At 41.5% G+C, this 72089-nt stretch overlaps 1 protein-coding gene across 3 annotated transcripts; it reads left to right on the top strand.

Moving 5' to 3' along the window:
• The first annotated feature begins 17373 nt into the window (after nt 1-17373).
• Nucleotides 17374-62874, top strand: mtmr8 (myotubularin related protein 8). Of its 3 annotated transcripts, XM_080187436.1 has the most exons (15): nt 17374-17507; nt 23518-23640; nt 24941-25103; nt 27115-27207; nt 29239-29396; nt 32677-32805; nt 38845-38979; nt 41108-41240; nt 46774-46883; nt 47509-47634; nt 50943-50992; nt 52260-52460; nt 53146-53274; nt 54351-54477; nt 56603-62874. In XM_080187436.1, the coding sequence occupies exons 1-15, from the start codon at nt 17484-17486 to the stop codon at nt 56918-56920; spliced, it is 2019 nt and encodes a 672-aa protein (XP_080043562.1). In that variant the 5' UTR covers nt 17374-17483; the 3' UTR covers nt 56921-62874. The 3 variants fall into 3 exon arrangements, with proteins under 3 accessions (XP_080043562.1, XP_080043563.1, XP_080043564.1); XM_080187437.1 differs by lacking the exon at nt 27115-27207; XM_080187438.1 differs by lacking the exons at nt 17374-17507; nt 23518-23640; nt 24941-25103; nt 27115-27207 and adding an exon at nt 28185-28256.
• Nucleotides 62875-72089: the final 9215 nt, after the last annotated feature.

The following is a 72089-nucleotide window of genomic DNA, read 5'->3' as shown; positions in this document are numbered from 1 at the left end:
CCTGCAGTAGCGAGCCAGATAAAACTCTTAGAAAAAACCCAGCTGACAACAGCTGCCATGGAAAACAGATGAAAGATCATCCGATAAATGTTAGCGCTGTTCTCTCTCCATGGATGCTCTCAGACCTGCTGAGATTTTCCAGCATTTTCTGCTTTTGTATCAGATTCCCGCATCTGCAGTAATTTGCTTTTATCTGAGTGAAAACTGAAGCCAAGTTTTCCGATCTATGTTATTTTAACATTGATAGGTAAATCATTTTCTTTATATAACTGTATGCCAAAGAAGCGTGTCCATCTTCCAGATGTTCAATTGACGTCGAGAATTGTTGAAACTGTAACCCCATTAGCTGAACAAAATTCATTTTTGCGATATAAATACCCAAGAGATACATAATATAAACAATTTGGATTTTTTTCCCTGTGCACAGTTGTTGTATCATGAAATTTGGGGGCTTTTTTTGTATGACAATGGAGATTGTAAAGAGTAATAGTGAATAATTCACTGCCAAAGAAAAGGAGTTTAACACACAAACTCTAGAAACGTTGATGAATGCCAGACCTTTACAGAACATTAATAAATCCAACCATAAATTATTCTTAAGCCAGGGTCTAAAAGGCAAGAAGTTTTCTGATTATTTTGGTGGAATCCCACATCAGCACTTGACATGGAAACAGCATTATTCAGTTTGAAGTGCAAGTATATACCTTTAAATATGTTTATCCCTAGCATTTACAACATATTCATTCCAGATGAGATTATTTTTGGCTTCAAATGCACCAAGAAAATTGTTCTTGGAAATATGACTTTGCAGGAAGCAAACTCTGAACATATCATATCTCATTTCAAAAATATCTAAATTCACCATTGGAAACTTCACTTTTGTGTGCAGATTTGTACATGTCTGACTACTGTCATACTGGAACTGCTTTTGCGTGCTATTCATGAAGCCACTGTGTTACAAATTTCAGGGGCAGCTCAATGGTACAGTGGTTAGCATTGCTGCCTCACAGCACCAAGGACCCAGATTTGATTCCCAACTTGGGTCACTGTCCGTGTGGAGTCTGCACGTTTGCCCTGTGTCTGTGTGGGTTTCCTCCAAGTGTTTCAATTTCCTCTCACAGTCCGAAAGACATGCTGGTTAGGTGCATTGGCCTTGGTAAATTGCCCCTCAGTGTGCCTGAACAGGCGCCAGAATGTGGATTTTCACAGTAACCTAATTGCAATGTGTTAATGTAAGCCTACTCGTGACGCGAACAAAAAAAACTTTGAAAAACAAACAATGTAAATCATTGGATATGAAATGGAAATTTTGATAAAAATCTTGAATTATAATGTATGATAAACTTAATAATGGTCATTAGTCTTTATAAAGATTTGTACATTATTTTTGAGTTTTCTGCTTTCCTGAGTTTTATGCATTGGCTTTCTTGATTTATTACAGCACTATCAGCTATCACACTGAAAGACTTTATTTCCCCCAAAAGTGAAAGGCAACAAAATTAATATAGATGAGGGAGTTAATTTGATATGAGTGAGAAATGATGAATCTGAAAAGAGCACTGCAGGGCAAAGGCGATATGAAAGGAAGGCCTTTAACTGAACCAAAATGGTCATAATGTCCTTGGGGAGAAAAAAGTGGGAAGAATTTGAATTAATGTGGCCAAGGGCACGAGCAGGATAACCAATAGAATGGAAGTGGAAGGTTTAACTGAAATAAGTAGCAAGAAAATATTGGACAAAGAAGTAAAATGCTATGATGTAGCCAAAGAAAAAGCTTTTACCAAGAAAGAATCAAAAGAATTAAGTGCTTCAAAAAATTGAAATTGATATTGAGTGGAATATGTTTGCATACATAATACATTCAATGCAAAATGGCAAAGATTGAAGCATTAGTAATCAAAGCTATATGATTTAGTGGCTATCATATTTTGACAGATGAGAACTTAATATTCTTGGCTATGAAATTCTCAGGATAGAAATGGAAGAAATGGGGTGTCAGTTTTCAGAAAGGATTCCATCATTTTGCTGGCATAAGGATGTCCTGGGAATTGCATTAAGCCAGAATCCATATGGATAGACTTAAAAAAAAGGAAGGGAGTTGTTAACAATTTTCAGTGTATATTGCAGGTCACTGAACAGTGCAGATGAGTTAAGGTGGGGACCTGCAAACAGATATGCAAAATCAGGCACTTTAGTGGGTGATATTAACTATTCCAAAATAGACTGCAATTAAGGTGATATATTTGGGCAAGATGTTGAATAATATTAGAATGAAATCCAGGTCTGCTTCCTACATCAAATGTTCTGGTTAAAAAAAGCTGTATTCCATTTTGGAAATGAAATGAGTATATAACTGAAGTAAAATGTAGGGAGTGATTGGAAACAGTGACCATAACAACCAAGAATAGAGAAGAATATGAAACTATCAGATATAATGGTACTGGAATAGAAAAAGGCAAAAGTTGTCAAAATAAAAAATAGATTGGATCCACTTTAACTGGACAGTAAAAGGACTGTAACAAGTTGACAAAATAATAGAGATACAGATGTATACAGAGAACGTGAAAGAGGTGCACCAACTAACAGTGTCCCATAGATAACTATGGAAAATGAAACTTCAAAGAGAGAGACATGTTATTTAGAGTGCAGTAAGGAGAAAAAAAACTGAAAAAGAGAATGAGAAAAGAGTAGCAGATGTGTCAAATGATCTTCTGAGTTGTAACGAATCCATGGATTGAATTTGTTATCAGCTCCTGAGTCAGGACTGAAGCTGGGAGGACCTGGAATTTCTCACTACTGGAACTATCCCACAGTCTCTGGGTCATTTTCAGGAGGGCAGGTTGGGACTGGAGCAGCAATCAATCCACATGCAGTGAGTAATCATTTGAGGAGGCATGATGGCACAGTGGTTAGCACTGCTGCCTCACAACACCAGGGACCTGGGTTTGATTCCCGGCCATGGGTCGCTGTCTGTGTGGAGTTTGCACGTCCTCCTCGAGTCTGTGTGTTTCCTCCGGGTGCTCTGATTTCCTCCCACAGTCCAAAGATGTGCAGGTTAGGTGCATTGGCCATGCTAATTTGCCCCTTAGTGTCCCAGAAGGTGTAGGTTAGTGGGATTAGCAGAGTAAATGTGTGGGGTTATGGGGTAAAGAGCCAGTGGGGTTGTTGTTGGTGCAGACTCAATGGGCGAATAATCCCCTTTTGCACTGTAGGGATTCTATAGATTCTATGAGTATTAAGACATTTCCTTTAAGTTCCTCCTCCATAAGGATGGCCTGGCCACTGTGATAACCCTGCATTATAAAATAAGGGTCGGTTCCCTGCACCGATGTAAATGTTGCAGGGTAAGCCAGCCTCTGCTTGACCGATTGCCCTGCTTTAATTCTTGGGTGATTCACCTCTAATTATTCTGAGGTGAAATGTTTGTCCTCTTCAAGAGGACATCCTGTGGCCCAGAGCTCCTGGCCAATTGAAAGCCTGCAATTCTGCAATACCAGCAGCCCTTTTCCCACTGCTGGTAGTGAGGTAAACCTCGAAGCAGGGGTTCAACAATGGACCCCTATCTCCAGTTATTGTTCAAAACTTAGGGCTGGCAGGCCGCAGTGAGTAGGGCCAGGTGGAGGTGGTTAGGCTCATATTTTATAGGGCAGAGGGGAGGGTAGATGTCAGAAGGGAAAGTTGTTAGGAAATCCTCTCTTTGGTGCCAGAGGCCTAGTATGTGTTACTGGGCTGTGGGCAAGCAGCATTCTTTAACCTGTCCATCTGACTCTCCTCTATCCCAAATTCTATCCCCCTCCTGAGATTGATGAGATGGCTTTTGCAGTGAAATCTATTGATCTTGCTGTTCTTCTGGCTGCTGCTGGAGCTGAGGAGGAGGAGCAGGAGGAAGAATTATGGACACATGCGGCACCCACTCCCAGTGGCTGTGAAAGTGACAGCGGCTTTAAACCTTTACACCACCAGGCCTTTCCAGACTGCCTGTGGAGACCATTGTAGCATTTCCCAATCATGTGTCCACAAGTGTGCCAAGGAGGTCATGGATGCCCTGTATGTCCGGGCTGGCCAGAACATCAAATTTGACCTGGACCAGGCCCGCAGGAAGCCTGGGCTGCAAGATTCACAGCCATTGCAAGGGTGCCAAATGTGCAAGGGGCTATAGACTGCACCTATGTTGTCCTCAAGGCTCTGGTGAAGAATCCAGGAAGGTTCATGAACAGAAAGGGCTTTCATTCAATCAATATGTAGTTGGTGTGTGACCCAGCTGAACACCATGCTGGGCAGCGTGCATGACAGTTTTATACTGAGGAGTTCCAATGTCCTGGAGGTCTTTGAGGAGAAGCCTATGATGCAAGGATGGTTTGAAGGCTCATGGGATTATACTTTGGGCTAGGCTGAAGACATCTGTGCAAAGGCCTGACAGTGAGGCAAGACCTGATTTATTTAATGAGGCCCGCATTGCCACCTGTTCAATTGTGAAGTGGTGCATAGGGCTCCTCAAAATATGATTCAGGTGCCTGGACTGCTCTGACGGGACCCTCCAAATAGTCCCCTGATATCACCCATCATTGTGATCATGTGCTGTGCCCTACACAACCTGGCGCAGCAGCAAGAACTTTTGGAGGAGGGCGTGGAAGCCAACCAGCCGGAGGAGAAAGAAGTGGAGGAGGAGGAGGGGGAGGACGACGACACCCAGGTGTTGGAGGGCTGCCAGCATGAGAGCGGCAAGGGAGGCCCTAATCACCACATACTTTGGTCATGAGGGATCTGTCGCACATGGGTTCCATTCCATCCTCCTCTCTTTGTCATCGTACAATTTCTTGCAACATTGTAACACTAGAATGGTGTGGGCCTAGGTATGCTGTGTTAGCGAGTTTCTGTGGCAGGCAGGAGGGTGATGACAACACGCTGTGCTACATTGTGATGATGCCCTGGTGCAAACCAGTCTGACCCCCATCTGAGATCTGATGCATGCTGGCACCTGGACCCACTTTTGGCTGGTGGGTAAGGTAGCAATAAATTCCCACGCAGCGCCTCAGGGCAGGAGAAATGGGGGTAGGAATGGAATCTCTTGTGGGTTCTGGGGATGCCCTGGCAGATGCTATAAGTCACTGCCAATGCATGTCACCTATTGTAGTTAGTGAATGATTTCAGCGTCTTGATTTTCTCAGTAGCAGTGCATTGAGGGGCCTCCCTCACTGACATCAATGTGCAGGGCTCCAATGGTGGCCGTCAGGTACGTACATTCCTGTTACAGCCTAATCAGAGACAAGTTAGTCACAGGTGTGGGGTGAAATAACATTTATTGGTGACAATAAAAATGCCTTCAAAATAAGTGATAATATAAAAACGTATGAACGTGAGATTTTAAAGTGTCTAAATAGTCTATCTACCTAATGTTGTCATTCATCCATGCCATCTTAGTGCCGCTACAACTTCTTAACTTTATGTGGCCTAACACTACATCTTGCTGTTTCTCCAGGACGTACATCGGAGGTGGAGGTGGCCTGGGATGCCTTTGGTGATCATCCTTTGGAGGGCCTGGATGTTGAGGACCCTGGCCGGCTTCCAGGTGTCAGGTATATGTTCATGACACCCTTTTCACCCTGCTGCCCTGAGATCCCCAGTGTCAGGAAGGGGGTTAGTCGGAAGGTGTAGGCACAGCTGCAGTCCCCTGGGTGGGAGGCCACGGCACGTGTTCCGCCTTCAGAGTTCCTTTGGGCCCCGGGTCACTCCATGGGACGGCAGTGCTTCTGCAGTGTGCTCTAGAAGCTCCGGCATCACCTGGCACTGCCAGTCCTGGAGGACCGCCTGCGTCCTACCCATGGTGGTCAAGCCCTCTGCAATGGCCCTCTGAGTGGGGGGCCATCTGTCAATGGCAGCAGCAAGTGCCCTCTGTGACTGGGCCACATTTTCATAGGCTGCTGCCAAAGCCTGCTGTTCTCAGCATTGTCTCCTGCAAGCTCTTGAGCCTCTCAGCCATGGCCTGCAGAATCTCAAGAAGCCTGTTGAGGCCCTCAGCTGTGACTAAGCCGTGGTCCTTTGGGACTCCACCATGTCCTGCAGTGACTCAGCCATTGCTTGGAGCCTGCCACTCATGGTGAGAATTTCCTGTCCCAGGCTTTGCACTATAGACTCCAACCTTGCAGTGTTGGCCTGGGAACCATGCAAAACAGGCAGTAGCTGGTGCACCTGCAAGCTTTGGGATTCCTCCCAACAGCCTCACAGTTGGTCCAGTATGACCGTCAACCCCTCCTGCATTCCCTGGCTCTGTTGCTGCAATTCCAGCGGCAGAGGCCCAGTTGCTTCCTCCCCTCCAGCAGGTCCCTGTGTGACCGAGGCCTTGGATGTTCCCTCCTCCACCATCAGCAGATGTGTCATGTGCACCAGAGAGTGACGCAGATACCTCCCCACCAACTTCATCCATCGGTGTAAGCGTATCTGGGATGGTGAATTGCGAGGTGAAAGCTGATGCAAATCCGGTGGCGACCTCAGAGATCCCTTCATCTGCTTCCTCCAAGGTGTCTTCCGAGCTGTCAGGGGCAGGATGGATGGGAGCAGCAGTGGGGTGTGCAATATCAGATGGCCCAGGCGTTTTGGGGTCCCTTTCCGCAACACAAGATACAAGGTTAAGTGCAAGGGAGGGAGAGGAATCTGGGCTGCATATAACTTACTTGGGATTTTTCCAATAGGTGAAGGATTGGCAGGTGCTTATTTCTGTGCTGCAGCCCGACCATGACATCCCCTCCTCTCCCGCAAATACCAGTGCCCACTCCTCAAAGGGAGTGAGGACCCAGATCTCAGACACACCAACCCCTGTCTTGGCCCTCTCCTGGCGATTATGGGCAATCTTCTCCTGTGAGGATAGAAGGAGCCATGTAAAAATCTAATGACACATGTCCTGGAGGGTATTAGGAGGAGGCTCTTGGATGGCAAGGGTTATGATACACTTGGGGGGGGGAGAGTGGTGGTGGGATGCGGGGGGGGGGGGGGCGGGTAGGATAGGGAGGTGGGAGTTGTTTGGGGTCAGGGTTGAAAGCATGCAGATGCTGTGGATAGATGGATCTGGGGATCATTAAGGCGAAGCTGCTAGATGGGGTAAAACACTCACCCTTTCTGCCCAGATTAGGTCATTCAGTTTTTTGCAGCACTGCTTCCTAGTTCTCTTGGCCAGTGCCCTGGCAGTAACGCATGCTGCCACCACCTCCCAAGCTGCGTTTCCAGGAGAGCGTCCTGCTGAAGGGAAGAGAGAATCCTACCTGGCCTCCACTGCCTCCAGTAACCTGGCAAGATCTGCATCTAAAAATTGGGGAGCTGACTTCCTGGAAGCCATTTCTTCCTGCACTGCCTGCCACCCGAAAAACGGACCAGGCACTCTCCCCTTTTCACAGCAGCTGGACACTTAGAAAACATCTTGTAATATTCCGCCTTTTACTTTTTGTTGAAAACCCACAACCCCTAGTTAGGACATTACAGAGGGGAGAAGATGTCCAACCTGCCTGACTAAATGCCACCCCATTAACAAATTTGCCAAATTTTGGCACAAGGTTCTACCCATTGAGTCAGAGAACTAGCACTTTGGAGTATAAAGAATTGGAGTTATGAACAGACATGTATGGAGTGTGTAGAGAATAAGGAGAAGACACTGTGGCTCATATGGGTGGATGTAATGCTGGCTGGAACCTAACACCTATTATGCTCAAGATGTTGAGCAAGAAGAAGTAGACAACTTTGGCTTGTCTGTTCAGTAACTCAGCAGGTGATATCTGCTCCGTTTGGAACTGTACTATCTCGACAGTTTTGTTGTGTTCCAGTAAAAGGTTTGCTGTAACTAATCGGTTTTAAGTGTGAATCTCTTGAATTCTGATGTAATCTCCAACAAAATGTGTAAGCTCATGGATTTTTTTTGTGACTAAGATCAAGGCCATTTAAGCAGCTACCTCTACCTCACCTCTTCCCCTTGCCCACTGGGCTAAAAATCCACTAAAGTTTCCCCTCAGACATTCTTCTAGATTCTTTCCTTTCTCCCTTTATTGTTTTCTCTGAGCTCATCTTGCTCATGAGACGCACTTCCTGGACCCTTACTTCTATCCCCACTACACTAGTGACCGCCTGACTTCTCTTCCTGATCCCTGTCTTAGTTGACATTATTAATGGTTCTCTTTCTTCACATATTGTGCCTCCCAAATTTGTCACCATCAAAAAAATCAAGTTTTGACCCATGATCCTTATAAATTATCACCCCAAGTCCAATCTTCCCATCTCTGTAGTTCTTGAATCTTATGTCCCCTCCCATATCTGCACTCATCTTTCCAAAAACTCTGTTTGAATCCAGGTTCCTACCCTTGCAACAGTGCACAAAGAGGTGTACTTATCAAAACTCCAAAGAGTATCCTGTGTGACTGTGACAAAGGTAAACTATCCATCCTTTATTTTCTTGGGTGGTTTGGAGCCTTTAACTTGGATATTATCTCCTAAATCTATATCCGTACCATTACTAAGACTAACTATTCCCTCTCCATAACAATCCTTAACTGTGTTCCTGCCTCAGCTCATTTGTCGCTAAAACTTTCATCCATGCTTTGTTAGCTTTTGACTTGACCATTCCAAAACTAACCTGGCCATCCTCCATGAATGTGAAGCCTTGTGCCCTTGCATCAATCCCATTCTAACATCATGTCTGTGTTCGCTAACCTACAGAGGTTAAGCACTGCTTCAATTTTTTAATTTTCAAACCTATGTTCTAATCCATCCGTGGCCTCACCACTTCTTATCTTTGTAATATCCTCTAATCCCACAATCCTTTGAGATATCTGTGCTCATCAAACTCCTTCAGAGCTCCCCTGATTCGAATTTCTCCACCATTAGCCTAGGCTTAAGCTGCCAAGTCCTAAGTTCTGGGATTTCTTTATTGAATCTTTCCACATTTTTACCTCTCCTTCTTCCTTTAAGATGCTCCTCAAAACTGTGGCACAGTAGTTAGCACTACTGCTTCACAGCGCCAGGGATCTGGATTCAATTCCTGACTTTGGTTACTTTTTTTTTTGCAGAGTCTGCACATTCTTCCCATATCTGCATGGGTTTTGTCCAGGTGCTCCAGTTTCCTCTCACAGTCCAAAAGACATGCTGGCTAGTGCATTGTCCATGCTAAATTCTCCCTCAGCATATCTGAACAGGCGCTGGAGTGTGACGACTAGGGGATTTTCACAGTAACTTCATTGCAGTGTTAATGTAAGCCTACTTGTGACCCAAATAAATGAACTTAAACTGATAAACTGAAACATTAAACTGACCTAGCTTTGGCTATTTGCCCTAATATTGCCTAATATGGATTGGTGTCAAACATTGCTTTATGATGCTCTGGTGAAATGCCCTACGATATGTTACTATATTAAAGACAGTGGCTGGGTTTTGCATTGCTGTTTGCAGTAGGTGGTTATGGAATCGGGGGGCAAAATATCACGGGAGCCAAAAAAAGGGGATTTAGGATGGCGAGATTGCCTGCAGCGAATATCCCCTGACCCCTCCATTGGCGTGATGGGGTTCCCATTGATAAAGGTGGGGGGAAACCCATTTGAATTCATTATTATATCATTACTGGGCTGTCCCACTGTAACCTTCCCCAGTGTTCGGTTATGTGTCCCCGGCATTGTGACATCAAGCTGGCAGGTTCTACAATAGCTTTTAAAAATGGAACCTGACCAACCTCACATCGGGAGAGAAGTTCAGAGGTAAGCGCTCGACTCAACGCAGGGGACTCCAAGGGGAAAGAAGGCTTGACAGAATGGGGAAGGAGGAGGTGAACCAACTATGGGTCTCCTTCTATGGGAGGTGGGTGTTGTGGCTCTGAGAGGAAAGAGCGGATGTGTACTTTCGGTGACCAGTGACCTCAGGCAGCAGGCCTGTGGAGAGATCTAATGAGAGTGGGCAGGCACAAACTGAGGTTTAATACGTAGACAAAGGTGGCTTAATCCTTACATTAGTGCTCATTATCTACAATTGCCTAACAACCCCAGTGCCCACTCTGTACAAATAAACTCTCTTCACCTTTCTAAACCTACCTCCATAGCTTGGTGCTTGCCCAGAATCCCCTGCAAAGGTGGAGGCAGCCTTCTGTCTTCCACACTCTCTTATCTGTGAGGATTTTAACAGGGTGTCCTTTGTAGTGCCATGACCTGGATGGCCCCGGTGTGCTGTGGGAGCGTTAGTGCCGTCTTCCTTGGTTTGAAGGGCTAGTGTTGGAATGGTCACCAAATGGAGGGAGTCAGATCAGCTGGGCATTCCCATAGCCTCCCAGGTGGAAGGCCCTGGGCCATGGACCAGCCTCTCTTCCTCTCTATGAGTGCTGAAAGCCTTCTTGGGATAAAGGGGAAATTGGTGTGAAGTGTAGCATACCTATGTTCTCTGACACTGGCATGCTTGGATGCCCACAAGTGCCTACATCATAGAGTTCACACTCTCCACCTTGGAGCTTCACCATGGATGTCATGGTTTCCACCAGTGCAAGACAGAAATCCTGCACAAAACTCTCTTCTGCAGCCGCTACGCTAGCAGCGTTGACCTTGCTATCTCAGAGTGCCGATCCAGTCTCCTCAAAGAGAAGGCACTGGGACTTCTTGAGTCAGCCTAGCACTCCAAGGAGTGATGTGGAAATCCCTTCTTGATGTTCCCTATTCCACCTTTGGAGCAACTATGGAATAACCTAGCCCAGAGGCACGTCATCTGAGTGGGGCTTATCCGAGTCCTAGCCTCCAGCAACTTTCCAAATGCCAGATCCCTGGGACCTGCCTGCATCTGCCTGTTGTGGATCAGAAAAAGTTAGGTGCTCATCAGTTTATGATTCTGAAGGTTCTCTAAGTCCCACTGAGGTGTGTGTCTGTGCTGGTGGAGGGAGCAGCTGAAAGCTTTGGTGCCTTTTCCAGGTGCATGGCTGAAGAATCCTCAGAGTTGCACTGTGGGTTGCTCTCTTCCACCCTGCTTGATGTTGGCTCTAGCTGCTCCCTTGCTGTGCCTGTAAGAGAAGATAGTTGGTGTTAGTGTATGGAAGAAGCGCAAGTTAATAAGAGAGAGAACTTATGTGAGTTTGACAAGATGAATGATGGGATTGTGGGTCCTCACTTTTACACTTTGTGCCCAGCTCCTCCTCAGCACAGGAGTGATTCTGTCTCTCACTGGTCAGCAGGGCCACTCTCTCCTCAAACTTGGCTATTGTCCTCCCGACTGTGTTCTCTCTCGGCAGTTGTGAGACAACTCTTCCTGCAAGGGAACAGACAGAGAGAGTGTAAGCAGGTGAGCAGTCGGTATGTGTGACTGGATGAGCAAAGATTGATAAGAACGGTGCACTCCCAACCTCCTGTGCAAGGAATTGCCACTTACCTGCGCTACCGTAGCCGCCCATGCTGGGTAGGCTACCTTGCTGGAGTGCCTCCTCCCCACCCAAGGGTAAAGGATCTCTGGCGTCCCGCATCCACTGTATACTGCATCCTGGTCAGATCTCGTTCTGAAGACTTTGGCATAGGCCTTTCTGGCAGCCATCCTCTGCTTTGGATTTAGAATGCTGGGGTGGCATTGAAATGGAGCTCCCCAGTAACTGAAGCATTCAGCCTGATAGCAGGCCAGGCAGACCAGATTTCATCCACCACAGAGACGCTGTGAACTCCTGTCTAAATGGCTAAAGATACGGCAAGGAAAACTACTGCAGCTGCCTGTGGGTAACACACCAGTTTTCCCACCCAACTTGACACTTTGTCAAAACATTGGAAAATTCTGCCCATTATATAGACACAAGTGTTTCTTTTATTTTGTTCAGCTTTGAATGTCATGCACTGGAAAGAACATTAAAACCACATTGAGATTTACTAAGGTGATGCCAGGAATGGAAAGTAGCCTTGGGAAAGACACTAAATCTAATTTCACCAAAGCCAGGATGAAAAAAATCTAGTAAACATTTCCAAAGCTTAAACCAAGAGCTGAGAAGAAACATGTAGAAACATTATATTTTAAAGGACATCTGATACACATTTGAAGCAGAGAAAGCTATGAAGAGAAGAGCAGGCTGGTGGGATTAACTTTGCATAGACACACACTGGATTGAATTACCTTCCTTGCTGGAAACCTCTGGAGATCAGCATAGAACTGTGCACAACTTCAGATCTTTTTACAGCATCTGTAAAACATTTTATTAAAAAAAGTTTTAAAAAATCAAATTCAAATTGAGATAGATTTCAGACAGCAAGGATATTGAACTAAATTGCAGCAATACAGGTTAAACCCTCCAAGATTAATGCCTCCTGGGTTAATCCCTCTCAGAATAACCTCTACAGATTAGCCCTTCTCTGGTTACAGATCCCAGATTAAATCTTTCCTGTTTAAACCTCCGAGCTGAAACATTTCCTGGTTAAACGTACCTTGATTAAACCCCATCCATTTAAACTCTCTCGGGTGAAAACCTCTTGGATTAAATGCTCCTGATTCCAGCCTCCCCAATTAAACCATCTCAGATTAAACTCTCACAGATTAGATCATCACGGATTAAATCCTCCCCGATTAAACAATCTTGGATTAAACCCCCTCAGATTAGGCCATCTCAGATTAAACCCACACAGATTAAAATCTCTCAGATTAACCCCTCTGGATCAAACCTTCTTGGATTAACCCCTCCAGGATTAACCCCACAGGATTAAACCCTCCTGGGTTAAACACTCCTGGGTTAAAACCTCCCAGATTAAACTCTCTCACATTAAACCTTTTTGGGTTAACTCTGCAGATGTCGTGGGTTCCCTGAAGCACTGACACCAAGGACTTTCCACAAGGTACTTTAGTCTCCAGTTCTGTCACTGCTTGACCCCATTTGTGCTCTGCCTGTGCTGCTAAGCGAAGCACCTAACCCGCCAGGCTGTTTGGCTGGTGGAATGTTCATGATATGCTCAATGTCCCGTGTGTGTGCAGAGTTCTAAATTCAGCAGCAATGAATTGGAAAGCATTGTCTATCATGAGTCTCTATGGGATGCTGTGTGTGGTGAATTGTCTTTAAATTTGAAAATTACTATTTCACTCATCATGTTTGGCAGGTAATCAAGTTTAAAAGCCCCCAAATACAAATCAATTAAGACTAAGGACAGGATTTTCTGGCTGCGCTCACCTCAAAGCCAGAAAATCCTGCCCAAGGCCAACAGACTTTTGCAATGTTCGTGTCCCACCTGCTACAAATGCCATGGTGGTTGGGACCAGAAAATTCCACCCTAAATGTTGTCTACATATCACTCAAAGATGTCAGCTGCTGTGAATAACCATGAGAGGTCCAGGACCTCATGGTAAATGCAGTGTTCTTTTGTTTGTTGTGGCTTGAGTGCATTGCACAGTGCACATATGGAGAGTTGCCTTTCCATATCTGCATATATGAATGCTCAGTATAGTGATTCCTTGTCCCTGTGCCTAATTGCTTCCAGGCTGGGGTGCCCCTGGTGCAGTTGTGTTAAGTACCTCTGGAGGGCAGTAGGGATAACAAGTCACTGGCCATACTGTATTAGTCCAACCCATACTGTCGTTCAAATCTAATGGTGAAGAATGTGTGGAGCATGTGGGGAAGCTCCCTTAAGGATTCTGGCTGGCACCTCATGGTGAAATTGTGTAGTTGCCTCCATGTGATGTCACCCCATAAATCTCGTTTAAATTCCTGAATTTGACTCAAGGACATAAAGTCTATGTCTTCCTCATGATCTGTCTGATTGGTGATGGACAAAAAGGCTGTGGAAAGGACATGAGCCAAGTGCAGCTCCTTGTCACATTTGTAGATGATGCTACAGTTTTAACTTTGAACTTTAGCATCACTCATTGCAGCTATACAGGCATAGTGTGGAGAAGCTTCTTTAAGTGGTTGGCGATCTAACTGTTGCAGGATGACCATAAATGTTTCTGACAAGTGAGGACTAAAGTGATCTGTGCATAATGAGTCTCAGTGTCAGTGAGAGGCCTTGAAACAAAGGCTGCTGGTCTTTGATTCCAGATGCAGATTGCACCAAGTCCATGCTGGGACCAAGTCTGTGCTGGGAGGCATCTGCTGGTATGAGTATAGGTGCTCGAACATCAAAATATTTTAATACTGATGGGACTGAGAGTGATTTTTGAATCTGTTGAAGACCTCTGTGTGATGCTCTTGCCAGCACCATTTGACATCCTAGTAGAGAAATTGATGAAGAAGTCCTTTGAGCTCACTATAATATGGAACAAACGTAGAAAGATAATTTGTCATTACAAGGCAGTACTCTAAAGCATGCTTCATCAGAATGGCCAACTGTCATATAGCCACTGTCTCGTCTTTTTCAGGCGTTACATCATCAACTGTAGTAAATGGTCCACATAAAGAATCTGATTCTGAATCTGCATTTTGCATGATGGTCTTGATTCTGTCAAGGATGAGAGACAGACGCGCATTGTGTTCTTGCGCAGTACGAGCACAGACAAGGATGTCATCAGAATGATCTCACAAGTTTGGCCTGCAAAGAGTTGCTCCATGTACTGCTAGAAAACCTCAATGGAAATCCCTTTGGACATATGAAGAAAACAATATCTGCTTTCCCAGGACATGTATGTGGTAAGGTTTGAGGATTTCTCATCTAATGGGGTCAACCAGAACCCACATTTTGCAGTGAGAATGCTGAACAACTTGGCATTTAGCATACCTGCTATACCTGTTCCACTGTCTTTGTCAGTGATGAGGTCTGACCGGCATTTTGACCGTATTATCTTTCTTTAGTACAGCCACCATTCCATGGCCTCCATTATAGGAGTATCGACATCTAATGCTACATGCAATTCAGTTTTTAACGGCTTTTTCTTCATGGCCACCAGTATTGTGCCCTGAGCAAATACTGTTGGTGGTACTGAATCATTTAATCTCATGTGGTCTACAACTAGTAGCCTACCAATGATATCACAATTGAAGAGGTCTCTTCATCTGTCATCTGGGGTTTGGTGTTGTCATCTCTGGGGTTTGGTGTAGTAGAGCATTCACTTCTGGACCAAGATGGGTAAGCTCCAGTGTAATGCTGTCCTGGAGACCTAGTATTGGCTTTACATTCTGGTCAATTATACGTACCTGGAAATTTCTCTGTGTGTAGTAGAAGGTATCTACACCTTCTGTGTGGATTGTCTACCCACCATGAATCTCGAGGTGCATCAGGGTGCTGGGATCTGGTGCTGCTTCCTGGAACTTTTCGCTGGATAGTGTATTACCTTTCACTCCAGGGTCAATCTTGGCATCACTGTTAGTTATGCTCAGGGTGGCGAAGATCTCATCCTCTTTTGTGACAGTGTCGACACTCTCACAATAGATGTAGTTGGAGGCTCCGTAGCTTCAGTGCTTTTCTTGAACTGCAATTCATTCACCTTACTGTGGCTCCTAGAAGAAGAGCATCCCTAGAGAACTGACCAGCTGCCATGTTGCTGAAGGCAGAGGAGCACTGCTCTGGTTTGGATCTGCAGCACTTAGCAAACAGGTTCCATTCCCACATTGGTTGCATCTTTTATCACCTGTTCTGTTTAGTGGATGCTGGCCACTGTAGTGGGAGCAGGGTGCCCCATGTTCTGCAAATACCTTGGTGTCCCACTAAAATCCCTGCTTCTATTCTCAGATTGTTCATTTAACATACATATATTGATGGCTGCTTATAACGTTAAGTCTTTCCTTTGCAGTAGCTGTTTGCAGTTAAATTGCTATGCATTTCACAGACTACTCCATCCCTGAATAAGTCTTCAGTGAGAGTTCCAAGTGCACATCTCTTTGCCTATATTTTGGAGGCTGGCTGTGTAAGGTTGCTGTTTGGTTCACTGAGTTGAACACATGTTCATCAGGGATTTTGTTTTTTAGCAGGATTCAAATTTCCCGAACAGTTTCAGGATTATCCTGGTGTCTCTTTTTACTTCCTCTGTCTGGAAAACAAATAAATCAAATTTGCTGATCGACTTGTGGCATGTGAGCTTTGAAAGTGTGTACCTTTTTTGACTTATCAGAGAGTGCAAATCACAGTAAATGTGCCATTTTTTCTGCAACTTTTTCCCAACTATCCATAATATTTTCAACAGAGATGAGTGGTTCGATGTGGTGAAGTCCTTATGCCACACTGCCAATTTCTGACACCATGTGTAGAGTTCCCTGAATCACTGACAAGGACTTTCAACAAGGTAGTTTATTAAGTAGCTCCCCAGATGCTTAAACAGTCCCAGGGAAAACTAACTATCAGGCTCTGGCCACATGACCTCTTTTGTAGCTGGTGTCATCACGTTTTCAGGTGACGACACGGTCCACGTTGGGGCAGGATTGAACTGGATCCGAGGATGGGGGTCAAAGAGGAGGAGGAGGCAGATTTTGTGGGGGGCGGGGGGGGGGGGTGGGCAGCCAGGCCTGGCCATGGGGCAAGGGCAGTCTGGGGGCAGAGTCAGGCTGGGTCACAGGACAGAGTTTAAATGGGAGTGGGGCATGGCTGCGAGGTGGGGTGTGATTGGTGGCGGGGTTCAGGTTGGTTTTGCGTGGCAAGGAGGGGGCGGGGAAGTAATGGAGTTTGAATGAGGTAGGGTCAGGCCACAGGGTGGGGTTTAGGTCAGAGATGGAGTCAGGTTGGTTTGGGGGTTTTGGGGTGGAGGCAGGCCACAGGGTGGGGGTCAGGTTGGTTTGGGGGTGAGGCTGGGGGTGGGTTGGGTCACCAGGGATGGGGTTTAATTGGGGCAGGGGGAGGCCACAAGGTGGGGTTTAGGTCAGGGCTGGGGTCAGGTTGGTTTGGGGATGGGTTAGGTCACCAGTGGCAGGGTTTGGTTGGACTGGGGATGGGTTGCATAGGGGCAGGGTTTGGTTGGATTGGGGGTAGAGTTGGGTAGGGACAGATTTGATTGGGAGTATTGGGATAGGGTCGGATGGAGATAGATTTGATTGGGGGAGTTGGGTTGGATGAGGACAGGGTTTGATAGAGAGTGGTTTATATGGGCAGGGTTTAATTTGGGGCGGGGCTTTGTTTGGTTCCGGGCTGCGGGGCAGGGTTTGATTAGGGCGTGCCCGGGGGGGGCGGGGGCGCGCTGGGGGTGGGGAGAGTTTGATTGAATTGGGGCGGATCGCTGGACGGGGTCGAGTCGAGGACTGGGCTGGTGGGCGTGGCTTCATAAGGGTGGGCCCAGCCTGGGGCGGGGCCAGGTGGGAGACGGGGCGTGGTTTGATTGGATTGGGGCGGATCGTTGGGGGCGGGGTTTGATTGTGGGCGGGGCCGATCGAGGGGCGGGGTCAGGGTAGATGTGGCGGTGTTGAGTTGTGGGCGAGGCTGAGCGTGGAGTCTGTTGGGTCGTCTCGCGGGGATGGGTGGAGCCGTAGTCACGTGCTACTGGCAGTGATGGCGGGTGGTAACGGTGCTGGTGGCAGCTTGAAGCCTGTTTGAAGGAAGGAATGGCGGCTGGTAGCTCTCCGTTTCATCAGTCAAGCGCCTGATCGCGGTTTCTTCACTATGGAGCATATCATAACCCCCAAGGTAGGAGCAAAAACCCCTTCTCTCTCTCAGCTTCGTAAATCTGAGCGGCTGCTGCTGTAGATCGGTGAGATTATCTTCCTCACTCACAACTGCCATCTGCCTTTCATTTACTTCATATCCCTCAGCTTTCCTGGTCTGTCCAGCTTCGGTCGGTATCAGTAACTGTAATGCATCCTCCTGAGTTAGTGTTTGTTAAAACATGAAAGCTTGCCAGTTCCGTTAGTAAATGGAGTGGAGGGCTCAGATTTGAGTTACTAAAGTTGAACTGATCCTAAAGAGGTATTGTTGCCCGTGTGTCAGTTAATCTGATCAGAGTGGGCAGTGTTTTGGTCTGTATTACATTTTCGCAAATGTTTACTTGTATCTTAATCTCTGCTTTTGGGGGCGGGTTAAGTGTTAGGCCTCCTTCCACTCTCGTTGCCAACTCATTTCCTTCCACTTTTAGTCCCACTCTTTATGTCAGAGCGAAAGCTTAAATTGGCATTGAGTCAACAGGAGTCCTCGCCTTAGTTAAAGTGAAGCTGAATAAACTAACAACTATTATCTAATCAAATGTATGGCATCATGCTGCTGAGAATTAATACCTTGATATTTCATGTAGTTCAGGATGCACAACATGCATAATTAGGATGTTGATGTGTTGTTGTACGCACCAGAGAGCTCAGATATTATAAATCTATTTACATGGTGTAATCGATAGCTTTTCAAACCAAGGCCTGTGAGATCATATTTTTCTGTATTTATTGATTTACTGGATTAGAATGTTTTGATGGTTTTTGTCAGAACTGTGGCCCCTGAGCACTGGACAGTTCATCATTTAAAATCCAGGATCTCATGTTGATCTTAATTTAACAGGAGAAGATGTTGTGCTATGAGGACAGGTTGAAAGGGATCTCAGCTTTCCAGGTGTTCAATGAAAGGCCCATTTTCTCTTTTGTTGAAGGAGTTACTGCCTGGAGCTCAGTTTCTGAGTGAGCTTGCATGTGTATAGTTTGCATGCTGAAGCTTTATGACTGAGGTGGAGTAGTTTTTGTTTTGTATTGGAAGCTGCATAGGTTGACTAGTTTTACCTGAGGGGAAAGTCTATACGAGGACCAGGACCTCAAACAAAGAAAGTCACGATTTACTGGGGACAGTGATTCCTTGTTTGTTATGTGGTTCGGGAATGTGAACAACCTGCAGTAAGTATCTCAACGCACCACTAGCAGTACCTTCGCAAATCTGGTAGCAAGAAAGGTGGTCCAAAAGCAGCGTCCTCTCCCAAGGCAAAATATCCAAAATGTTAATCACTCAAAATCACCTCCACTGGGCAGGACATGTCACTCATCGACCTGACACCAGAATCTACTCAGAACTCGGTTGTGGCAGGAGACTTTCATGAAGACACGGATGTTTAGGGAAGTTCCTGAAGAGACAAAATCCATCAAGAGACTTTATTGGGGCAGGGCAGAAGAAAAGTTGAAGCACTGGAGAGACTGCACAAACTTCCACACAACCCATCTGCCCAACCATTCAAACAGCATCTGCCCTGCATTGGCAGAATCTGCTGATCACAGATTTAATAGCCATCATAACCCATCAAACCAGAATGAAAGCAAGTCATCCCCAAGCCCAAAGGACTGCTAAGTGAAAGAAGAACCTCCTCCAGCCATGTAACCATCCATCCAATTTCTGTAGTTCTCCATTTTTTGTAAGATCCTGATCAGGTTGCAGTTCTGTTTTAACAAACGTAGAGGCATTGGAGAAAGTGTAAGACAAAAATATCTGAGAGGTGACAACTATTGGAAAAAGTTGAATTGATAGAAAAGAAATGAAATATGTATAACCGTTTGGGGTCTTTAAAAATCATGAACTGGAATAGTCCAGAGTTAAATAAAGGCAAGAATAGGTGTTTTCCTTTCTGGAGAATCCAAAAATGAGTCCTGAATGCAAGGTCGTTACTAATAAATTCAGCAAGAGAATTAGAAATTTATTTTGGAATGCAAAACTTACTATCACAGGAAGTGGGGGAGGGGGGTTTAAATGAGTGAAAAGGGAATAGAAAGATAAAGTGAAAGGGACAGATGGACTGGAAGGAGAGCTGTGTGAAACACAAACACCAGTTTGGACCAATTGGTTGGAGTGATTGGTTTCTTTGCAGTATATTCTGTGCAGTTTTGGTCTTTTGAGATCCCTAATTTTCATCACTCCCCTCAGTTGCTGTACCTACAGTTGCCAAGGTTCTCCTCTCAGAAATTCCCTCCTTAAACCACCTGTTTAGCTCTCTCTGCTCCATTAAAATGCTTCTTAAAACATACTTTCGTCCAAGGTCCCTTTCCTATTATTGCCTTCCCCGGCTCTTGTCTCATTTTGTCTCAGTAAAGACCATATGATGTAGGACCAGAATTAGGCCACTCGGCCCATCGAGTCTGCTCCGCCATTCAAGCATGGCTGATTTTTTTTTATTCTGTTTCATTCCCATTCTCCTGCCTTTTCCCCATAACCCTGATCTCCTTATTAATCAAGAACCTATCTCTGTCTTAAAGACACTCAATGACCTGGCCTCCACAGACTTCTGCGGCAAAGAGTTCCACAGATATACCACTCTGGCTAAAGAAATTCCTCCTCATCTCTGTGTTAAAGGATCGTCTCTTTAGCCTGAGGTTGTGCCCTCTGGTTCTTGTTTTCCTCTCCATGTCCACTCTATTTAGGCCTCACAATATCCTATAAGTTTCAATAAGATCTTCCCTCATCTTTCTAAACTCCCAAGTACAGACCCAGAGTCATCGACCTCTCCTCATACGACAAGCACTTGAGCGATGTTTTGCAATGTTGGTGTGCTACATAAATACATGTTTTTGTGTAGCACTCAAAAGCTTAGATCATTGAATGTTAATAAAGAAAACCCTGCAATGATCATATCTTTTCTTTGGGAAGCAAACAATCTTAAATTAGAACCAGCTTGTTAGTTTTCCAGGGATCCCTTGAACAGAAAACTTTAAACACTAACTTATTGTCATCTTTACTCTCAGATATGTTGTTTTGTTGAAATACAATTGCAAGTGAGAGAATTTTCCTGTTGTTCTAACAAGCTGTAATGATCATGAGCACACTCTGAAATTACCTCTTGAAACAGTATGGAGTCCAAGAAATTTTATAATTTGTACCACAGTAGTAATATTATAATGGAAGTATATGATGATATGTTGGTACATTATAAATTTTAATGTAATTCATCATTTTGATGTTCTTTCTTTGGCCCTAAGAGCTTACTGTATTTCTCTGGGCAGAACTGGACATTTTTTTTGGTTTGACAACATTCATACATTTTCTGTTGAGAAAAATATATATTTACAATCTTCTTGTTTAACCAAAATTAGTTGTCCCATTTCCACTCAGACTCACCAAACTATACCTAATTTCTTGGTCTCTGGTAACTTGAAGTAGCGTAATGATGTTGCTGCTGTTGAGCCTATTCAAATCTATTTCACCCTGGCAAACTTAAAAAAGAATTTATTTCAACTTTTATCATTCAGTTGATTCTATGTTTGACAAGGTAAGTTTATTGTCTAGACCTGGACTTCTTTCAAGTAAGTCGGGAGAAATATTTTGACTAGAAGTAATCTTGTTTTCCCTTTATAAAAATGCAAAATTCAGTAAACTTTGTTATCCAGCATTCTACTAGCTCTCCCATTCACTACTAACTAGAATTTCTGATGTGCCCCTAAAATGAATCATCACTTTACCAATCGGAAGCAATTACTAAGTTATCTGGAACCCATATCATACCGTATTTATGCTGTTTTCATGTACAAAAATTAAAAGGAAAAAAATGCTGTTGTTCCTGAGTACTTGCATATTATTCCATGCTGCAAGTATTGCCCTGAATTCTATTGGTAATGGAATTCTCTTTTAACTGGCATTTTTGCTTAACTGGCGTCACCCATTTCCTGTGTATTCCAGGTAATGAAGATTTTACTTTAATTCAGTAAGTGTCAGCACTGTTCTAGACACAGTTTCTTCTGCAATAGCTTGATTTCCTCCCCAGACAAGTTGACGTCTTTTAAAACAGACCAGTAGCAGAACTGAATGTACCATGAAGTTTTAACACAGATGCCGATGTTTTTTCACTATGGGTGAACAGAGTGAATGAACTTTGAATTTTCCTCAGCGTGCTCATGACAAAGTTTCAATACTCTCAGTGCCTTTCCAAATAAACCTTTTCCATTTTGGTTGGTCAGAAGCCAGGTGCCTTGAGAACACCCCAAAAGCTTTTCCACTGTCATCATGCGAGTCTGTTGCTGTGACCGAGCTCTGAGTAGAACACTAGCTGTGGAACACTGTACTTTGAGAGCCTGCTGTAGGTCGTCAAAGTCTCTGAAGCAAACAGGAACATGGGAATCACTGCTGCCTGATAAAACATGACCTTTGTTTAGGATTTAAGATGCTGGTCCTCAATACACCTTTCCTCAGGAAAAACTATTCAACCCATGCCATCTTCATTTCAAAACCAGATGATGCTTGCCTATGTGCTCGGTCCAAAACTGAGCTCCATGTCATCTTCAGCTAACTTCTCTGAATCATGTGAGAAAATGAACCTTTCACGAAACTTACTTTTTCGTTTCTGATATGTCATTTGGCAAAAGTGTGGCACAAAGTGAAATTATTTTCGTTGTTGAACTATATAATAGTCAATCTCACATAGATGTAGCAATTGAGTGAAGTGGGATTAGAGGAAGGATGATATTGCTTGGTTGAAATTCAGTTCTTATTTGAAATATATTAAATTCTTGCGTTTGCTGCCAACTTATCGAAATACGATCCTATGTCCACATCAAAAAAATTGTCTGAAAATGTTGATTGTACCTATGTATGTTAATTCTGTAGTGACCTCGTGATTACAGCATGAAAAATTTACATGAGCCATTTCCAGTATAAAGTTAGACACAGGAATTTCTACTGAAAAAGTTGAAGGGAAGTGTTTTATTAGCCCTAAACTGCTTGTGATGGAGATCTATAGGGTTGCTGATAGCTACATGCTGTCACATTATCAGGAGCTTATGCTCCCGATTTGCATTGCCGACAGGTGAACTGTACAATTTGGTTTGCAGAATCTCTAGAATTGGGCAGCATGGTGGTGCAGTGGTTAGCACTGCTGTCTCACAGCAGAAGCCTGGGTTTGATTCTGGCCTTGGGTGACTGTGTGGCATTTGCATGATCTCACCATGTCTGCGTGGGTTTCCTTCAGCTGTTCCAGTTTCCTTCCAGTGCAGGATTGACTATGCAGGTTGACTATGCTAAATTGCCCTTTAGTGTCCTAAAATGTGCAGTTTAGGGGAATTAGCAGGGTAGTGGTGGAGGCTGCCTCGCTAAATATTTTTAAGACGCGGGTTGATGGGTTTTTGATAAGCGAGGGGATTAAAGGTTATGGAGAGAGGGCGGGAATGTGGAACTGAGCCACGACAGATCAGCCATGATCTTATTGAATGGCGGGGCAGGCTCGAAGGGCTAGATGGCCTACTCCTGCTCCTATTTCTTATGTTCTTGTGTTAAATGTATGATTACGGGGGTAGGGACTGGGCGGGATGCTCTTTCGGAGAGTCAGTGCAGACATGATGGGTCAAATTGCAGCCTGCTGCACTGTAGGGATTTTATGATTCAATTGACACATGCATAGATCAATCATAGCCAGTAATGTGTCAGCTTGAATCAGTAGTAGAGCTCTTGCCCAATCAGTGGGTTTTGTGTTGAAGCATGGTCAGGATTGACATAGGTGACGTACTGAGGGGGTGCTCCATTATTGGACGGTCCATCCTTCAGATGAAATGTTAAACTGAAGCCCTGTATGCCTATTTACCATTGATGTAAATATCTCAAGGCACCTTTTGTTTTGAAAAGCCAGCCTCCTGGTGGCCAGCATTTGCCCTTCAGCACCCACAGTACCTGGCCAGTTTTTTCAATTGTTCAGTAATGGGTAATTGAGTGTGAATTTAACTGCTAAACCTAATTTTTCCTTTTTCATGTCTTACAGGTAGAGCAAGTAAAATTGCTGGACCGATTTACTTCCAAGAAGCCAGCTGTGGGAACACTTTACTTGACTGCAACCCATCTGATTTATGTTGAATCAGCACCAGAGATTCGCAGAGAGACGTGGGTATGTAGATATGTTTGTTCACCATTTTTGTACAAACTTCTCAATTTTTAAAACCAAAACCCTCAAGCACATCTGACAGGAATGGAAAACAGGCTTTTGGGCCAAACTTGTCCTGTTCCTATTGGTGGATTGAGTTAAAATCAGGGCAAAGATTTTGATAAAATAAAGAAAAGTTTAAGACGTTAAGAAATCTTATGGTGAATTGTTAAAAGTTAGTATTATGCAACATTTAGAGTTGTACGAAAGAGAAACTAACTCTCGGGTGATGTTAGTCACGATTATTAAATGCCTGAAGTTTGTTGAAGAGTTTTAATGTTTATTTATTTGTGACACTTGTTACACTTATTTGTGACTAATAAATAAGCTTTAACTTTAAAGTTTATTTATTAGTCATAAGTTACATTAATACTGCAGTGAAGTTACTGTGGAAATCCTTCAGTTGCCACACTCTGGCGCCTGTTCAGGTACGCTGAGGAAGGATTTAACATGGGCAATTCATCTAACTTGCATGTTTTTGGACTGTGGGAGAAAATCGGAGCACCCGGAGGAAACCCACACAGACGTGGGGAGGATGTGCAAACTCCGCACAGTGACCCATGCATTTGAAGTTTGCTGGGAATGAATCTGTCTCTATAAAAATCCTGCTACTTTTTTAAAAACTGAATTTCAGTTTATATCTCATCTGAACAGATTTTTCTCCTAATTCCTCCTGCCTGTTTTGACCTCAGTTGCTAATGAAATTCTTACCTGCATGGGCTACTGCTGTATTGAGTTTTGCCCACAACTCTTTATAAACTTGTTCTGATGTCCAGAAACGATCTCACCTTAACTCCTGCTCACCCATCATTCCCCATATTTGGAAATGAGTCACTATGGATTAGCAAAGTATCGAATGTAGAATCCTTGTGAGCGAATAATTCCATGATTTTCTCCTTCCCTGTCTGTGTTTCAGGCTATTTGAACATGGCGGGCATCACAGCTGCATGTAATTCTAACTTGCTCAATAATCACAGTTTTTAATTTGAATCAGAAGTCACTAATAAGCAGCCTGGGATGGGTATTCTGGTCTTTTCTTCTGCATGAATGTTGCAGCTGTGTGTTTGCCTGCTGAACAGCAGGGATACCAGTTTTCAATTCACTTTTTAAGTGACATGTTTATTTAAAAAATGAGAATTGGCCCTACTATATGTAGAGAATATAGTTGAAATTGCTGTTCACAAATAAAAGAAATAGAGGAAAATATAATCTTCATTGGCTATTGATGAAACTAATTTATAATTTTGAAAATAATACTTTGCAGATTTTGCACCATCATATTTCGGCGATAGAGAAGCTGCCCCTCACTTCTACAGGATGTCCGTTGCTGATTCATTGCAAGAACTTCAGGATTGCTCATTTTATTATTTGTCGAGAGCGTGATTGTCATGATGTTTACAGTTCACTTCTCAAGCTGTCACAGCCAGGTACAATACCTCAGTATGTAAATTGCTGAGGATAAGCTTGAACAACTATTCTAATATCTCTTTCATTGATGTAAGATTTTGATACTGTTATTGGTATTGTGAATGTGGTCTGCAAAAGGACTTGCATTTATATGGTATCTTATATCTCAAAAGTGTGTGTACAATTAATTACTTTCAGATGCTCTTTATGTAGGCAAGCATAACAGTCATACTGCAAAGAACAATATCCTCAAGCAGAAAAGCAATAAAATGTGTTTTTACTGATGCATTGTGTGAAAAGATTTTATCTCTGGAATTTAAATTCAAAACAAGCCCAGACAAATGGGACACAAATGTTTCCTCTGTTGGCTGTAATGATGCAATGGCAAATGAATTTTTCTGTACTGAGTCCAATTCCTAATTAAAATGACTCCACAGTTTATACTGCCTTTAACTCAACACTAAGTTGACACGGTCACTCAGAGGGCGGAGGGAAGTAAAATTGAAAAAAAAATTATAGTTTCCTTATGAGTTTAATATTGTTGGGCTCCTGATCTGTACCAACATTGGATGATAATTGGCAATGTTCAAGACTGCCACAACATCAAATTAATATGTTAAAGGAGAAAATATTCAGTGACAGAACAAGTTCAGCCAGACAGAGGAGAGTGATGGTGGACAGGGAATTGTTCGGAACTGGAAATTGTTGGTATTATGTAAGGCATCAGACACATCTCATATATATGGGAAGGCCATATCAACAATTTCCGGTTCCCTCGCCCTAATTACTTCCTGTTCACCATGGATTTCCAATCCCTCTACACCTTCATCCTCCGTCAGGATTGTCTGAAGGCTCTCTATCTCTTCCTTGAGCAGAGGCCTGAACAATCCCTGTCTACTATCACTCTCCTCTTCCTGGCTGAATTTGTTCCGTCATTAAATAATTTCTCTTTTAACTTATCTCACTCCCTGCTATAAAATGTGTTGCTATGGGTATCTGAATGGGCCCCAGTTACGCCTGTCTTTTTATGGGTTATATGGGACACTGCATGTTGTAGTCCTGCTTAGGACTGCTCTTGCAACTCTTTTTCTGTCACATTGATGACTGTATCGGTGAAGTTCATGCTCTTGTTTGGACCCAGAAAAATTTATCAATTTTGCTTCCAAATTCCACCCCCCTCCCCTTTTAAATGGTCATTTCTGACACTTCCATCCCTTCCTTAACCTCTGCCTCCTTTTCTGATAATAGAATGATCACCTTTATTCCTTATAAACCCACTGACTCCCATTGGATAAATTACTATGGATGCTGGAATCTGAAACCAAAAGCGAAAATGCTGGAAAATCTCAGCAGGTCTGGCAGCATCTGTAAGGAGAGAAAGGAGCTGATGTTTTGAGTCCAGGTGACTCTGTCAAAGCTAAAAGGCATAGAAAACAGAAGATATTTATACAGCAGGGTGAGGGAATGAAAAATGAGTCGTAGTCACAGAAACCAGGGGAAGATGAGTGTCCACGGAGAATAAAGGGTGTGAATGGCCAAACGCCAGAGAAGCTGAAATGAGAGAGTAAACTGTGACAGATGACAATGTTGGGTGGGTAGATGGGTGGGATTGATGGGACAAAGAAGCAAAGGGTGAGAAAAAGTAGGAGTGGACTAGGTTATCCCTTTCACTGCTCCCAGTGAGGCCTCCTCTATATCGGAGAGACCAAGTGTAGACTGGGTGATCACTTTGCCAAGCACCTTCAGTCTGTTCGTAATCAGGACTCTGACCTTCCGGTTGCTTGCCATTTTAACACATGATCCTGCTCCTGTGCCCATATCTCTGTCCTTGGCCTGTTGCAATTTTCCTTTGCTGTTTGGCCATTCACATTCTTTATCCTGTCTGTGGACTGCCTTTAGCAGTCTTTTCCCCTGGTTTCTGAGGCTATGACTCACCTTTCATTCCGTCACCCTGGAGTATAAATATCTCCCACTTTCTATGCCTTTTAACTTTGACAAAGGGTCACTCAAAACTCTTTTCTCTCCTTACAGATACTGCCAGACCTGCTGAGATTTTCCAACATTTTCTCTTGGCCACTGACTCCCACAGCTACCTCGACTACACCAGCTCACATCCCATTCTCTGTAAGGTCTCCATCGCATTCTTCCAGTTTTTTCACCCCCATCACATTTGTTCTGATGTAACCTTAGAAAATGGTGCTTCTGACTTGTCTGCCTTTTTCCTTAACCAAGGATTCCTGTGGTTGAGAGTTCGATTAATTTCTGCCCTTTCCCTTCCTCCCAGAGCCATGATGGGGTCCCCCGTCATCCTCAATTCTCACCTCTCTTACTGCTGAATTTAAAGAATCATCCTGCACCATTTGTGCCAAAGATGATGATCTTTTAGCAAAGATCATCATCTTTCGAGCATGATGATATCTCGAAACGCATCGTACCCCCGCTCCCTGTCAGCATTCTGCAGGGATTACCCCCTCCGTTACACCTTAGTCCACTCTTTCATCATGTCCAACTCCTCATCCCTTTCCCATGGCGCACTCCCTTGCAATTGAGGAAGGTGCAGCTCTTGCTGTTTTATCTTTTCCCTCCTCACCATTCATCGCCCCGAACATTTCTTGCCCTTGCTTTAATTTGTCTATTGTATTTGCTGCTTCCAAAGCAGTCTCCACTACATTGGGAAAACTAAATACAGACTTTGTGACTGCTTTGTGGAACACTTTTGTTCAGTCCACAAGCATGACCTCAACCTTCCTGTTGCTTGCCTTTTTAACTCAGCACCCTGCTCTCATGCACACATGTTCGACCTTGGTCCGATCTAGTGGTGCCGCAGTGAAGCCCAGAGAAAAGGTGGAAGAGCACAATCTAATTTTTCGGTTAGATGTATTGCAATCCCTGGGACTCAACGTCGAGTTTGGCATCTTTAGATTCTTAAACCTCTTTTTAAGAATGTTTCCATACATATGTTGCTTCAATGCAAACACCACCCCTTCCCCCTCCCAGATCAGGCCATTTGTCCTTTGTTCTTAAAATTGCTATGTTTTGTTGCAATTTCCCACAACTACACTTGAATATCTAATAATTCTCCCTTTTAGTTTTAATGGAGGGCCATAAGGACTTGGAACTCGAAAATTGGGAACTGGATTTAGGGAGTGCAGGAGATGTGTTTGGGGCATGAGGTGGGTAGTGTAGGATCTCTTTGAACATAACCGTAGAATTATATCTGGCAGACTCATCTGGTGATCTGATGCTGATTAATTTGATTATTTGGTTAACCAGTGAGACGTGGTGGTGAATGTTTCAAATGTGGTAATTTACTTGCAAATCCCAAGATGGAGTCTGGAGCATTGCTTGGAAAGTTCAATAGCTGTATGCCAAGTTGCTGAACCATATTAATGCTTGAGAGCCCAATGGGTGGCCACTTTTAATCTGGTTACAGTACTTTAGCATTGAGTGGTGCACTTCGGTCTATTTTCTGTGGTAATATAGTCTCAACTCAGTTTAAATTTGTGGCAAATGTGAGCTGTTTCTGAATAATTTTGTTTAATTCAGAATTCCTAGAGATGCACAGAAACCCATGTGCAAGATTTGGAAACAAATTATTGAATATTTTTATGGCAAAAAAAAAGAACTGGTTGCAGAGAGATGGAAGCAACAGAGGAGATGGACCTTTTTGCTGAAAGAACTTGCAATTAACTAGATGTCACTGGGAGCTGGATTCTCTCACTGATGATCAACTAGAAAATCTAAATGGGTGTTTGGTCTTAGTGTGATCACCAGGGGCATATTAATTAGTTATCTTTGTTAACCTGCATGATCTTAACTGATTAAACTTGAGTATAGTGTTACAAAGCATGCAATCTGCTAAGCTGCACAAAATCTCTGAGTTTGGATAGTGAAGTGTGTTCCCACAGGGCGAAAGTATGTGTTTTATATTTGAGATACAGCAGAAATCCTATTGGTAGGTGTCAGTTGCTTGGTGGCTTGAATTGGAGACCTTCAAATGATGGGTTTCTTTGGAAACATGGAAGATATAGATTGGTGCGCAACATTTTTTAAGTTTGTGGTCGACATGTTTTCTAGTACTGATTTGTTCGGAATGTTTCTTTTAAAACAGCAATAGGTTAACATCTATTAAATTTCTCATTGATTGCATTTCAGTGGTGTTTGAGGACCTTTATGCTTTCTCATACAACCCTAAGCAGAAAGAAATGGACAGAGGAATGGGTTGGAAAATGATTGATATCAAAGAAGAATTTCAGCGAATGGGAGTACCAAATGAATACTGGGAGCAGACTGATGTAAATGAAGATTATGAGGTGAGTAATAATGATTCTCTGCTATTATTTATTTGTGTCTACTGTTCAGTAGAATCACCGGTTATCATATAGTTAGCTAAGAGCATCTCAAAAATGTATAGTCTAGCTTGGACAAAGCCCTGCTCGGTATAATATGGAACTACGCACAGACCATCCTTCTGTTTGTATTTAGTGCTTATCTGATGATTTAGCTGGTCTCAGCTAGAGCAGCAAATTGGATGCTGTGGGTGAACTGTATCTCAGGGCTTGGTGGAGGATGAAGAAAAGCATTAATTACAGTTCTCACTCTGGTTTGCTATCTGTTGACAAATGATCAAAAGTGTGTGAGTTGACATCAGATGAGAACTAAATCAGATTCATCTGTGCTACTTTTCTAACACACTGTCCAGATTTGTACATTAATTACATTTAGTTCTAAGCACCAGAAGGCTGCTTGTCGAAAACCACAATGCAGCAAGAGTTATGCATCTCTGGAATGTGAAGGGAATAATCCAGGCTTTTGCTTCGTCATGAAGTTGTTTTAACCCAGACACCTGATAAACCTAAATCTGAAAAGATAATCACGTTTTCAACTTGCTCTGCCCTCTACTACATTGTTTGAGGAATTGGAGTTGCAAAGCTTTGGTATTTTCTGGTACATTAACTGTTAATACCATATATCTGGTGGCACAGTGGTTAGCACTGATGCCTCACAGCACCAGGACCCAGGTTCACTTCTGGCCTTGGGTGACTGTCTGTGTGGAGTTTGCACTTTGTTCTTTGTACGCGGATTTTCTCCAGGTGCATCAGTTTCCTCTCATAGTCCAAAGATGTGTGTTAGGTTGATTGGCCATGCTAAATTGCTCCTTAGTGTCCCAAGATGTGTAGATTAGGGGGATTAGCAGCATAAATACATGGGGCTACAAGGATAGGGCTGGATGGGATTATTGTCAGTGTATACTTGATGGGCCAAATGGCCTTTTGCACTGTAGGGATTCTATGGTTTACAGGAGCTGTTAAGAAAACCTCCACTGATAGCCTGCCTGTTCTCCATGCAGTCATTTCGCCAGTACTGCAGTTGGGGCAATATAGTATTTAATCTAAAATGTATTGGTTTGTAGGATGGTGGAAACAAGCCAAAGTAGAGATTGAGTAACCAATTGAAGTGGAAAATGTTGCAGGGCTATAGGAAAGAGCAGGGAAGTGGGATTAATTAGATAATTTATTTAAAGAACAGGCACAATGGGATAAATGGCTGCCTTCTGTGCTGTATACTTCACTGACTCTAATATCTTGTGTGGCCTTTTGTCAAATTTTATTTGATAATGCTATTGTGCAGCACCTTGAAGTTTTGTCACGTTGATGGCACTTATAAATATTAAATTGGTGTTGAAATAACACTGTCCATTTGAAATTGAATATAATAATTCTGTCTTCACGGAGGAGGACGTGAATAATTTGCCGGGTGTTAGCGATGGAAAGGTGGTAGGACTGGAGGGTCTTAATGACATTACTGTTACTAGAGAGGTGGTGCGCGACAGACTGGAGGGGCTGATTGTGGACAAGTCCCCAGGACCGGATGGAATGCATCCGAGGGTTCTGAAAGAAATGGCGGAGGTGATAGTGGATGCCTTGGTGGTTATTTTCCAGACGTCGCTGGATTCCGGGGAAGTGCCGGAGGATTGGAAAACGGCTAATGTTACGCCGTTGTTTAAGAAGGGTGCCAGGCAAAAGGCGGGGAATTACAGGCCGGTTAGTTTAACGTCTGTGGTAGGTAAAATGTTAGAATCCGTCATTAAGGAGGAAATTGCGAGGCATCTTGAAGGGAATTGCTTGATAGGGCAGACGCAACACGGTTTCATTAAAGGGAAGTCGTGTCTGACAAATTTACTGGAGTTCTATGAGGATGTGTCTAGGGCGGTGGATAGAGGAGAGCCGGTGGATGTGGTCTTTCTGGATTTTCAGAAGGCGTTTGATAAGGTACCTCACAAGAGGTTACTGCAGAAGGTCAGAGGACATGGAGTTGGGGGTAGGGTGTTAGCGTGGATAGAGGATTGGTTGTCAAATAGGAGGCAGAGAGTGGGGGTCAATGGGTGCTATTCGGATTGGCGGTTGGTGACTAGTGGGGTGCCCCAGGGGTCGGTGCTGGGGCCTCAGCTATTTACCATTTATATAGATGATCTGGAGGAGGGAACCGAGTGTAGGGTGTCGAAATTTGCTGATGACACCAAGATTGGGGGAAAGGCAAATTGTGCGGAGGGTGTGGAGAGTCTGCAGAAGGATCTAGATAGGCTGGGCGAATGGGCCAGGAAATGGCAAATGGAATTTAATGTTGGCAAGTGTGAGGTGGTCCACTTTGGTAGGAAGAATGGTAGGAAGGACTATTACTTACGTGGCGAAAAACTGCAGCAGGCGACGGTGCAGAGGGACCTCGGGGTCCTTGTGCATGAGTCGCAAAAACCCAGCCTGCAGGTGCAGCAGGTGGTCAGGAAGGCGAATGGGATGCTGGCCTTCATAGCGAGGGGGATTGAATATAAAAGTAGGGAGGTCTTGCTGCAGCTGTATAGGGCATTGGTGAGGCCGCAGCTGGAGTACTGTGTGCAGTTTTGGGCGCCGCACCTGCGCAAGGATATTTTGGCCTTGGAGGGAGTGCAGAGGAGGTTTACTAGGCTGATACCGGAGTTGAGGGGGTTGAGCTATGAGGAGAGGCTGAATAAACTAGGCTTGTACTCGTTAGAGTTTAGAAGAATGAGGGGAGATCTCATTGAGACGTATAAGATGATGAATGGGATGGATAGGATAGAGGTGGAAAGACTCTTCCCGCTCAAAAAAGACAGTAGGACTAGGGGGCACAGCCTCAAGATAAAGGGGGGGCAGTTCAGAACGGAGTTGAGGAGGAACTTCTTCACTCAAAGGGTGGTGAATCTCTGGAATTCTCTGCCCGTTGAAGTGGTGGAGGCTGCCTCGCTAAATATTTTTAAGAAGCGGGTTGATGGGTTTTTGATAAGAGAGGGGATTAAGGGTTATGGGGAGAGGGCGGGAAAGTGGAACTGAGCCACGACAGATCAGCCACGACAGATCAGCCATGATCTTATTGAATGGCGGGGCAGGCTCGAAGGGCCAGATGGCCTACTCCTGCTCCTATTTCTTATGTTCTTATGTTCTTATAATCAGATTTTCTTCAGCTTTATACTTTGGCAGCAAAATAAGTTCTTTGAAGTTCTTACTGTCTTTTATATGAACTTCATGGAGCAAAGTTTCATGCATATTTCTAACACACAATTATTCTGGCTCCTTCTAGACTTGCAATACATATTCAACATTTCTGTGTGTACCAAAGGGAGCAAGCAAGCCAATAATAGTCGGCAGCTCAAAGTTCAGAAGTAGAGGACGGTTTCCTGTTCTTTCATATTTTTTCAAAGAAAATAACGTAAGTGTCTGCCTGTTTCTGATCTTTGCCTTCGTTTGACTGTGACTTAACTGATGCCCCATCCACCCTCAGGCAGATGTAAAAGATCTCATGGCACTATTAAAAAAGATGGGCAGGATGATGATCTTCATGGAATCCCTACAGTACTGAAGGAAGACATTCAGCCTATTGAGCCTGTACTACCACAATCCCGTCTTGGCCCTATCTCCACAACTCCTCACGTTTACCCTGCTAAACCCCCCCCCGACACTAGTGTCAATTTAGCATGGCTGTTCAACCTAACTCGCACATCTTTGGACTGACAGAGGAAACTGGAAACCCACGCAGATATGAGGAGAAAGTGCAAACTCCGCAGACATAGTGACCCAAGGCTGGAATTGAACCTGGATGCCTGGTGCTGTGAGGCAGCAGTGCCAACTACTGTGCCACCATGCTGTTCACATCTCTCCTGGCCCGGCCGATATTTATCCCTCATTCAATATTTATCCAACAGGTTATCTGGTCATTATCATATTGCTGTTTGTGGGAGTTTACTGTGCACAAATTAAGTGTCATGTTTCCTTTGTAACAGCAATGATTATATTTCACAAGTGCTTAAATTGCCTTAAAGCTCCTTGTGTTTTCTGGTGGTCATGAAAGGTGTTGTATAAATGCAAGCCTTTTTATGCTTCCAAATCATTCCGAAGACTCAGCTTCAAGGAATACATCTTTTTTTAAATGCTCTGATTCCTGATAGGTAATTTTACTGCATGAACCTTTCCTAAGCCAAAGGGATTCATTTTCAGTTTAATGGAGATGTGGGAAACAGAGCGTAAAAAGTGATTTCCCTGCAACTTTTTTATTTATTCATGGGATTTGAGCATTGGTGGCACAATTAACATTTATCATCCATTCCTAATTGCCCTTGACAAGGTCGGTTATGAAGCACCTAGGAAGCCACTCAGTCGTATCAAATCGTAACAAATAGGTTAAACAAAACTGGAATGACCAAAGGCGTACCATGCCCATTCAACCCACAAAGTCCTACTCACTAACATCTGTGAATTTGTGCCAAAATTGGGAGAACTGTCCCACTGGACGAGTAATTCAGAGACCCAGGGTAATGATCTGGGGACTCAGGTTTGAATCCCACCTCTGCAAATGGTAAGGATTGAATTCAATAAAAATTTGGAATTTAAGAAGTCTAATGATGATCATGAAATCATTGTCGCTTTTTGCAAAAACCCATTCACTAATGTCCGTCAGGGAAGGAAATCTGTTGTCCTTGTCTGCCCACACGTGACTCTAGATCCACAGCAATACAGCTGATTCTTAAATGTCCTCTGCAAGCCACTCAGTTCAAAGGCAACTAGAGATGAGCAATAAATGTTGGAGGCTTCAAGAGGATTTAGACAAATTGAGCGAGTGGGGAAATACATGACAGATGCAGTATAATGTGGATAAATATGAAGTTATCTTTTTTTTTGGAAGGAAAAACAGAATGGTTGAGTATTATTCAATTGTGATCTATTTGAAAATGTTGACATACAAAGGGACCCGCATGTTCTTGTATATTAGTCACTGAAAGCAAACATGCAGGTACAACAAGCAGTTAAGAAGGCTCATTTTGTTGAACTTTGTTGCAAGAGGACTTGAGTACAAGTGCAAGGATGTCTTCCTGCCGCTGAACTCTGCCTTGATGAGACCAACCTGGAGTATCGTGTGCTGTTTTTGCCCTCTTAAAATCACATGATAGTGGAGCAGAATTAAGCCATTTGGCCCACTGAGCCTGTTCTGCCATACAATCATGGCTGATAAGTTTCTCAACCCCATTCTCCCATCATTTCCCTGTAACCTTTGATCCCTTTACTAATCAAGAACCTCTTTATCCCTGCCTCACTCAATGACCTCACCTCTGGCAATGAGTTCCATAGATTCACCACCATCTGGCTGAAGAAATTCCTCCTCATCTCTGTTCTAAAGGATGGTCCCTTTACCTTGAGACTGTGCCCTCGGATCCTGGTCTCTTCTACTAATGGAAATATTTTCCCCAAATTCACTTTGTTCAGGCCTTTCAGTTTTCCGTAAGTTTCAATGAGATCCTACAATGCATCATCAAGCACAGACTCAGAGTCCTCAAACGCTCTTCATACGCCAACCATTTCATTCCTGAGATTATTCTTGTAAATCTCCTCTGGACCCCCTCCAAGGCCAGCACATCCTTCCTTAGATACAGGGCCCCAAAGTGGCTCACAATAATCCCAATGTGGTGTGACCAGAACCCCTTAAAGCCTCAGCAGTGCATCCCTGCTTTTGTATTCTAGTCCTCTTGAAATCAAAGGAAAAACTTGCCATTGAGAAAGTGCATCAAATGTTTTAGATTGTTTTCTGGAATGGCAGGATTGTCGTATGTGGAGAGAATGGCTGGCATTCACTGGAATTTAGAAGAATGAGAGAGGATCTCGTTGAAATGTACAAAATTCTGATGGAACTGGACAGACTAGAAGAAGGAATGCTGCTTCCTTGCCAGAGTGCCTGGAAATAAGAGTCACAGTCTTAGCCCTAAATGGCTGACTATATATCCTAAGATGAGGAGAAACCTCTTTATTCAGAGGGTGGTGAACCTGTGGAAGTTTCTACCACAGAAGGCTTGGCGACCAAATCATTGAATATTATATATTTCTAGACTCTAAATGCGTCAAGTGGTATGAGGATAGCAGGGGAATATGGTATTGAGATAGATAGATAGAGGATCGTATTGAATGAAGGAGTAGGTACAAAGGGCTGAATAACCTCTTTTCTGAAGTTCTTTTGACTACAACTTTCAGGGGAATCATCAAGCTCACCAGTATTCAGAAATAAATGCTAGTAAGGAAGTGAAATGCACTCTCTGGATCATCTGCCTGGTCCTCATTGACTACCTGGTGTTCAACCATTTCCCTTTGCTTAAGCTGTAGGGTTCACACCGCTAGAAACATGCCCTCCATGTAGGTCTTGTGGATACCCTGTAGTGACACCAACTGCTGCTCAAACTTTGAAACCTGGAACTCAAACTTCTCCACGTGACAACACTTTCTGCAGCAGAAGAAACTACTCAAGTTCCCACCTGGCACAAGATCTGCATTTTGCGGGTCGGTAGTGCCCTGCCATATGAAATGACAATGAAATAAACCTAGAGATACAAACTTGATATTCGAAAAACACTCACTACTCGCCAATCAGTTTCTTCCCTCAAATGAAAGCACATTACTGTGGGTGCTGGAAACTGAAACAAAAGAAAATGCTGGAAAACTCAGCAGTTCTGACAGCATCTGTGGGGAGAGAATAGAGCTGACCTTTCGAATCTGGAAGACTCTTCATCAGAGCCTCTTCCCTCATGCTGACATTCTTTTTTTATAGTCAACTTAACTTGAATGTTTTGCTTAAAACCGGAGACATATCGATAATAGTCATAGAGGTTTACAGCGTGGAAACATGGTAGGATGGTTCAATCTGTCCATACCACCCAGTTTTAACCACTAAGCTATTCCCAATTGCCCACATTTTGCCCATATCCCTCTATACCCATCTTATTTATATAACTGTCTAAATGCTTGTTAAAAAACAAAATTGTACCTGCCTCTACAACTACACCTTGCAGCTCATTCCAGACACTCACCACCCTCTCTGTGGGAAAAAATGGCCCCTCTGGACCCTTTTGTAACAAAAGGGTTCAGAGGAACCCCCTCATCTTAAACCTATGCCGTCTAGTTTTAGACTCCCCTATCTTTGGGAAAAGATGTTGACTAGCTACCTTTATCTATGCCCCCCATTATTTTATAGACCTCAATGATCACCCCCAAGCCTCCTACACTCCAAAGAAAAAGTCCCAGCCTATCCAACCTCTCCTTGTAATTCAAACCATCAAGTCCCAGTAGCATCCTCATAAATCTTGTCTGCACTCTTCCTAGTTTAATAATATTCTTTGTATAATAGGATGACCAATAGATGATAATAGAACTGTGCACAGTATTCCAAGTGTGGCCTTACCAATGTCTTGCATAACTTCAACAATATATCCCAATTTCTGTATTCAATGTCCTGACCAATGGAACCAAGCATGCGAGTGCCTTCTACCCCGTCCACTTGTGACCCCACTTTCAAGGAACTATAAACCTGTAACCCTAGATCTCTTTGTTCTATAACTATCTCCAATGCCCTACCATTAACTGAGTAAGTCCTGCCCTGGTTCGATCTACAAAAATGCATCACCTCGCATTTATCAAAATTAAACTCCATCTGCCATTCATCAGCCCACTGGCCCAATTGATCAAGATCCCATTGCAATCCTAGAAAACCTTCTTCACTGTCCATAATGTCAGCAGTCTTGGTGTCCTTTGCAAACTTACTAACTATGACTCCTAAATTTTCGCCTACATCATTAGTATAAATGACATAGCAGTGGACCAGCACTGATCCCTGAGGCATAGTGCTGGACACAGGCCTCCAGTTTGAAAAACAACTGTCTACGACTACCCTCTGTCTTCTGTCATCAAGCCAATTTTGTATCCAATTGGCTACTTCACCCTGGACCTCGTAAGATTTATGCAACAACATACCATGCGGTACCTTGTCAAAGGCCTTGCTAATGTCCATGTAGACAACATCAACTGCACTGCCCTCAACTACCTTCTCAGTTTCACCGTCAAAAAACTCAATCAAGTTGGTGAGACATGATTTTCCACTCTCATACAGACTGGATTGGAGAGTAGGTGTAGTATTTGCTCTAGAGGGGGAATCCAGGATAAGAAGGCACAATCTTGAAATTAGAGCTAGGCTGTTTAAGAGTGATTTCAGGAAGCATTTTTGTCATGCAGAGTGGAAATGTCATGCTAGTAAAGATCTGGACCTTGTTCCCTTTTAAAGATGTTGAGACTTGACCAATTGGCAATTTTAACATTGTTAAATTTTTAATAAGAACATAAGAAATAGGAGCAGGAGTAGGCCATCTAGCCCTTTGAACCTGCCCCACCATTCAATAAGATCATGGCTGATCTGAAGTGGATCAGTTCCACTTTCCCGCTTTCTCCCCATAACCCTTAATTCCCTTGTCTATCAAAAACCTATCTACCAATGACTTGAATATATTCAGCGAGGTAGCCTCCACCACTTCAATGGGCAGAGAATTCCAGAGATTCGCCATCCTTTGAGTGAAGAAGTTCCTCCTCAACTCTGATCTAAACTGCCCCCTCCCACCTTATTTTGAGGCTGTGCCCTTAAGTCCTGCTATCTTTTCTGAGCGGGAAGAATCTCTCTACCTCTACCCTATCTTATCCCCTTCATTATCTTATATCTCTATAAGATCCCCCCTCAGCCTTCTAAACTCCAACAAGTACAGACCCAGTCTATTCAGTCTCTCTTCATAGGCTAACCCCCTCATCTCTGGTATCAGCCTAGTGAACCTTCTCTGCACTCCCTCCAAAGCAAGTATACCCTTCCGCAAGTGTGGTGACCAAAACTGCACACAGTACTCCAGCTGCGGCCTCAACAGAACTCTGAGGACGGATGTTAAATGTTTCAACCGTAGATGCATGTAAACACGACCTCATAAATTGAGGAACAGGTTTGATGGGTTAAATACCCTTCTCCTGTTTGCATGTGTGTAAACTTGTCAAACGACTGCACTAATTTATGTTGCCAAGGTGGTGCATTCCACGTTCAAGGAAGCCTTTATTTGAAACAGACTGCATGTTATTTTAACCATTTAATTACTATGGTCAGTACTTTCCTCCTGTTTTTAATAAGTTGTGCATGCTTGTTTTTGTACTTAGTCTTATCCTTCAGGTTGATTTGTTAACAAAATATGAATACATAACACAGGGCTTGTATATAACTTTGGCATGGATCAATCCAAAGTTATTCAGCTGGACAAAGTAATAGAAATTACATTTCACTTCTAGACCAGGAAATGGTAGGTGTGTCCAGATGGACTGGTAATAAATAAATCATTATTTACTGTTTAACTTTGTTTTAGTTGTGCTATTCCCACCCCATCTCTAATGTGATTTCACATTTCAACAGGCTGCCATCTGTCGGTGTAGTCAGCCACTGTCAGGATTCAGTGCCAGGTGTGTGGAGGATGAACAGATGTTACAAGCCATCAACAAGGCCAATCCAGGAAGTTCTTTCATGTATGTGGTAGACACAAGACCAAAGGTATTTTTACTTGCTAAATGATTAACCAGGCATTGAGTCAAAAGACTGAAATCCATTAATGTTTTCTTTAATGTTTCTGCAGTGCCATAATTGATACGTGGTAATTCAACCTGAAGAATGCATGAGTGTGAAATTTGGATCTGTATGCCACTGGAGAGAGTGCTGTGGAATCTAGGGCCCTCCAAGTGGAGTGTGGAGACCAGCCTATTCTGGCACAGTAACCTGTGCTAGAAAGGGTGATAGCATGGCCACCTCCTTGATATGTTGGATACATCCAGAAGCAGCTATAAATTGGGAAATGGGAGGGAGGAACTCAGGAAAATTTCTGAATTGTTGGAGCTGTGGGCTGGCAAGTACCCAGGCCCTGGTGGACTTCATCCTAGGGTCATAAAGTAAGTGGCTAGTGAGATAGTTGACACATAGTTTTAATTTTATCAAACTCCCTAGATTTGTGAAGGCCCCATTATGTTGGAAGATAGAGAATGTAACTCCCATTATCCAATAAGGAAGGGAGACACAGTGGAAAACTACAGGCAAGTTAGCCTAACATCTGTCAGAGGGAAAATGTTACAAACTATTATTAAAGAAACTATAGAAGGCATTTGGATAAGTGAGAGTCAGGGACGGTAAACATGATTTTAACCTCATTGGAGTTCTTAATGGAATAACATGTTGGGGATAACAGGGAACTGATGAACGTAGTGTACTTTCAGAAGGCATTTCTGAAGTGTCACATTATTATGGGAAGTAAAAGCTCCTGGTATAGGGCATAGTTTTCAAAATGGGATTGCAGCCTACACTTGGGTTGTGGGGGTGTTGAAAATGGGTTGCCAGGTATCCTGTTTTCAAAAAAAAATGTTGTGTGATCCTGTTCAAAATATCGCAGGATGTGTTCAAAACATCATGGGATGTTGTATGATCCTGTTGAAAAGCAGGATGCTGTTCGTAGCGTGCATTTTGTAGAAAGCGGTAAAGCAGTGAGGATTTCTCAACTCAGATAATGACATAGTCAGCATGAAGAGGAAAAGCTTATTATTTATTACCTGATATAATTCAACTTTATGAAAGTTAAGGTATATTTTTAAATGTACAGTAAATTCAGTTTAGATTGTGACTGTGACAGCAGTACTGCAGCTTGCCTGGTCAGTGGGTCACAAGGAATGGCCGTTCTGTAAAAGTGGGTCACCAGACTAAAAGTTTGAAAATACTAATAGGGGATAATAGATTGGCGTGGGTAGAAGATTGGCTGGCTAACAGGAAGCAGATAGTAGGCATAAATGGGTATTTTTCAGGTTCACAGAACATGACAAGTGGTGTGCCACAGGGATCAGTGCTAGGCCCCTGACTGTTGACAGCTTTACATATGCATGACTTTGAAGGGATGGTTGCCAAATCTGCTCATGACACAGAGATAGGTCAGAAAGTAGTTGTGAGGGGTTCATAAAGCAGCCTCAAAAATATATGGATAGGTAAAGTGGATGGATAAAGATCTGGCAAATGGAGTATAATGTGGGAAAATGTAAAATTGTCCATTTGTGTAGTGTTGTGGTTCAGGTCAGAAACTCCAGTGTTTTATGAAACTCTTGTGGACCATAAGTTTTGCACCTTGTATTTGGCTTATGAAAAGCATGATAGGTTTATCATCAGTTATGATTTAAATGACCCACTAAGCAGCTTTCATCAAACCAAGTTTAAATAAGAATGCTGTTACTGAGTGGTAAGAAAATTAGCAATAATTACAAACAAGAACAAAACAACAACAAAAATGTGTAACTCTTAATAAATATATCTAAGATGTTCCAATCAAAACCAAACTTCCTTCAGACAAATCCTTTAAACAGGTTCAATACAGCAAAGTCTAATGCTCACTCAGTACTGGAATTGAATCCTTTGGATGAACTCTACAATTCTTTTGATACACTCGGAACAGTTTGAAGTAGGAACAGCTTCCCAGACCAGGGAGACTCTTTGGTCAAGCCACCAACAGCAGATTTTCTACTGCAGGAAGGCAGAAAACATTTCTTTCAGCTAATCAGCAGAATTTTCAAAACCCAGAGAGGGACAGAGATACTGCTTCCAGTTTGCAAATTTTTAGAGGCAACGATCATAGTGTTGATTTCTTTTATAGCTGAATGCCATGGCAAACAGAGCAGCTGGGAAGGGATATGAAAATGAAGATCATTATTCCAACATTAGGTTCCAGTTTATTGGTATTGAGAACATACATGTGATGAGAAGCAGTTTGCAGAAGCTTTTGGAAGGTAATATTTCATTTCTACTCCAGCTATTATTTGTTTGTTAAAAACAAACAGGTTTTTAAATTGTTGGTTCATGAATTAAAATGTTTGAATAAACAGAGAATGGACGTCATTGTGGTTTCCACAGGAATTTTTAATGCTGAAATAAGTTTAACTAAAGCTATGACGTGCAGTTTCTGCTCTGGCAGATATCATATGGTCCTATAGTACAGAAGGAGGCTATTCAGCTTTTCGAGTCTGCACCGACCACAATCCTATCCAAGCCCTATTCCCGAAACCCCATATATTTACCCTGCTGATTCCCGACACTAGTGCTAATCAACCTAACACGTGTGTCTTTGGACTGTTGGAGGAAACCGGAGCACTCGGAGGCAACCCACACAGTCACTGGGAGAATGTGCAAACTCCATACAGACAGTGATCCAAGGCCAGAATTGAACCCCGGTCCCTGGTGCTGTGAGGCAGCAGTGCTAACCCCTGTGCCACTGTGTACTCAGCACAGATCTTGGGAGCTTTTTGATCTGTATAACTGTGGCACAGTAGAAAACACTGCGAATTATGGAAATTGGAAATAAAAATAGAAAATGCTACAAATACTCAGCAGGACTGATACCTGCTGTGGAAAGAGAAACAAAATCAAAATTTTGGGTCAGGGACCTTTGACCAGGGTTTGTCATATACTGGCTGGTGATTATACTGGCTATACCAGGAATTCTCCACTGCGATTCTGTGGCCCTCTTCGGGAGGGGATTTTCAACATGGTTCCAGTGGGTATGCCAAAATAATTACTGAATTTAGATAAGATTTTCCATTTATAAATTAGGATCTGAGAGTCCAGGTGTCAGTCACACAATTACTTTATTTTTATGTGGCAAGAGGAATTGTACTTCTTTTAAAAATAAAATCTACAAATCCCCCTGCTATTTTAATTGTTCCCTACAGTTTAATGGAAGCTCATGCATCTCTGCTTTTAAAAACTGACAAGGGTCAGGTTAGTTTTATCCCCTCTCAAACTTTCTTTTGATATTAACCTATTTTCTTAATTTTGTTCGGAAAGGACATATTCACTTTACCCTGCTTCATTCATTCAGTCAATCGTTCATGTAATAGACACTAAGTTTTTGTTGAGTTTATACTGGCATTGAGGTATATCATAAACAGATTACTACGTATATGTGGGGGATATAAATGGGTATAATTAATGGTACAATCAGTGACAGGTGGTATACGAGCATTAGTTTGATTGGGAATCTATACAACTAGTTTTGAGTCAGTTTGCTTTCTTGGAAGTGGCATGTGTAGACTACATTTTGCATATTTTAATTACTGATCTGGTGTGAAAGTTTAACCAAAGTAATGCTTGGCAATGCATCCTGTTATACAGGATACTTAGACTGCCAGTATGTGTTGTGTAATAGGTGTAGATGTACACTGATGAATTTTTAGGTAAAACACTAACCCAATGAGATATTATCATAGGAATGTCCTTGTTAGACTCCAGTTTGGCTTAGTTGTCCTTATCAAACAGCAGTAAGTGTGTGTCCACTGCCTGTTGGAAAGGTAAAATAGTCAGATGCTCACTCCTGATTGTCATCTATTGCCCCTGCTGTTAAAATGCATGTGTGCAGATATATGAAGCATCATATGATTCTGATTCCTATGATCAATGGAGCTGAATCCATCACTGCTTCCTCTGCAGCACTAAATGTGTTGGTCATGGCAACCCCATGGCATATGTTAGAACTGCTGCCTCACAGCGCCAGGGTCTTGGGTTCAATTCCAGCCTCAGGTCACTGTGGAATTTGCATGTTCTCCTGGTGTCTGCATTGGTTTCCTCCTAGTGCTCCAATTTCTTCCAACACTCCAAAGATGTGCGGGTTAGATTGATTGGCATGTGTCAGGAGCGTAGTAAGGTAAATACGTGTGTTACGGGGATGATGCGTGTTGGGATTGTTGTTGATGCAGGCTCAATGGGCTGAATGGTGGCCTCCTGCACCGTAGGGACTCTATGATTCTAAACATTCAACATAGCCCACTTATGCAAAGCTGGATTTACAAATCATGAGATATGAAAAACCAGGATGAACAATAACAATAATATTTGCCAAAAATCTGTCCACTTCTTGACAGAATTGTTGCTGATGCTGTGTAGCAAATTTCACATTAAATAAATGAATATCTGGGAACCTACTAAAAAAATTCTAAGTGCTGAATTTGTATTAAAACTGGAGTAAATCTCACTGGTTTCTTTCAGCAGGATTTTCAAAATGACCCCCCCTCCCTGCCACCCCTGATCGCTGGCCCCCTTTGGACGTGTCCAGGCCAGCCCCGATTGCTGTCCACCCTCCCTCTGTCACGGATCCCAACTGCAGAGTAGCGGTGGGACCCCCACTGATCGCCCCCATTAGGTTCTGCACCCTTGGCATTGCTTCATGCTTGGTGGGCAGTGCCAAGCTGCCCCCAGGAAATTGCCATTTTGCCCATTGGGCAGTGTCAGGCTAGCACTGCCAAGCTGGCAATACCCAGGGGCACGATCCGCCCCTCCTCCCTTTCACCCTTCACCTCGTGGGGGGACATCCATGGCCTCCCTTCACTCCAGCGGGGTCAGGCCGCCAGCTGCCCATTAGTGGGGAACTGTTGTAAACCCCGCTGGAATGAAACACTCCTGGTGGGAAAGGGGAAGGAGGCTAGCAGGCCTGGAGACTTCAGTTCCTGGTCTGTCTTATGTCCCCCGGCCCACTGCGCTACTCCATCAGTGCAGCAGGCTGGGAGAATCACCCCAATGTATTTGGTTGTGTAACTATTTTAATGTGGGACAAAGATACCTGTGTTGCACAGGTCTGTGAGGTGGGCCTTGGGAATGAGAAGCAGTGCTGTGGGCCATCAGAGAGGCTGCAAGTTTCATTCCTGTTCATTTGAAATGGTTTAAATGTTCCATATATAACTAATTTCTAAAACATTGCTCTAGATTTACATAATTCATGTCTAGTTAACATGGAATATATGTGACAGGAATTGGCTGGTTTGTGGGACTGGATTAAGTTTGTATAGTGGACTGAAGTACAGATAATGTTTTTTTCCCTACAGTACTGTAATTTATTGAATGGGTTGTGACGGCGCCTAGACAAAATGGTGAAGATGAAATTTTAGCTTTTGACACACAATATTTGTACATTGGGAATTGTCGATTAAAACTCGACATTCATTAAAAGTAGAAAGTAAATTAATTATTTTAGAAAATAGTAGAAATTATGTGGAAATACCTCGCCGGTTTTGGACTATTACTTTCCTTCCGCCGTCTCAGAATTCATCCAACTGCCAGTCATCCTCAGCTCTGAGAGACTACCTAAGAAGATGATTATTCTTCTCTTTACTAAATTGTATGCACTCTGATTCATAATGTCAAAGCAACTGTGCTTGCCCAAAACATTTTCTGTTTTTATTCCATCCCAACTTGTATCACTTTTTGTTCTCTCCCTGCCTGAAGGCACTGATGTGCTGAATGTTACCTCATGGGTGCTGACAAATCACCTTGACTGTGAAGACCCTTGCAGATAAAACAGAGTCACACTGTAAAAGTATTCCATTCGGGATTGCTGGATAGTGAGCAGAAGCAAACCCTAATTTTAATTTAAAATAAAAATGGAAAATGCTGGAAACCAAAATGCAGATCTGGAGATATCTGTGGAGATAAAAATAGTATTAACTTAAGATTTTATTTCCTTCCCCTCCCCTCTTTCCCATTTCTATTTAGTAGTATTTAAAATCTATTGAGAAAACCAATTCTCAAATTGTAGTTGGTATTGTGAGCTAAACATGCCTCTGTGAAGATTAGTTTGGAAAATACCCAAAATTTGTGTGGAAAACCTCGTTATTATAGGATTTTGGTATTTGCATTTGATAAATATGTTTGGAAGTTTTCTGTTGGGGGAATGGGAGGGAGTGCTCTATAAATGTTGGAACCTCTGATGGTTTTGTGTTAGTGAGACCTAAAGGTAGTAATGCTATGATTATGGAAAATATCAAGCAGCTGAAATAGCATACTTCAATAAATGCAACATTTTGATGACCTCCCAGTTAGGGGGCCTCAAATAGATTATTTCATCTGTACTTTTAATCTTTATTTGTTTCATCGATGAGGAAAAGAATGGTATTGTTATGGCCAGGTGGGAAGTGGTAGAAGGACTCCCCACTTCTTCCAAACAATTGACTGCAACCATGCTTTTCCGGAGAAGATTGTTTATTCAGTGAACGTTAAACTGTTTGTGTTATCGCTGTGTAAGACACAGACCTTTTTTTGTTGTTTTTAAAGAGAAGGAAAAGTATTTGTTATACTCTACCCAAAATAAATTACAAAATGAGAACATAGGTTAAATAGTTTAAAAGTAAAAAAAAGTCACTTGTATACATTCGGTAGATTGATGACTTGCATGTTTCCAGACTGGACTCAATGGTCTTATGAAATACTTCAATCATCCTGTCGTAGAATGTGATGGACAACTTATTTTGCGCCTGCTGGAGTCAACAGCTGCTGGATTGGTTTTTAGACACTGCCTGTGGCATGCAGCCTGTCAAATAACAGGTTGTGATTGAGAGAGAGTGCCCACTCCATGTCCACCTCATTCTCCATCTGCTCCATTGTTCTGACTGACAACTTGAGTTACAGGGCGAGACTGGATAGACAGGGACTTTTTCTGTGGAGTGTAGGAGGCTGAGGGGTGATCTTATAGAGGTCTATAAAATAATGAGGGGCACAGATCAGCTGGATAGTCAATATCTTTTCCCAAAGGTAGGGGACTCTAAAACTAGAGGACATAGGTTTAAGGTAAGGGGGAGAGATACAGAAGTATCCAGAGGGGCAATTTCTTCACACACAGGGTGGTGAGTGTCTGGAACAAGCTGCCAGAAGTTGTAGTAGAGGTGGGTACAATTTTGTCTTTTAAAAAGCATTTAGATAAATGGGTATGACGGGTATAAAAGGATATGGGTCAAACACGGGCAATTGGGATTAGCTTACGGGTTTAAAGAAAAGACCAGCATGGACAAGTTGGGCCGAAGGGTCTGTTTCAACGCTGTGAACCTCTGACCTAAAGAAAAACAGATTTTTAAACACAGAGAATTAGCTCATCACACGATCAATTCCTTTTCACCAACAAACATGGCCATAGTGAGTTGATTCCAGGTCAATGAATTAGACATGATTAGGTTATGACTGGAAGAGTTCCCTTCTCAACCGTGGTCTATTGTCCAAAGCGATTGTGTCTAATGGCTTGTTTACACCCAGCTAAAGATATTGGTGATGTCTGGATTGTTTGTGAATAAATCAGGAGATTCATATTCTTCTGAATTGATTATTCCTGGATTCTTCAGGACAGCCTGACAATTTTAATGGCTTTATAATTCGTAGAGAACATTTGAGCAATTTGATCATTTTAGAAGGTGCTATTTAAGTTGCTCTTTGAAAAGTGCTGCTGTTCAGAATCTGGTGGTTTCAGCCCAATAAACAAAGTCATATTTGATTTTTTTTTTCTTTTAGTATGTGAATTGAAGGCCCCATCGATGAGTGAATTTCTTACTGGTTTAGAAAATTCTGGGTGGCTTCGTCACATTAAAGCCATCATGGATGCTGGTGCCTTTCTGGCAAAGGTAATGGCTAGAGTTTTTTTTTTGCAATTAGCTTTCTTCCTTTCTAGCAGGTGTTGAATCCCTTTGTAATGTGACACAACATTGAGAATTCAGTTTACAGGATTCTGAGCTCAGTAGTTCTCTCAACTCCTCTGTCCGGTCAGTCTCCCACATCTTCAAAAGCTGCCTTGCAATTAACTTTAGCTACGCCTTCACAGCCTCTTCTTCAAACTATGATTTGTTGTCCACCTCTTTTTATTCATTTCCCTGCACTATAGCGCTTTCTCTAAATGACTCTGCGATTGATTGCATTATCTCATGAGTAAGCTTTTTTCAAATTGTATTGATTGTTAAATACCTTAACTCTGACAGTACTTCTGGCACAGTCCTCTTTCTCTGCCAAGTTGCTATTCTGCTGCTTTAATAGACTATTACTATCTTGGAAAGAGAGAATCGGATTTGTATAACAGTAAAGTTTTCAGAATGCTCTTATACAACTTTTGAAGTGCAATCACTGTCATTAAAAAAACTATTTCACTAATGACTTGTGAATTATTGGTGTTTCCATTAAAATGCAGCATATGATATTTATAAAGGAACTTATTGTTTAAAGTTACTTTGTTTTTCTGTTCATTGTTAATGGCAGGCTGTGGCTGAAGAAAATGCCAGTGTCTTGGTCCACTGTTCTGATGGGTGGGATCGAACTGTTCAAGTTTGTTCATTAGCTGCTCTTCTCCTGGATTCCTACTACCGTTCAATAAAGGGATTTATGGTGAGGATGCTTATGATGCATTGAAGTGTTTAACATTTTGGCAAATTTGGTTACGTCGAAAGGAGTTATCCTGGTTAAACAATTTACTGCTTGTTTCCTAACTGATCAGAGCACTTCTTAAAATGCAACAAATTAGTCTTCAGGCCAATAGTTAGCGGAATTGCTCCGGGCCTTGCAGATAACATCTAGTTGATCAGTCCTGTGTTGGTTTGTATCATCTGTGGAGTTGTGGTGGGGTGGTGTAAGAGGAGTTTTCTGAGGTACCACTGGGGTGTCTTGTACTCAGTTGATCTCACTGATTTACATAGATGATTTGGAGTTGGGGAGTGTGTAGCGTGTCAAAATTCACAGATGACACCAAGATGAATGATAGAGCAAAGTGTAGAGGACACAAAGTCTGCAAAGGGATATAGATAGTCTAAGTGAATGAGCAAAGGTCTGGCAGATGGAGTACAATGTTGGTAAATTTGAGGTAATCCATTTTGGTAGAAATAACAGCAAAATGGACGATGATTTAAATGGTAAAAAATTGCAGCATGCTGCTGTGCAGAGAGACCTAGGTGTTCTTGTGCATGAAATGCGAAGTTGGCTTGCAGGTGTAGCAGGTAATTCAGAAGACAAAAGGAATTTTGTCCTTCATTGCTTGAGGGATGGAGTTTAAAAGTGAGGTTATGTTGCAGTTATATAAGGTGCTGATGAGGTCACACTTGGAGGAGTACTGTGTACAGTTTTGGTCTCCTTACTTGAGAAAACATATATTGGCACTGGAAGGGGTGCAGAGGAGATTCACTAGGTTGATTCTGGAATTGACAGCATTGGCAAATGAGAGAGTGAGTAGACTAAAATCATGAATAGGACACTGAGACAGTGGGACGGCGGCGCGGGCTCGTTGGGCCGAAGGGCCTGTTTCCCGTGCTGTGTTGTTCTTTGTTCTTTGTTCTTTGTTTATATACACTGGATTTCAGAAGAATGAGGGGAGATTTTGTAGAAACACGCAAGATTATGAAGGGAATAAATGAGGTAGAAGCAGGGAGGTTGTTTCCACTGGCAGGTAAAACTAGAACTAAGGTGCATGTCCTCAAAATAAGGAAGAGCAGATTTAGGACTGAGTTGAGGAGGAACTTCTTCACCCAAAGAGTTGTGAATCTGGAATTCTCTACCCAGTAAAGCAGTGAGGCTACCTCATTGAATGTTTATAAGGCAAAAATAGATTTTTAAGCAGTAAACGAATTAAGGGTTATGGTGTGCGGGTGTGCAAGTGGAGGTCAGTCCACGAAAAGATCAGCCATGATCTTGAATGGTGGAGCCAAATGGCCCACTCCTGCTACTAGTTCTTATGTTATGACTGATGAGTTAGTGTGAATTACATAATTTTTTTTGCGGAAAAGCCGAAAAATTCAAATTGATACAAATTTTGCACTGAATTGTCTATGCTCTGAAGGCTTTTTTAACACTGATCCTGTGTTTCAAAAGTTTAGACTTGGCATTGGGCGACAACATTTACATTGTGAGCTTATCCTCTAATTACACCCTTACCTGCCCTGCAGCACTGCCACTTGAAAAGGATGTAATTATAGTGTAACAAGTTATATTAGCAATTTTCATTTATAAATGTTAACATAAGAATTTACCATGGCGTGTGTGTGCACGTGCGTATATAGAGAGAAGAATCTTGTGTATTTCATGTCAACTTTTTCAATCTAAGTTTCCACGGCAATATTTAAATAATAAAAATGTTCATGTGAGCTTGTCACCACCCCTTGTAAACGGTGCTTTTGATTGGGTGTAGGATGCAGTATTGGAACTCCTGACAACTTGGATTATTTTCTAGCAAAAAGTTTAAATTTAAACTATAACTATACATTGAAGTACTTTTTCTTCCTCTTATATAAAAATAAGTTGGGTGTTCTTCAATGCAGAGAAAGATAGCCAATTAGTTGGGAAGAATAATTGAGGAAAGTAATTGTGGTGGCTAAAAGCACAGCCAAAAAGATAGTTGGGGATACAATGACAAACTGAAACAGGAAAATGAGAATTACAAAAGGGAGGCATGATACAAGAACAAGTGAACTAGCAAGGAAGGATTTTCACAGTAAGCCTACTTGTGACACAAATATATAAACTTTAAACTTTAAAAAGGAGAATGAAAAGTACCCAGCATCATGAATCCTGGAAGAGTGATGTGGTTGTCGGATTGAGAGGAGTGATGAGAGTGGATCCCTTCATGTGAAAATGCTTAATAAATGGTAGCTAATGAGGCATGGAGAACGAAGTAAACCACTGGAGAAATTGATCCTTAAGTGTCGTTGAGAGCTTTGCTGACAGTTGGGCAGTGTTTTAGGATGAAAGATGATGGTGTTAATAGCAGAAAGGCTTTGGAGGAGGAAGCTCAGCTCATGATTGAACAGTTTTTGATATTTCCAGATTTGGAATGAGGGAACTGCTGGGAAGTTAGAATCCAAAGCCTGAGCTAAGTAGGATGCCTTCAGTGCAAGGGGCTTTGAGCACAGAAGCAGGGATGTATTATTCCAATTATGTGAGGCCTTGATGAGGCCACACCTGGAATATTGTGTGCAGTTTTGGTCTCCGTTTCTGAGGAAGGATGTTCTTGCTCTTGAAGGAGTTCAGCGAAGCTCTACCAAGCTGATTCTGGGGATGGCAGGACTGATGTATGATGAGAGATTGACTAGGTTATGATTGCTTTTGCTGGAGTTCAGATGAATGAAGGAAGGTCTCATAAAGACTTATAAAATTCTAACAGGACTATGACAGGGTAGATGCAGGAACGATGTCCCGATGATGGGAGTGTCCAGAACCAGGGGTCACAGCCTGAGGATAAAGGGTAGACCATTTAGGACAGAGACAAGGAGACAGTTCTTCACCCAAAGAGCGGTGAGCCTGTGGAATTCATTACCACAGGACGTAGTTGATGCCAAAACATTGAATGTATTCAAGAGGTGGTAGATATAGCTCTTGCAGCGAACGGGGCCAAAAGTTATGGGGAGAAAGCAGGATTAGGATATTGAGATGGACGATCAGCCATGATTCTGATGAATGGTGGAGCACGCTTGAAGGGCCGAATGTGTTTCTATGTTTACATAAAGATTTAATAAGGAACACAATACTTCAGAGAAATATTAAGTTGATATAAATACAAATTGTAGTACAGCTCTTGAATTGCTGATAATTGCTAATTTAAATATAAAAGGAAATGTGTGTTTTCCATTGCTGGCGAATTAAGATTATCACCAAGCAATGCTTATATCTAATGTTTGTGCCAGTATAATTATATGTTTACTCTTTTCAAGGTTCTTGTAGAAAAAGAATGGATCTCCATGGGACACAAATTCTCCCAAAGGTAATAGGATGATTTTTCGTTGGTAATTTTGTAAATGTCTATTGTTTCAATTAGTTTCCCTGTTAGAAAAATAATGGTAATGCTCCCTTAATATCCTATTTGATAAAGGCATCAATTACATGGTCTCGTCTATGCAGTAAAATTCCTGCTGAAAAGTACTGATAGTTGAGCATTGAATGACAATGAGATCTACACTTTCCTTTCCCCTCTCTTTCGCTCAATCTTCCTGTTTCTTTTTCTGCCTCGTCTCAGTCTTTTTTTTAATCCAACTGCCGAGGCTCCCACGTGAAAAATAGTTATTTTTCTATTTGGATGAGCAGTGTCCGTGAAGCTATACTCAGCAAGATGTGGAGGTGATACGAAAAGGAAGTTGTAACTGTAAGGAATGTCAAACTTGTGTGACTGTGATTTTTTGTTAATTATTCCAGTTAGTATATTACATTTGTTCATTTGTTGTGCACTTGTTCTTGTTAGAAAGTTGTAAGTGCTAGGCCAGTTCTGTACTGAATGCACAAGGTGAAGGTTGTTCTTGTTATGGTCTTGGGCATTTGATTAGGTCCTGTTTTGAAGAAGAGGGAGAGGCTTTCTGCTCACCGTTCCTTTCTCTTGCAGTTTGGGAAATATTGTCGGCATAAATTGACTTGCTTGCCTGCTTGAGGGCTCATGGGGCTGAATGGTCTACTCCTGTTCCTATTTCTTACGCCTGCTACTCAGTTCAATATTAATATATTGTGTGAATTTCGCATTATGATGTATTCTATCTATGAATTCAAATGTTCCTTTTTGTTCCAGTAAATTTATATTTCAGCAGTACCTGGTGAGCCTAATATAACGGAAGCTCAGGCCTAACTTGGTCACCTGTCCTTAATATCTCCTATGAGGTGCTGTCAGATTTTGTTTGATGTGTCTTTGGGCTGTTTTACAATGTTAATGGTGGTAAATAAATTCGGGGGGATTGATGTAGCGCATCCAAGGTTCCTGCATCTGATCAGAATTTAATGTCTCATACAAGGAAAATGTATATATGTTGCTTTGTGTGAGGACAGAATTGCGTTTGGATAGTAGAACGGCCTGTAGTAATGCAGGCTTGCATGGAGAGAATACTAATTTGAACAAGGCCTCAGATGTGGCCATCATATGTGAAAACATCCCCCAACCCTTCAGGTAAGGAGTAAAGTAGGTTGGAAGGGAAAATAAGTATCATTTCAATCATGGATTCCATTTTGTTAGGTTGGAGATTCTCAGTTTCTTTTTTTACCATTCACAGATGTGGGCATCTGGAGGGTGACCCTAAAGAAGTTTCTCCTGTATTTACCCAGTTTCTTGAATGCACCTGGCACCTGATGGAACAGTTTCCTTGTGCTTTTGAGTTTAATGAGAGGTATCTGCTGGAAATCCATGACCATGTCTTCTCCTGTCAATTTGGCAACTTCATTGGAAACTGCCAGAAAGAACGTCAAGAATTAAAGTAAGTTTAAAGACTGTCCATGTTATAAATAAGCTAAACTACAGCCATTATGATTCAGAAAGCTCTAGTGAATTTATTCATTTCTAAACTAATGTTGTCATAACATAACTAACAATTGTCATAAGTAATATGTTTGAAATTGGCTCTTGATCCCATTTATATGTTTTTACTGGCTAGTTATAAACTATCAAGCCCAATACAACAAATGTCTTGACTAACACTAATTAATTTGCATTGACAACCTGAAGGATGAAATAAAACCAGAACTCATGAATTAGCTGTTCTCAGCCAGGGCAAATAGGAGTGTTACAGAAAAACACAAAAGCCCTGAGTAGAAAACAACTTGCACTCACCTTGAACATAACATCCATGTGTGTGTTTGTGTTTGACAGGTGAAGTCATGCTTAGTTTGATCTATGATGTTCTTCGCATCATATAGTTGATAGTTGCTGAATAGGCACAGATTGCAAAGTGGTTATTTGGGTGAGATAACTGATGCAACACTTGTACAACTCTTTCTCAGTACAATTTTGCTCCTTTTAAAAGAAAAGAATTGAAGTTGATTTTGGGAGGAGCACTTCAAGGCCAATTTTCATAAACATCAGCATGTTTAAGATGTCCAATCCAATTAGGTGTTTAGGTTGTTGTATGGTTTCAGAAATTATTTGTTTTTTGTGCTTTATAGATTTCAAGAGAAAACTTATTCTTTGTGGCCCTTCCTATTGGAGAAGCAATACCTATACCAGAATCCCCTATATAAACCCAGTGCAGCAAATGTAGTATTGAAGCCCGTTACTGCCCCTTTCAACTTCAAGTAAGTATATTTCAGGAACCTGAAATTACTTTTTACTACTTTGCAAGGGTTTTGAAGTATTTTTGAGAGTAATATCTTGATCAGTTATTTGTTGAAGGCAGTGCCTTGTGTAGCAACACTAGGCTGTAAATATTATGGTCAACATGCATTTTGCGTTTGATTCTGTATTTGGGTTTTGCTTGTGTAATGCTTTTCACATTTGAGTGAGACTTGCATGAAGAATGGTCATTTGGCCAGAGTGAGAGTAGCATCTATGAAACTATAGCCACTGCCAGTCAGCACCTTAAAGGGAAACAAATATGAAACAATACACCATTTCTGACAACCTGATATACATTTACAAAACAAAAACAAAAAAAAGTCATCCAGACCTGCAGTGTTGGCGCTATTTTCTCCAGAGATGCTGTCAGAGCTGCTGACATTTTCCAGCATTTTCTGTGTGTGTGTGATTCTAGCATCGGCAGTAATTTGCTTCTATTATATATTTGCATCTTGTAAGAAAGTGCTACATTGACTGTATCCATTTTTCTACTGATGAAATAATTTTATTTCCTTTTTTTTACATGGGTCAAGTATGGGATTTTAAAAAAAATGCTTGCCCCTCACGTTGTACTCCATTTGAAAGAATTGGCAAACGTTTTCCTCCTTTGGCTCTGCTACTTTTTGGCTAATGCTGAGACACTGTCCTTCAGTGACTAACTTGACATTTTCTCCATTGTTGAATGTCAATTCCATCACTATGATCAATATGTCCAGCGTACTCTGGTTTTATGCTTTGGACCATCAACAAACTATGCAATTGTGATGGATTGAGTGATTTTAATTGTCATTTAATCAAAGGATAGCATCTTTTATTGAGTCCCTAATATGTTGGCTATTAATGTTTTATTGTCATACTTTTGATTTAGAATAAAAATAAGTTGATCTTCTGAGATTTTCTTTTATTTAGTCATATGTTCTTTGAAAAGCCTCAGATGTTATGCATTAAACAGTAGCTAATGGTGCTTTTATTGCAAATGTTTACTGCCATTTGTTGAAGTGCCACCTTCTTTACAAGACTGATCTGTTCTCTTAAGGTTCTGGTGTGGTATGTATAATCGTTTTGATAAAGGAATGCAACCAAGACAATCGGTCCTGGATTGTTTACATGTTAAAATGAAACAGAAAGTAGACCTGGAAGGCACGGTAGCAGATCTGAATCAGGTAAGAAATTTTAATTTGTGCTACTGGGACTCCATGATGCAAGACACAACTTGATGTCATATCAAGTTAAACAAACCAGAGGTGCTAGATTCAGGTTGCATTCTGTACTGAGATTTGGTGCTACATTTTGGTTTCAGTGCTTGTGTTTTACAGTCAGTGTTCCTGCTCAACGTGGTGTGCATTCATTTTGCTTAATCTCATGATTACAAGTCGGACCATTCTGTGGCCTGTGTGTGGATTTCCTTTGGCTCTTTTGCACTGATCTCTTTTTTGCCGGATCTACAGCTACTACAACCTAACAAGACTACTCCCTGTCCTACAATTTTCTACCTCTGAGCACTTTCTTCATCTTGCAGAACAAGGACAACACATCTTAAAAACCTGTATTTGTATTAATTTGTGTCTGGGCAGTATTGCCTTCATTTGGTATCTTATTCACATTCATGCTGCTTGAAGAATCATGGTGACTTGTGTTCATGTCAGCACTCTTTAGGAGCAACTCGGGTGATCCCACCTCCTTTTTTTCCCATAACCCTGCAATGTTTCTCCCTGCAAGTGTTTATCCAATTTCTTTTGAAAGCCACAATTGATTCTGCTTCCACCACACACTCGGGTGGTGTGTTCTAGATCCTTACCACTTATTCCACTGATTCTTTTGTCAATCACATTAAATCAATTCCCTATGAGTCTCAACTCTTCCACCAATTGGAATAGAATGGGCATGGTGGCAGTCATTAACACTGCTGCCTCACAGCAGCAGAGACCTTGGTTCAATTCCGGCCTTGGATGACTCTGAAGTTTGCAAGTTCCTCCTGTGTCCACATTGAGTTTCCTCTGGTTTCCTCCCACTGTCCAAAAATGGGCAGGTAAGGTGGATTGGCTGTAATGAATGCGTGGGGGATGGGTAAAATACCCTTTTGGAGAGTTGATGCAGACTCCCTACAGTCTGAAACATGCAAGATGCTACTTAATGCCCATGGCCGCAATTACAAGACAATAGGATAAAATCCATGATGACCTTGTTTGGCTTTTCCACTTGTAACATCATGATTGATCTGATTGTGGCCTTACCTCCATTTTCCTACCTCCTTGCCACCACCAAATTTATCAAATTTTAGAACTCTGTTTACCAAATTAAAACACAATCCAATTAATTATCCACAATTTGTTTCCGACAAGTCCATCCTGGCTTCCCTTAATTAATCTACGTTTGTCCCAGTGACAGTTAATTTTATCCCAGAATATTGTTTCCAGAAAATTTCCTACTTAGTCTCCAGCTTATAATTTTTGGGTTTATCCTCACATCTGTTTTTTGAGCAACAGTTTGATATTTATAGTTCTCTATTTCTCTGAGACCACCTCTTGTCTTTATAGAAGACTGAAAGATTATGGTCTAGGCAATTCCCATCCTTGCCTCCCTCAGCATTCTTGGATGTGAAAATCTCCATATGCTTCTTTCATTTCTTCTGTCTTTGCAATTGTCAATGTTAATGAAAATCCATCCCTTTACACATCAGTTTAAATTCAAAGTTCATCATTAATTGCTGGATTAGAATTCCTAGCCCATACCTTTGGTTATGGAAAATTGAGTGGCATTTTGGTTATCACTACTGCCTCTCAACGCCAGGGACCTGGGTTCAATTCCTGGCTTGGGCCATTGGCTGTGCAGAGTCTGCACCTTCTCCCCATGCCGGGCTGTGTTTCCTCCATGTGCTCTGGTTTCCCCCCTCAGTCCAAAAGATGCGCTGGTTAGGTGCATTGGCCATGTGAAATTCTCCCTCACCGTACCCAGACAGGCACCGGAGTGTGGTGACTAAAAGATTTTCATAGTAACTTCATTGCAGTGTTAATGCAAGCCTACTTGTGACTAATAAACATTTTGATTTTTTCTATCGCCCATTTGGATAACTTTGAATTGTATCCTCGACTTGCCTTCAAAGTAAAAGAGAAAATTATCATTCAGTGCTGACCAGTTTGTACTCCTGATGCTACTTTAGGAAAAAGGTAGAACAGCACCAATATGTCAATCATTGTCTTTTTATAGTTGGTGTTTTAGTGTATGGAATTTAATTGAACGTACATTGTTACTTTTTTGATTCCTTGTTTTTTTTTCTTGTTATTACAGAAACTAACTCAGCAGGATGATTCTGGTGCTACCTTTATCTTACCTATGAAGTATTGCATTGAGGAAGATACTTCCCAGTCACAAGTACTTGGTGCTCCTCAAGACTATTTGGAAGAACAATCAATTCAGTTAACAAATGGCACGGAAGAGGTAATAAAAACTGTTTCTGATGAGAGCCGAGAAAGGGACGATGTAACAGACTCATCTTTCACGCACCAGTCTTCTTTGAATAACACTGACCGCCTTGAGTTAGTAAAGTTGAACGTACAAGTAGATGAAGATAACCATCAAATATCCCAAGATACAACAGAAAAATAATTACTTATTTCCGAATAACTTGTATGTATTTGTTCACAAGTGTATTTGTCTTGATATAAAATATCATTCTGCAAAATTGTGTCAGATAAGGAAAGTGCTAACTAACAGCTTTTTAACAAAGGGAAGATCATCCACCATCTGTCAGGGAATCTGACTGCTTAAATGGCAGGATGTGCTTCAAAGGGAACATTTTGCAAAATCATGGCTCTGGTGTAGATGCTCACTTGCCAAAAGCCCATATACATATTTGGGCATATCCATAATGGATGGAAAATTGTGGTTATTTTCCACCTGACTTCCTCACATGCTTCTAGTGGCAAAGTTCAGATGTTATAATCTGTCTAGTTATTGGAAGTTTATCTTGCTGTATTTCTTGGACTTTAAAGGACCAATCTCAATAAGTGGCTTCATTGTAGTTTAGAGTATTACTACTGAAGAAACAAATGTTGAGTGTGGTAAACTTTGTTTTGAAACCTAAACTGGCTGCTTTGTATATATTGTGTAATTGTCCAGAATATTTTCTAAATTGGAAGTTCTTAAAGTTTTAGATAAAATACTTTCTGATGAATAAATGGATTATGATTGAATTTTCCTTTTTAATCTTTATCCGGGTTTTCTCCCCTCTTGTCGTTTAGAAATGGCTTCAAGGCTGCCATTTCTGACATCTTGACCAAGTGTCCGTTCTATATAATTCAATAAGTCCTGATATTCTCTAATGATATTTAAATCTAATTCAGTTCACAGCAATCCTCTACTGCACACATTTCTCAACGGGCACCTGCATTATATTTAGGGACTAGAGCTCTGGCAAAAATTTAAGACCAGCTGCTACCTTGACTGAGATCAAGTAACTAGGCGCACAAGAGGGATGTGAGGATTGATCCATGGCTTTATGGTCTTTGCCTGCATTTGGGCGACCCTTATGGGCTAAGAGACTGGAGGAGGTTGCATTTCACTTTATTGTTTTTTTTACAGAAACTTTTCTAATTGAGTTGTTTTTTTTTCTTCATTAACAGTATTAGTAATATATAAAAAAAAAACAACTGAGTGATTTGGGAGTCAATATCACTTCAAGTTTTGCTTGCTTTAAAAAATAGTTTTGCTGCTCTACTTGTCATAATAGTGCTGATTGTTTTTCAGATCATATGGAAACATCCCATCCAAGTTTATTTTTTAATATCTTTTATACATAGGTTGTCAATGCTTTACTTTTTTCAAACATGTTTGGTTTTGTTTTGTGATTTATTACCTGAAAGTGGGATTCTAGTTTTTCCAGTTCTAAAGTTTCTTTATCATTCCCTGGGCTAGTACACAAATAAACCTAATCTCGGCTAGAGAGCTATCTTTTTTGTCAGTTCTTGTTGGGTCCACTAAAGAACTAAAAGAGTGAAGAGTTTATGCTTTACAATTCGTTTGAGTGGAGATATGAGGATCTATGAAAAATGAGTTTCCTAGATATCAGACATGCAAATTTCTTATCTCCTTTAATGTCATGTGCTGTCAGTGCATTTTTTCTATTAATGATAAGAGTTCAAGTTTCCCTGATGGCTTTTGTTTCAAGCCTGGTAAAGTCTGACTGTATTGTCTGAAGAAAATATCTAAATAATGGTTAGAATTTTCTGAAATGAATCATTAAGTTGTCATGATTAGAATTTTTTAATACTTTGCATCGATGCCCTTCTTTAAGACTAGATATTTGATTCACCCTTAATATCAGAAAGTAAGAGAACTGCTTATATACAAATCATTGTGATTGATGTTACTGTAGCTCACATTGGGTGTGCAAGCATTTCTTAACTGGCTCCTCTACCCAAAAGAAGGCAATCCAATGACATGTTGTAGAAAGTAATTACTAACTTTACAGTTTTTTCTTGATTCTGATCTGAAAGATGGCTTTTAATAAATCAGCAAAATAGTTCTTAATTGACATATAGTTGATAAAGGAACATTTTAAAATTCAGTTTATTATGATGCAGTTTGATTGCGGTTCGTTGTTTCATTTGTGCTTTCTGTTCTCATGGAAAGCATGGTGTCACAGAATTCATAGTATTCATCAAGACATGAGCCAAATACATTAGTATACAGTGTTTTGTTTCAATTTCCAGCAGCTGCAGTATTTCCCTTTAGTTTTAGTGTAATTATTGTAGATTAATATTGAATATTGTTCAAAAAGGGAAGACTTCCTGTTGCCATTCAAAGTTTGTGTGATTATTTAGTAAATTAAGAACAGTTGACTTAGTTTTGATCACGGTCCCATTTTTGTAATATCAAAATCAACAGATGTTTAGTGATCAGCTCCGAATTGCATTTTTCTAAGTTGTTCTCTAATAATGAAACTACTGCTGCGTGTATGATCGTGGTCAACATTTTCTCTCAGCTGCGTGAATGTACGACCACGTAGCAGTCTAGAGCTTGACTGTGGCTTCTAGGCCACGCTGTAGAAACAGCCCCTTTAAGGTGTGTTGGTGCGTTGCAATTTTAAATAGATTGCAAAGAGCAACAAATGGGCCACAAAATGCAAAGGGAAATTAGAGAACATTGAGATATTTAATTAGCACAAACCTGAATTTGTTACTTTAATATCTGCTTTGTCTATATATACAGACACTTCTTTAAAAAAAAATTCTGTTACTTCTCAGCTTCAGCCTTCAAATATTGTGTAATTCCCCTGTAATATCTAACTTAATTTTTGGAAGATACCTTATTTAAAAAAAGACTTTTTCAGTGCTGCCAGGTAAATGAAAGAAAATAAATGCAAAATTTAGTTGGAGATAATTACAAAGCCTCTCAGCTTGCGCTGAATTGATTACTATTTATTGGAAATGCATTTTAAACTTGCCAATTTTACCCACTTTCCTCCTATTTTGTTGATTCATTGACAGGGTTTAGTTTTGCAAACATCAGATGTCCTCTGCTACCTTACTCAAATCCCCATTATTTATGAGATTCTTAGCCAGAGTTGTTGGTATGCTATTTCAGAGAAGGTGAGAGGGATCCATCATTTAAATTTCAGCCTGAGCTGTGCCAATGTTTATATATGTACATTTCCTGTTAGAATTAACAGATCGTGATCAGAGGAGGAACTGCAGCTGAATGTTTTTCTCTTCCTCATTCTCATTCAAGACAAGGGTGGTGACAAGATTTGTGTAGCCCTTCCTGTTGCTGTCTGAATGGGAGAATAGCATAGACTAGGTTGAACAGATCTCCCACATGTGTATAGATTCGTTACAGAACGGATAAACTTTACTGTTGGCAGAAATTTGCTTCCCTCAAACTGAAACATTTTAATTGTTTGGTTGTCTTAAAATTACTTTGAAGCACTGACTCCAGTTGTGGCTTTTCTCCCCTCCTGACAACAGTCTTTCAGGCACATTTTCAACATGCTTCCAACACCTCCCGGTCCCTGATTTAATTCTCCATATAAGTGAGCCATTGAGCATTGGCAATCTATTCCACCATTCAATCATTGCAATCATACTGCATGCTGTTCTCTGATGGCATTGCACTCGATCCCTCCCTCTCTCCCTCCCTGCATTGTTCAGCAGTGATCAACAATTAAAGGTGAGAAGCTAATGATATCCCTATCTGCAGTATTTTGCTTTTGTGTTGGTATTATTTGGCTCGTTTCCCTTCCCACCTTGAATTTCTGCTCTTTCCACCAATGCAATTTCCTCTTGCCTCTCTCACATTATTCACCTTTGTCTTTTGTCTCCCTTATGCAACAGCTACAAATGTCCCCATGCAGCTACACACAAGTTAGCCCTTTTAAGTTACCATGCTTGCGTGGCCATGCAAAACTATTTAATTGAATTGCATACTTAAAGATCTATGCATGCCAAAAAATAATTAGAGGATATGTTGACCATCATCCCCTTTAACATTTCATCATTTCTGCGTTGCAGTCTGTTGCAGATCTTCCTTTTGATCTTTCCATCCTTTCCACACCATCCCCCCACCTCATTTTCCCTACCTCTCCATTTGTTCAAATCTGTTCCACTTGAAATGTTTTCCAGTTCTGATGAAAGTTCATTTACTTAAGTGTTGACTCTGTTTCTCTCTCTGCTTGTACTATGGATTGGCCATGCTAAATTGCCCTTAGTATCCCAAGATGTGTAAATTAGATGAGAAGGGGTAGTGGATAGGGCCTGAGTAAGATACTCTGTCAGAGAGTGAGTGCAGACTCAATGGGCTAAATGGTCTCTTCTACACTGCAGGAACTCTGATTCTATGAAACTGAGCTGATGAGTACATTCTGTTTATATTTCAAGTTTTCAGTATCCATTGTATTTTATCTTTCTGTTTAAAAGGATCAAGTTTACTTGTGAAATGCACCATTTTGTCTTTAAAAATGAAAGTGAGTCATGTTATAAGTGAATGAGATTCAGTTGATCAGCTTTATATCGTTATTACCTCAGCAGTCATCTTTCGGCTTTTGTAGGGCAGTAGAGTACATGAGAAATTTCCTTTTCACCAAAATTGTAAGGATGAATTTTGTTTCAGCATTTCCTGTCACATAAATGTGATTGGTGTTGTCAAAGAAATTCTCAACTTCTTGGGGATTTATTTAATCAGTCCAGTATGGTATTTCTTGAAAATGAGGGGCCAATGACATTATTTATTTGCTTCTTTGGTTTGGTCAAAAAATAAATTTCCTTTCAAAACATTTACACCTTTTCTTTGAATATGCTGGAACATGTGCTGTTTTATTTAATTACTTAGTAAGTCTTTGATGTGGGCATTAGTAAAACCCTTCATTTCCTCCATTTCCCCTCCTCTCTCCAATCACCAAAAAAAAATCGGAACCGAAATAGGCCATTCAGTCCCTTGAACCAGTCCCTCCATTTGGCTGGTTCGTGGCTGATGTGTACTTTACCTCCATTTATCTGACTTGGTTCTGCAAGTCTTAATACGCTTGCCCAACTAAACTTTATTGACCTCAGTTTTGAAATTTACGTCGATTAGCCTCAACAAATTTTGGGGGTGAAGGTTCCAGATTTCCACTACCCCTGTGTGGAAAAATATTTTCTGACATTTGTTCTTGATTGGCATCGTGCTTACGGTTGAGTCCTTTAGTTATGTAAACTTTGATAGTGGAAATTGTCATGTGGGCCACGGTAGTCATTCACAAACTTAAGTTGGCGAAAGTACCAGAAGCTAACTGGCCCCAATTTTATGGGTACAATGGGCCTGATGTCAATTCCGAGAACCAGCACTGGGTACTAACTGAGAACTTCTAAGCATAATGATGGCCAGAACACTTCTGATGTTAAAAGAAAAAAGCATGCACTTACCCTTTGTACCCTTTGCACTATTGAATTATTAAGCTCTGGTCTTTAATTTGAAGACGATGCAATACTGTCCAATTTTTGTACTTAAAACATTTCTGCAATGGATAGATTATTTTATTCCTATTGAAGGAGCCTTTTTTAAACTGAACCATAGTATCACGGATACTGTTAGTTTCCTAAGTTGTTGTTACTGCAGTAACGTTCACCCCATTATTTGATTTAATAAAGCCAATCTCACTCCCCACCTGTTGTCATTTGCATAGTTCTTTCTTCTTAGGGAACACTATCAGAAATGGGAATCCTGCCTATTTCTCCTTGTTCAAAAATGCTGAAGTGACATAATCCCAGCTGAGATAATCTAACTCAGTGCTAAGCAGCAATGGAATTTAGTCCTTCTGTAATATATAGTTGGGTGATATGCTGACTTTACCAACTGACTCATTGAGAGAAAATCTATAATATGTCTGTTACAAACAAACTTGTTTGTGTGGCGTAAAAGGGAATAAGCTATACAGTTGCACACTCCTTTTAAAGAATGTCTCGTGAATCAAGCCATTGAATATTTTGTACTAGCAATATGTGATTATTTTGATTTCTGTACTTGCATTTGTAAACGGTAAAATGTTCTTTTTGTGAATGTAATAAAAGTATAAGGTGCCTATTTAATCTGTGTCAAATTCCTTAAATTTCTTATATACATCGTAATTCATTTTAGGTGATGGTTGACTAGTTAAACATTTTTAGACACAAAGATTTACAACACAGGAAGTCATTGTGTTCATGCCAATCAGAAAAGAGATTTGTTTTGTCAGTTCTGCCCACTCTCTTGAAGATGCTGACTGACTTATAGGTGCATTAACTCTTCCGCGGCAATGTTTTGACCATTATTAAAATCAACTTGAACCCAAGGAAGAAAGCTGTGATTAAGAAGAGAACCACGTGTACTTGGCTTTATTAAGAGAAAAAAGGAGGACAAACCAAGGAAGTTATGCTGAGCCCTTATCCAACACGGTTTAGCCTTAGACTTCGAGTATTGTGTTCAATTCTGGCTACCACTTTGTGGGAAGGGTGGCAAGGATTTGAAGAGGCTGTAAAAGAGTCCTTAGAATGGTACCGGGGTGAGAGACTTCAGTTGTGCAGATAGACTGGAGAAACTGGAGCTGTTTGCTGAAGAGGAGAGGGAGAATAGATTTAATAGATGTGCTCACAATCATGAGTAAAGAGAAGCTTCTTCCAGTGACAGAATCAAGAACATATGTTTATGGTGATTGATAAATGAACCCAACACTTTTTTTTACACACAGTATGGTTTTGTAATTTGGAATGTAATGTAGTACCTGAAAAGGTGATGATGCAGATTCAACGCAATCTTACAAAAAATAATTGTTGGATGTTAGAAAGGATGGAGAATACAGGGCTAAGGGGGATAGCGGGGATAGAGGGATGAATTGGATAGCTCATTCAGAGCTGACATAGCAACAATGGCCTGAGTGCTGCTATATCATTCTATGGATATCAAGTTAGATATTAAATTAACTGGTGGATGAATTGTAGGCTTAGAAAGCTTGACTGTTAATTAGTCAAAAAGCACTGTTTTAATTGCTTAAAAGTGCTTGAACTGCAAAACCTGATGAGAGATGTACTCTTAGTTTGTATGAAAGCCTTTAAGATATCGTTACCTAGGTAATTTTCACACCTCGACAAAAGCACTTCTTAAAATAGAGCTTAATTCATCGGCAAAATGGGTTAACAGATCAGCTTTTATGAAACAGGATAATGCTTAAATGAGTGAATTCAGACTCCTGCAATGTAATATCTTATTATTCACTAAAGATCAGCTACCGCTGTTTTTATTTTCCAGGAATAGGTTTGTGTTTTTGGCTTTCTAGGACTTCGCTTTACCAGAATCCCTAATTAATCTCTGCTTTGCTTTCACTGAATAACTTATGTCATCCTCTGCTTCAAATGTTCATTATGCAATCAGAAAATGCAATAATGCCTTCTTTTATTGCCAAAGCTTTCGATACTGGAACAATTTATCCCAGTTCTTCTCTATGAATTTCTAATAGGGAAATAAGTGCTCTCTCTGTCAAATGACTTCATGATCTTGTATGTAAGGCTGTTAAAGAATTCAGGATCCTTGACTTATAAAAGGAGAAATGGATTAGTTAAGGAAGGAAGTTCATAAAATCAGTATGGTGCAGAAAGACACCATTTGCCTGCACTGACAACAGTCCCTCCCAGGCTCTATGTCTGTAAACCCACATGTTTACTCTGCTCATCCCACTGACACTAAGGCAATTTAGCATGGCCAATCAATGTAACCCATACATCTTTGGATGATGGGAGTAAACTGCAGCATTTGGAGGAAATGCACGCGGACATGGAGGGAACAATCGAACTCCACAAACTCCACCAAAGGCCAGAACTGAACCTGGGTCCCTGGTGTTTTAAGAATAGCAAGTGCTAACCATTTTGCCACCATGCCACCCCATGAAGTTAACATGAACTTTCATATGTCATTGGATTGGTCTCAGCTTAGAGCATTGTGTTCAATTGCAGGCAACACACCTGTTCCAAAAGATGTCATTTAGCACTTCACAAAATGTCACCCACTGGCCTTATTACGTCATTAGTTTTGATGTGAACTATGACTTTTGGTTGTTCCTTTCAAAGTTTTTTAAAATTTCTCGTATTTATTCTGTGAGCAATGGTGTGGATATGCCAGCATTGGACTGGGGTAGGCACAGTAAGAAATCTCACAACGTCAGGTTAAAGTCCAACAGATTATTTGGTAGGATGAGCTTTTGGAGCACTGCCCCTTCATCAGGTGACTTTAACCTGGTGTTGTGAGATTTCTTACTATGTGAGCAATGTCAGCGTAATGATATTTATTGCATATGTTAGTCGTCCCGTGTTGCTTTCGTCCTTTAAAACACCCCTTGAAACCTACCTCTTGGTCATCTGATCTAATATCTCCTTGTACGGCTTGGTGTCATATTTTGCTGTATAATGCCCCTTGTGATGCATCTGAGATGTTTCATTCTATTGAAGGTGCTTTATAAATATGAGTTGTTGTAAATAACATAAAAGGATTCTGATTAATAGCACTACTGAGTGTATTTTGTTTTTCTTCCCCATTCCAGCTTTTGTGTTTTATGGCTCAGCAATATAAAGAGAAACTTACTAGTTTCTATCAATAGCTTAATTTATAAGTGTTTTCTGGAATATCTCCTCTCGTGTTTGCAACTTCTTGTTTCATTTAATTACTGTTTCTCTAACCATACCCACATGTTTGTCTAACAGCAAAGAGAATGATCAACAGGCACACACATTCAAAAAACAAACAGTTGAACAATTGACTACATCTTTTCCCCTTGTAAAGTTAAGTGAACTGATTTAGTAAATAACAAACGTGTTCATCTTAAGGCTTCAGAATGTGTGTTTACTCTTAAGTACAGAAATAGTCTTTGAGATATGAAGGTTGTTGATGGCACTGAAAATATGAATTTGATGTTGTCGTTCCATGTGATCAGCTCAATGAAGTGGATGATCAACATTGTGGCTGCTTGTCAGAAAAGTTCATGTATCCTCATAATCAGTGTCATTGGAATGTCCTGGTCCGCTCATTATCAGGTGAAATTCCTTCCACTATGTTGTCATCCAGCGAGTAAGTGTTGGTACCTGTGCTTTGGTCCTGATAGAGATGATGTGGGTTTGTGATTGTGATTTGGTCATTTGATGCGAACCAAATCTCCAACTTCAAATTGTGGTTTCCTTGTGCCTATTCGCTTGTCAAGTTATGCTTTTGTCTTTACCTTGTCACCTTGTAATTTCTTCTGTTTTCACGCTGACATTCTCATTGGATAACAGTAAAAGTTTAATGATGGGGAGGCGATGGCCGAGTGGTATTATCATGGGACTATTAATCCAGAAATTCGGCTAATATTCTGGGGACCAGGGTTTGAATCTTGTAGATGGTGGAATTTGAATTCAATTTTTAAAAAAGTATCTGATATTAAGAATCTGTTGGTGACCATGAAACAATTGTCAATTGTTAGAAAAACCATCTGGTTCACTAATGCCCTTTAGGGAAGGAAAGCTGCTGTCCTTACCTGATCTGGCCTACATGTGACTCCAGCAATGTGATTGATTTTCAGCTGCCCTCTAGACAGGGGCAACTAGGGATGGGCAATAAATGCTGACCAACCAGTGACACCCATATCCCACAAATGAATAAAAAAATGTGAAAGTTATGACCAGTTGTAAGTTTACCTATTGTCTTTCTGGTCAGTGTATAGGTTAGATTGATATATGTGAAGTAGGTTATGAATGATGGTCTAAACATTTTGCCCTCTGTAATACCAGCTCTCATTGTCCTTTATCACCCTGTTGAATTATTCAATGCTATCTTTCGATTGCAGATTTTGGCGCAATGTCAGATGGAGGTGCTTTGAAATGAGAAAGCACTGGCAGCAGAGCTATTTGCACTTTTAATATGTCAAACATCTCATAGAAACTTAAAATTCTAACTGGATTAGAGAGGGTAGATTCAAAAAGAATATTCCCAATGGTGTGGGGAGTCCAGAACTAGGGGTTGTAGTTTGCGGATAAAGGGTCAATTTTTTAGGACTATGATGAGAAATTTCTTCACCTAGAGAGTAGTGAATCTGTGGAATTTCCTATCACAAGAAGTAGTTGGGCCAAAGTGTAGTCTGATTTCAAGAAGAAATTTGATATAGCTCTTGGGGCTGAAGGGATATGGGGGTAGATGGGATCAGGATATTGAATTTGATGATCATCCAGGATTGAAATGAATGGTGGTGCAGGTTCAAAGGGCCTAGTAGTCTACTCTTCCTGCACAATTTTTGAAGCTATCTGACTGTTATGAGTTCTCAGGTGGATTGATTCAATTGTCACACTTTTTCCTTATTTTTCAAGAGCGTTTACTGCCCCGTAACAAATGTATTCTGTAAGCTGCTCGAATACATCTTGGCCACCCACTCTGAGGTAATGTGAGAATATTGTCTTTTGTGGGTCACTGCTAAATTTGGATTGTCCATCCGTATTAGTGAGCAGGTGGGTCTTGAACCCCAAAATCCATTATTCCACTGCATGGATATGACTCCCATCAAAAAAAGATTATTTCCTGGAGTCAGCAAGTTAAAATTACTTCAATATCATTGCCAATTATGTTTTATGCCTCGGTGACAGAGGGCAGACCCGTTTCTATGTTTAAACAAGAGCTTTATTTTTAGGTCCTTATTCAAATGTTTGCTCTCACATTTACAGCTTCCTGCTTTCGGTTTAGTTTCTATTTCTCTAACTGCACCCACAGGCTTGACTAATGCCACAGAGAAAAGTCAATATATACAAAATGAATCAGTGAACAATTGAATACTACACTAACATCCAACTTCTTTGGATCAGGCCTAATCTTGCTGTTCCTGACTCCAAAACCTTTGGACCTTCTCCTGGGTTCTCCTCTTCACCCCCAATGTTTTAAGTCCTGACACTTAAACTGCTCTGGCATTGCCAGCCTATTAATTATAAAGATGTAAGAGACAAGGTTCAATTAAAAGTGCTAGATGGATGATACCACTTGATCTTCTTCTGCTGTCAGCATTATCATAAATGCCAGTGTCCAATTCCATCTGACATTAAGAAGTGGGTGAGTCAACTGGTCGCAATAAAGGCTATGTGTCCTTACAACATCTTGGCAGCAGTAACTACTTCCCAATAGCCAAGAGGTTCCACTACATCTATGGCACTAGCATCTACCTAACAATGTGTAAGATTGCCCAGGTATCCACAAAAAAGGATCTAAAGTGACCAATTGCAGCCTTGTTAGTCTCTTTGAGATAATAGAGCATTCATTATTCTTTGTCTGCAGTCTGCATTCGCCATGCCTGACAACTGGAAGGCCCAAGTTTCTGGGAAAGCCTAAAAAGCCGCAAACAAAGAGTGGCAAGAAGGGGAGGAGGTTCAGGAAGGAGTTACGCCATCTACATCTATAACATAATGAAGCAGATTCACCCTGGCACAGGCATCTACTCCAAGGCTGAGTGTGTCATGAATTCACTCGTCACTGACACTTTTGAGTGCTTCGCAGAGATGGCTTCCTGTTTGACCCACTACACCAAGCTGCTGCACTATCAGCTACCAGGAGTGGTTAGCACTGCTGCTTCACAGCACCAGGTATTCAGGTTTAATTCCATCTTTGGGTGACTGTCTGTGTGGAATTTGCATGTTCTCCCCATGTCTGCATGAATTTTTTCTGAGTGCCCCGATGTCTGTTTTTTCTGGTTGCTCTGGTTTCCACCCCTATTCCAAAGATGTGCAGGTTAGGTAGATTCGCCATGTTAAATCGCCCTTTCGTGTCCCAAGTTGTGCAGGTAAGTTGGATTAGGGATTGGGCAAGGGATCTGTGGGCCTGGGTAAAATGTTGAGTCGATGCAGACTCAGTGGGCTTCCTTCTGACATCTACATAGTCTATGATTTCTATGAAGGATCTAAACTGTTATGTACCTGCTGCTGTCTGGGGAATTGGTCAAGCCTGTAGAATTGGAGGGAACAAAGGTTGTGACCAAGTGCACCAGTTCCAAGTAAATCTGTATAATGCACTGAAAAGCACACAAGTAAGTTCTCATGGATGCTCAGTTTGACTTCTGCCACAAGGTACTGCCTAACCACAACCTTGATTCAGACAGGAACTGAATGATATCAAGTCAGCATTTAATCAAGCATCAGTCTGTTCAACAGAGATCAAAGAACAAATCCTCGAAAGGCCGAAGTCATATCTGACGTAAGGAAAGATGTAGTTGTCGAAGTCAGTTATCATAGCCTCAGGAAGTCGCAGGAATTCCCCAAGGAAGTGTCCTCAGCCCAATCACCTTTAACTTTTCATCTATGATCTTTCCTCTGCTACAAGGGCAATATTGAGCTGTTGTTGACAATCCCAGGTTTCAGCTCCATTCACAACAGTTCTGATAATGAAGCAGTCTCTGCCAGCTCATGAGAGGACACCAGCTAATGGCCACCAAAGGAAAGCCCAGCTTGCACATTGTTGAAAAACCATGAAGTCAGATGAATGTGAAAACATGTAACTGGTGCAACCTGCAACTGTTGATATTTGGTCTTAGTTGTCTTGAAATGACAGTCATCCAATATCAGAAAATACACTGCCATTTTTATTCTTGATTGTCCAAAGGAAAACTAATGAAATTGCATGCTGTAGAGAATAACATGACTTCCTTGATTCAGTAAGCATATTTGTTTGGCTTGTGCATGTTCTTTAAACTGACAATCTAGAATAGCTCCATGGCATAGAAGCTATTACTTGTGTGCGTGTGGTTTTTTTGGGGGGCGGGGCAGTGGTGATGCTCTTACCACCACTGGCAGAACAGTGCAATTGGTGGAAGTGGGCTAGGAGCATAGAATCATTGAAGAGCCCTGTACAGTAGGAGGCTATTCGGCCATAGAATCTGTGCTGGCTCTTTCAAAAAAGCAATCCATGTAGTCCTACTTTATTCCCATTCCTTCAATTTTTTTCTCTTTCAATGATTTATCCAATTTTCCATTTCAAAGCAACAACTGTATATTATCCATTACCCTATCAGGCATTATATTTCCTAAGCACGCGTTGCACTTTAAAAAATCTTTTCCTCATGTCATCTCTGGTTTCATGTCAATCAGCTTAAATCTATGTTCTCTAGTTATTGATCAATTAACCATTTGCAGCAAATATAACTCTTAACCACTTTTTTAGAGTGAAGTCTCACCTTAGCCAAATAAGTAGGAGCTGGGATGGATAGCATCACCATTATGCAGTTTCTGCCTCAGAAATACACTGATAGTATCTTGGGATTGGCAGTGGTACATTGATTTAATATTTGGATGAATGGGGATTCAGCAAAATGGATCTCCATGCATGCTGGCCTTATTATACCGAAAGTAAAACCCAAGAGTATCAACAAATCTAAGCTGATGTGTTGTATGACTCTACTGTAGGTTAGGGGGATTAGCTATGATAAATGGATGAGATTACAAAGGATAGGGCAGGGGAGAGGGCCTGGGTAAGGTGATACTCTGTCAGAGAATCGGTGCAGACTCAATGGGCCAAATGGCCTCTGCTCTATAGGGATTCTATGACACTGCTCAGTGAAGTTGGGTTGTAAATTTGCTGAGGGCTTATTTAGTCTTTTTTAACGTTGAAAGAGACCAAACGTTTCCATCACATTAAAAAGATAGGTGGCCTGAGAGTGACATCCTTACACAAATATATAAGTGAATGTGCAGACTTCTCTTCCCAATCTCTGTATTTCTGTGGCCTCGATGCTTTTTCTTCGCATCAGTTCAGTGTGTGAAAAGTAGCAGTGGACTGATCTCTGGTAAAATGAAGAATGAGCTGATCAGAAAGGGGCTTTTGTAGCTGCAAAGCGTCATGGCTTTTACTGCCTGAGCCCGAACAACTTATACAAACGTGTCCATCGCTCATCTGTATCTCACTGTTGAGAGTCCACAGCAGCTGACTGCTTTTTCCTGATGGTCAGACAGCTGGCAGGTTTAAAGTGATCCCACAGGCGGGGTGTTGTCATTCACTGAATTTTTTGGAGAAACCACTTAAATTTTCTTCCATGCAGCAAGTCAAATTTATTGAGTGAGTTGGCTCTTGAAGAATGAGGAAAATGTGTAAACACACAATACATGAATCTGAACTATCTGTGTTAAACTACTTAATAAAAGGATCCTGGTACAATGATGAACTTGGTTAGAAGTGCTGATAATGCAGCCTGGACTCAGTGCTGAGACTTTTTTTTTATCCAAAAGAGCTCGCCTAGCCCCATAACTGACTACATTTTTGTATCATATGACTGTGCCAAGTTTGTGGGTCAGGATTTTTCATGTCACCAGCTTTTAAGGGCTGCTGGTTGCTCTGAAAACTATATTTCACACAGCAAAAATGATTCAGTGCAGAATGGTGATGTTTAGCAATCAAACACAAGAGATAGTACTACAGGGGTCCTGAAGGAAAGCGTGCTCCCCTAGAGGAGAGGACAATAACAAGCAGTGCTAAAATAGTAGGGGTGGAGGTGTCCATAACATATCAGAGTACATCTATGATCTAAAGCCTGGGAGCAGATGAGGAAGAAATCCTTTGGCTTATGCAAGTTTGCCAAGCTAAGTGAATATGCAGGAAATAACATACTGATAATGTGTCTTTCCAAACTTATTTCTTATTTCTTGCTTTACACCTGGCAAAATACAACTGATGGAAAATGTAGGGCCCTTTATTAACTTATGATCTTTGTAAATAGACAAGCAGGCATATTTTCTTTATTTTCCTGCAACATGTTACTCTATCAAATAGCCTATCATGCTGGCTATTGTAGAAAGAAGGAAACATGAGAGATGACAGGGAAAATTACACTAACATGCATGATTATTACTCTTGTCACAGATGGCTTGTATATTGATACCATACAACTTTCTAGTTATGAATGATGTTGGCTCAGGCCACATGCATTCTTATGAATCCAAACAATGTCGATATGTTTTTCTTGAATAGAATCATAGAACAGTTACTGCATAGCAGGAGGCCATTCTGTCCATTATGTTCATGCTGACTCTCTGAGAGTAGTTCAGCTAGACCCAGTCCTCAGCCATTTCCCTACAGCTCTACAAGTTACTTCTCTTAAGCTGTTTATCCAATTCCCTTTTGAAAACCATGATTGAACCTGCTTCAACTACACTCTGAGCTTGTGCATTCCAAATCCTAACAGTTCACTGAGTAGAAGATTTTTGTTAATGTAACTGCTGTGATTTTGGCATTCACCTTAAATCTATGTCTGCTGCTCGTACACAATGGAAACAAACTTTCT

Source organism: Carcharhinus amblyrhynchos, chromosome 4 (genome assembly GCF_965287045.1).
Source record: "Carcharhinus amblyrhynchos chromosome 4, sCarAmb.v2.hapA, whole genome shotgun sequence".
NCBI lineage: Eukaryota > Metazoa > Chordata > Chondrichthyes > Carcharhiniformes > Carcharhinidae > Carcharhinus > Carcharhinus amblyrhynchos.
Note: the sequence above shows the minus strand (reverse complement) of the source record. Positions and strands in the feature narration are given on the sequence as shown.

What these genes read in the sequence shown, in the direction of transcription:
- mtmr8 (XM_080187436.1), top strand. Translation starts at nt 17,484, where the DNA reads ATGGAGCATATCATAACCCCCAAG. An exon ending in CTGGTGCCTTTCTGGCAAAG is followed by an intron (nt 46,884 to 47,508) that starts GTAATGGCTAGA and finishes TGTTAATGGCAG; the next exon opens with GCTGTGGCTGAAGAAAATGC. An exon ending in ACTGCCCCTTTCAACTTCAA is followed by an intron (nt 53,275 to 54,350) that starts GTAAGTATATTT and finishes TGTTCTCTTAAG; the next exon opens with GTTCTGGTGTGGTATGTATA.